At 40.7% G+C, this 60,948-nt stretch overlaps 1 protein-coding gene across 1 annotated transcript; it reads right to left on the bottom strand.

Annotated features, from left to right (window-relative positions):
• Positions 1 to 211: 211 nt before the first annotated feature.
• GPR149 (G protein-coupled receptor 149) lies at positions 212 to 55,481 on the bottom strand. The gene is made up of 4 exons (XM_079155969.1): positions 54,096 to 55,481; positions 53,030 to 53,222; positions 46,718 to 47,166; positions 212 to 1,127 (listed from the first exon to the last, which is right to left on the bottom strand). The coding sequence occupies exons 1-4, from the start codon at positions 55,074 to 55,076 to the stop codon at positions 555 to 557; spliced, it is 2,196 nt and encodes a 731-aa protein (XP_079012095.1). The 5' UTR covers positions 55,077 to 55,481; the 3' UTR covers positions 212 to 554.
• Between the last annotated feature and the right edge of the window lie 5,467 nt (positions 55,482 to 60,948).

Raw genomic sequence — 60,948 nt, 5'->3', positions numbered from 1 at the left:
AAACATCTAATATAGACTAGGGACATGCATATTTCCAAGATGAAAACTCGTTTGCTTTAACACAAGAATTTCCTAGACATAGATGTAAAGCTAATACAGTAATTGGAATAAGCTTGTTTTGCTAGCCACATTTAGGAAAGCCTCTTCAAATAGAACTTGAAGTTTTGCTACATTGCTTCCATCCCCAAAATGTCTCTTTTTCCACCTCGCAGTAAAGGCCAACGTTGGGTATAGAAACTTGATCATGGGATCAGCATAAGCATTTGACAAACACAGGCAAAAACATTAGTAAACTAGGCCAGGATTTGACTTAGAAAAGATTTTTTAGAAATCAGATAAGACAGGAAATCATTTAATTACCACAGTGTGTGATCTTTAGGTGGCACATAAAACGCACTTAGTGTATGCACTGCTTCCCGGTCCTCATACTGAGCACAGCTGACTAGTAGATCGGTAAAGCTCACACAGCCAGGAAATGGCAGGACCTCAGCCTGGGAGGTTCCGTGCGCAGGTGCAGGGGCAGTGCCTTCTCTGCCTGTTGGAGCAGCCCATCGTTAAGTCCCCTTGCCTTCCTCCTCCCTCTTCCTGTAAGCTTGATTTAACAGCTGGATTTCCTCCTGGTAGCCCTCCCTCTCCTGGTGCTGCCTCTTGCTGTTCTGTCTGTGCGCTTCCACGGTGTCTGGAATGGAGATGTTGATGTCACCGTCAGGATTACTGGTGGGTAAGAAAAGGGAGTAGGAGGCGGTTTCCCCAAGATCACACGAAACGAATCTGTTTTCCTTCCGTGAGTAGCGCAGCGACGGGGATCTGACTTGGGTGGAGGACTGGCTGATGTTGCTGATGATTGACACAGTATCCAGGGCCTCTTCATTGTCGCAAATTTCAAGAACCTCGAGGTGTATTTTCACACTGGTGTCCGCAAACGTGGCGGGAGACTCCTCTGAGTTTGGTTCGTGGCCAACGCTTTTAGATCGATAGACTTCTATTTTCTTAGAGGCCGGGGTTATTTTTTGCCCTTCTGCGCTTACCTCATATGTAGAAAGAGAAAGGGTTTTGCCCGTAGGTGCCTGGAGAGACACGGTCCCCTGGAAAGCACACAAAGGAATGGCCAGCCCACCACCAGCGCGCTGTGGACAGAAACAGCATGTTGTTATGGAAAACTGGTCTCTCAGCTTCGCACTCATATAAATCCATTTTATGCACGAGAATGGTAAAGTTTTTCTCTTTCAGATCCATTTCTCTAGAAACCATTTTAGATACAGGAATCCCAAGCCACCAAAGAACCAAGCTCTGTTTCTCCAAAGTCAAATGCAGCCTCTAAGAGAAGCCCAGTCAGGAACCTTTCTTTGAAGATAAGGAGTGTATTTCCACAGTTGAAGGCAAAATTTGTGTACTGATGGGAAGAATTTGGGCATAAGATTGAATGCATATTTACAATCTGGGGTTGCTTTATATTTTTGTTACATATTCATTTACATTTAAAAGTTTGCATAGGTTGAAAGAAATTCCAACTGCATTATCAGCCTGTACTCTTTTTCTCTGATTAGTATGCCTAAGAGAATGATAATTGTAAAATGGTAACTCGAATTGAGTACAAAGGATATTTCAACCGCTCCATTTGAGCATTTGTAAAAGGAACTAAATGTCATCAGAACTGTTCTTGCAGTGGCTTGCTTTCCAGAGAAACCGCAGTCACTTAAAGGAACCCAGCAATGGAGGACCCATCCACATTGCTGCAAAATCTTTCATCCAAGTTTCAATCTTTTATATTACACTTTGTATGTTATTTTTCAAATCATACTCACCACTGAGAAGTGCTTAAGAGTTGGAGAAAATAAAGTTGATTCTTGTAAAAGTCTGTGCTTCATGTTGCTGATTCATCCCTTCATGCTTTCAACTGACCCCTCTTTTTACTGCATGTTAGTCTCACAAGCATATGGTAATGTGCAAAATTCTTAGTGTAATGGTTCTCAAAACTGAGACCCTAGACCAGCATCATCACCATCACCTGATAACTCGTAAGAATGCAAGTCTTAAAGCCCAATGCTAGACCTGAATTAGACACTGTGAACAGAGTCGAGCAATCTGTGTGTTAATGAGCCCTTGGGTGATTCTGTTCTCTGGTAAAATTTGAGATACATTGCTCTAACTACAGAAATTCCATAGTTCAGGAAAAGAGGGGTGTGTCAGCCTAACAGACAATTTTATACATGTGCCTACTACTACAAAAGCCTGAATCTGCCTAAATGTGTCTGTCAATCAGTGGAATTGGCAGGTGGCTACTGGCATTTTACCTATTTAGGATAGCCAGCCTTTCCATTTTCCCTAGGATTGTTTTAGCATTGCAATTCCTGCATTTCCAGAAACCCCTCAGTCCCAGGGGTGGAGAGTGGGAGCCTGGTCACCTGTTTGCATGGACATTCTGTATTGAGACCCAAGAGTGACTAGAGGATGGGATGAGGTCCCCTGCTGGAGGGCAGCTGGGGTTCTCTTCTGCTCAGAGAAGTCTGTATGACAACGCACCACAAGCTTCCTGGGCTGCTTTTATACTCTGCTCCCCCCTCGAATTGAGGGACCATGAAGAGCACAGTCTGGTATGTGTATGAGATGTCTCCAGGTTTTCCCAGTTACTCCCTGCGAAGTCCGTGAGTTCTCTTTCCCATAAAGGGACCTGGGACCCTGACTTCAGGGCCTTTCACTCCAAGGGGCCAAAAACTTCAACATACTCCACATACTTCAGTTTGGTCTTCTGCCAAGGTTGAGAACTTCATCAGTTTCACCGTGTGCTGTTGGCTGAGGTTGGAAACAACACTGAGTTGCCCTGCTGAACCAGAGCAGTGTTCAGTGGCAGCTTTTGGCAAAGGGAAACTGTCCTCCATTTATTTTTTATTAATCTTTTCATTAAACATTTGCTAGTTATTATGTGCAAGAATCTTAGCATGCATTGGAAGTGCAGAGATACTCTCTCTTCATTTGAAGATCCCGCAGACAATTGAGCAAGTGAAGAAATAACATTTTTAGCTCTAGGTATAGTAACTAAGATAGGAACCAAGTTCTATGGGGTCCAAAGAGTGATTACCTCTGGTTGAGAGATTTCATGTAGGGATGGCACTTGAAATTGACCTTAAGAATCAAGAAAAGATTTGTAGTTTTAAAAGTCAGCCAGCCAGCCACCCAGCCAGCTAGCTAACCTGCCTGCCTGCCTACCTGCTTCCTTCCAGTACAAAATGTGGCAGGATATTGAGCCATTTTATCTTATTTACATACACGTTATACTTCTGGCTGATTATGAAGAAAAATTTACAGCATTGTGCTGTGGAGCTAGTTTACATCCATAATTTTAAATGACATGAATATCAATGTTACCATCCTTGGTATCCTACTTCACAGGCCTTGATTTCTGAGTGACATCTCAAAGTTAAAGGATCATCCTAAAAATGTCCCCAAATATTTTTGTTATCAAAGACAGAAACTTCTGTATTATTTTATAAATCAAACTTGACTGAAACATTACTCAATCAGAAAATCCAACTGTTACCTAATAACAAGACTTATAAATACAGCTTTCTTTATTCTGAGAGCTAGTAAATCTGGAAACTGAACTCCCTTACATCACACTTTGTCACAGAAAAAAAAAAAAAATCTACCTCAGTTCTTTAGAAATAATTTCTTAATTTTTTTTTCTTTTACATGACGTGGTACATTATATAAAAAAGTGCTAGGGACTATACTAGGTTAAGACAAAAGTCTTAACTGCAGAAACTGAGTCACTAGGCAGTCCTCAGTGGTACAGACAGGTCTATCTAGGGAGAACCTTCGTTTGACTGTCTACCAAGTAATCGTGTTCTTGTATGTACCAATTTGCACCACTGATGAGTCATTAATATAAGCAAATGAGCTGATGAATTTCTGTACATCTGATTTTTATACTTGCACGTAATATACACTGCAGTAACTCTTCCGAGATAACCTTACCTTCAAAGGAACAAACCAGCTTTACTAAGTTATCAAATGACAATTCATTAGAATTGCATAGTGCCAGAGTCTGGTTACATATAAAGCCTGATTTTTCTGAAATAGCACACAAAACCCTAAGTTATTAAAATCTTTTGAAACATCTCAGTCAATTGGCTGGTTTCCATTTAAAAGACATAGGGGCAAGAACACAGAGACAACAGAAAACAACCTAACGAGAAATGTGCAAAAAACTTTCATAGATACTTCTCTAAAGAAGATATACAAATGGCCAAGAAGCACATGAGAAAATGCTCAAGGTCACTTCCTTCTAGAAAATGCAAAGGAAGACTGCCATGTGATCCCACATTGCAACCCACTGGTATGACCACTGTTTAAAACACAACCACGAGGAGGATGTGTAGAAATCGAAACCCTTGTACACTGTTGCCAGGAATGTAAAATGGTGTGGCTGCTGGGGACACAGTGTGGAGCTCCTCAGAAAATTTTTAAAAAATAGAATTATCACATGAGCTGGCAATTCCACTTGTTGGCAATGTACTCAAAAGAATTTAAAATAGACTCTTAAAGGGATATATATGCACTGGTGTTCATGGCTGCATTATTTGCAATAGCTAACGTGGGAGCCATCTAAGTGTCCACTTGGGGATGGATGGTTAAGGAAAATGTGGTATCTGCATATAATGGAATATCATTCAGTCTCCAAAAGGAAATTCTGCCATACATTGCAACATGGATGAACCCCAAGGACATTACTGCTAGGGGAAATAAGCCTATCATGCAGGTGCGGTGGTGCATGCCTGTAATCCCAGCAGCTGGGAGGCTGAGGCAGAAGGATCTCGAGTTCAAAGCCAGCCTCAGCAACTCAGGGAGACCCTGTCTCTAAATATATACAAAAAAGGGCTGGGGATGTGACTCTGTGGTTAAGTGCCCCTGGGTTCCATCCCTGGTACCAAAAAATTTTTTTTTAAATAAAAAGAGAGAAAGAAGCCTATCAAGGAAAAATAAATACTTTATGATTCTAGTTCTATGAGGTAATTAGAATAGTGAAAATGGAAAGACAGGAAGTAGAATGATAGATTCCAGGGACTGGGGAAAAGGAGTAATGGTGTGTGGGGGGGTAATTGTTTAATGTATATAAAGTTTTAGTTTCACTAAACAAAAAGACTACTGGAGATAGGTGGTGGTGGTCATTGCATATTTATGTAAATATACTTAATACCATGGAACTACACATTTGAAATTGATTAAGATAGTAAATTTTATAGGTATTTTACCACAATTAAAAATTAGGGGAATGATCAGAGGCAATATATAGGAACAAATCGGAGCCTACATTTATACTATTAATCCAAAATTGGCACCTTAGTTTCAGCAAAACTGTATTACCTGTCACTTTAATTTATTAATTAAAATCATGCTGCAGTGTGAATATTTCATGTACAAATTTGCTTTGGTTATAGAGTCCATGAACTGTTGCTCCATGTGATTCATGCTGCAGTAGACCCCTGCTGTGCTATTATTAAATTATTGGAGGAAAAGTTCCTTAATGTAGATAAAGTAAGGGATAAGAAACTTCCTAGGTCATGGCTTGGTTTTTACAGATGAGTAGAAATACCTGACATCAATGCTACTATTTTTCTAGAGGTCCTAGCTGGGCAAAAATCAAGAAAAAGAAATAAGAAGCATAAATGTTGAGTAGAAAAAGACAAGAATATCATACAGATGAAATAACTGTAGATGAAAATATTGTAGAAAATTCCAGAGAAACAAATCTAAAACAGAACTCATTAGAGAGTTTAGTAAGGTGACTGAGTTATAGGTAAACATAGGTATTGCCAATAAAAAGCATATTTTAAGATGGCCCTATTCAGAAATAACAAAACTATAAAAAATGTAATAATGCAATAAGAAAAGAAATGAAGAAGAAACAAAAGAAATAATTATTTTCACCAGAAAACTATATTTAGATACAATGATTTTATTTATTGATTTAATACAATTTTAACTAAAATCCCAATGGAGTTTTATTTTGGAACTTAAAACTTTCCAAAATAATAGGAATATATATACTTACAAATAACCAAGAAAATTTAGAAGCAGACTAATGAGGTAGATTTCCAAATATAGAATGAATTTTAGTAAATAATAGAGGGTGTTAACGGCAAGATTTGATAAATGAGTGGAAAGGCTAGGCAGTCAAGAAGCTAGTTTAGTATATTATGAACAGGGCATTTCAACTTAAGTGGGGTAATTCCCCTTTAACAACAACAAACCCCCAAATCAAAATAAGGAGGGGAAAGATTCCAATGAACTATTTACATGTTATCGGCTGTTCATTACAAAATTAGATCCCTTTTTGTGTCATGTAAACAGTTTTTAAAATTGTTAATGAAGGAGATAGAAACTTACAATGTCTTGGGGAGAAAAGGAAACTAAGATTCTGATCTTTCGCAATGTCCCTTATCTGCCAAAGTTCCCCTGCCAGCCCAGAGTAAGCCCACCAAAAGTATCTGCCCAGCTCCTCCCAGGACCCGGCCCTGCTAAACCCTATAAAACCCAGACTGTTGCAGCCAGTCACCAGTTTCCTCCTGAAAAGGCGCCCCTCTGCTGCTTCATAAAGCATCGCTGATCCGTGGAGGTCCATCTTCGAGTCTTTTTCTGTTTGTGTTCTCTTTCATTTGCTTTCAATTAATTCTTTTAAAAGCCTCAGTTAATCAGAACTTTTCAGATCTGGACTGAAAACTGGAAGTCACAAAGAAAAAGACTGACAGATTTGATGCCAAACAAGAACAGAAATTGAATGTCCATGGAGAAATTTATACTACAAGCAAAGGCAAAGGGGTCACCTGGAAGATATCAGTGGCCTACTTAGTAAGACAACATTTACTAGTCAAAATACAGAGAATTCCTCTGAATCAATAAAAAATATCCTGACAACGCAGTCCACAGATTGGCAAATCATTCAAAAGTTCAAGAAAATTTTCAAAAAGAGACCAACAGTAAATGGCCATAAAACCTTATGAGAAAATGAACATTAAGTGCAAGACGTGGGAGATAATTCAAAAACCTACCAAAACTGGCTTACTTATCTTCATGTTGGTGCTCAGTTGAATAATGTCCCTCCAAAATGTATGTCTACCCAACCCTGTGATTGTGAACTTTTTCGAAAATAGGGTTTTTGCAGGTGCAATCAAATTGAGATAAAGTCACACTGGATTCAGATGGGCCCTAACCCAGCTATTGCTGTCCTTAGAAGAAGAGAAGAATTTGGACACAGACACACACACACACAGACGCTGGCAGTGTGAAAGTGGAGACAGTGATGGGATTTATGTCGTGTCACAAGCCAAAGAACACAAAGGATCATGGGAGACACAGAGAGGTATGAGAGGATCACCCCCAGGATCTCGGGGCCTCGGGACAGAGCACAGCCCTGCTGACACCTTGACACCAGATTTCTGCCTCAGAAACATAAGACCACAGATTTCTGTTATTTTAAGCAAACCAAGTTTGTGGCGATTTGTCCAGCAAAAATACAATAGGTCCAAAAAGTCACATGGAGAAGACAATGTTTTGCAAAGTCCTACGACTGCCCCTTTCTGTGGTTGTTTTTCTCAAATCCACAGAGAAGCAAATCTTAAGGGAAAGGAACATTTCTAGTTGATCTTTATTTTCTCTGACATTTATAAAACAGTGCCTAGCACATGGCAAACCCTCAAAAAATATTTGTTGAATGAATATAATCATGCGTGAATAAATGAATCTGTAACATTGACCTTACCTGATTTTTAGAGTCCATATTTTAACTTTCTAAAGTACACAAAATAGGACCATTTAAAAATTTTTGCTGTTTACAATTTTATTTTTGTATCTTGAAAGTCCAATGTAATAAGGGTTGATAGCCATAAGTACATCAGGTCATATTAGAATATATTCCTTTTAAAAATAAAATAGATGGGTCTTAATTCCATGTGAAAGTGTATTGCATGGTAAAGAAGGACAGATTCTGAGAACAGAAAATGATTTATTTCATAGTCTCTGTTTTCTTTCCATCTAAAAGTCAATGAATTAGCATATGCTGTCAGAAATAATGATGATCCATTATTGCTGTATTCTTGAGTGGGTGGCGGGGAGCTTTTTTATTTGGAAATGAAAAGCAGTGTCTCAACCTCACAAATACTTCAGGAGGGGGAAGCCTGCCACGTGAGCTCTTTAGCACAAATAATCTACTGTGATAATTAACTCAGAGTTACTGACCTTGGGTATATTGAATACTTTTTATTTCTTTGCTATAAGCCTCTAGGTGAATTCAGGGTGAAATTACAATATAAAAAGAGTTGCTCTTAGTTTCTCCTAACAAGGTACAGTATTCTGTGGATCTGAATCACTCAACCTCAGAAAGATACAACACAGCAGGTGGGGGTCATCATACCTCTTTCAAAGACAGGGAGCTGGTCATGGGTTTTCTGCCCCGAAAAGAAGAACTGTATCATTAACTCATGAATAATCCAAGTGATTGATAATGTAAATATAAATAAACTCATGTAGATGATCTGTAGGTGATTTAGGTGACTTTTAGTCTCTAAAAGTGTTCAAACTGAGGAATTTAAGTCAAGCAAGACCACCTTGACTTAAAATGGTTTGGGGTGAAAAGGGATCGAGACCCTAAAAGGAAAAAAAAAAATAGATCAAGAACCTGGTGAGGAAAGCAAAAGTCAATGTTTAATAGATTGCTCTTTGGAATTTTACTCAGTAAGTAAAACTATGTGGTTGCTAGTTTCATTTATTTGTGTATTCAACTCCCCAAACTGCCGGTAGTATCCTGTCATGTTCACTTAAGTATTTAATAAACCACAATAAGAGCACAGGGTTGCTGCTCAAGGCGGGAAAGAAGAGTTATTTTAAAGGGCTACCAGCCCGTGGGAAGGGCCAGGCATTTTACCACACTTCACAGGTGGTCCCCCAGGTCTCAGGCCCATAAATCAAGCCTTTTCTCTACAATGAGGCAAAGCCTAACCCTGACTTAAGACTGATATTCTCATGACAAGTACGCCTGGACCCGCCAAACGCAGCACGCGTGGGCTTCTGGCTGAGCACCCCTCTCTCGGAGCTAGTGTTGCCATTCGCCTCCAGAGAGACACTGATGGGCACTCTCACAAACACGGCTGGCACGCCCGGGGTGGGGTAGCACAACCGCTCCTCGGCCAGTCAGATCCGGATCCAGAGCCATTTGTCTGGGACCCTCTGCTGTCAGCCTTTATGCCACTGCAGGGTGCGCCTCACTCTCCCAGAAGCCTGGGATAAGACGGGGCGACATTCGGCTCTAAGTCAGCTAGGACCCTGCAATGTCCTGTGGACGAGAAAGAGAGAGAGAGAGAGAGAGAGAGAGAGAGAGAGAGAGAGAGAGAGAGGGAGGGAGAGCTCATTCACATTAGGAAGTGAGGGCACCTTCAGGGAAGAGCCATAAGAAACGGCTTTCAAAAGACAGTGTCAAGCCAGGCGTGGTGGCACACGCAGTGGCCGGGAGGCTGAGCCGGGAGGATGGTGAGTTCAAAGCCAGCTTCAGCAATGGCGAGGCGCTAAGCAACTCCGTGAGACCCTGTCTCTAAATAAAAAACAAAATAGGGCAGGGGAGGTGGCTCAGTGGTCAAGTGCCCCTAAGGTCAATCCCCGGTACCAAAAAAAAAAAAAAAAAAGATCGTGTCAAGAGGCAGAAGAGTGGGACCAGCAGGTTCCAGGCGACTGGAAGTGGGGAAATCACCTTGGAGGTGAAGAGGGGTGGGAGAGGTGAAACTCCAGGATGAGAGGCTGAACACAGACACAAATTTTGTTTGTAGCCCACAGTCAAGGAAGAACCTCTGCTCCTCATTTCTACCATTGTGGAGAGAAGGAAACGGAGGCAGAGGCACCACTGCCAGCGCTGCCTGGGCACCTGGCAGGCAGGTCCTGAGCTGGTGCAGGTGTGAGTGCGAGCAGTCAGTCGGTGTGAGCAGGGTTCCGTAGGAAAGGGAGCTTGGAATCTGCTCTCAGCCAGGCTCGGACTCCAGACCCTTTCTATGGCGCCTCTCGGGGTCCAAGGGCTCTAAGAAGACAACCCAGGAGCCCGTGGGGGTGGTTTGGAGGAAGGACAGTGGCTGGCCTCCTAGAGGTTTTTTTTAAAATCTCATGTGCCGAGAAAGAGGATCTGGACTTCGGACCTGGAAGTAGAAGAGGCAAATCTGAGGAAGACCAGAGAGGGACTGTGGCAGCAGGACTGCTGGGCCCGTGGAGTCCCATTCACTGGGCTTTGAATCCAGTGGCCACTATCTCTGTGATCCTCGGCTTCCCAAGCCTCAGCTGTCTCACAAATGTTAAACAGTGGACGCATGTGCAGCGACAGTGGGACACCTGGCTCGTAGCAGGCGCTCCCAAGATGTTAGCTGTTACTGGAAGGTGGAGAGAGGAAGCCAAGATGGCTTCCAGACTTCCTTCCCGGTGCTGGGGCCACCGGTCCAGCCGAGAGCCCTGGAAGAGGTAGATAGTCAGTGCCATTCCACGATGGTTCATCTCCCGACCAGCATGTTCCTTTTATTCTTATGGTCCAAACCAATCAAGTGAAAACCAGAGATTGGCAGAGTGGATTAAAATCGTGTCCAAACCATCTTGTGTTCACGAGGAGCTCACTTCGAAGGTAATAATGAGTTGGTGGAATATGGAAGGGCAGGAAAAGATATACCATGCAGAAATCAACCAAAGGAAGCAGGAGTGTCCATATTAATACTGGAAAAAAGAAACTTCAGTACAAAGAAAATCATCAGTGACTAGGAAGATTATTATGGAGTGGCCAAAGGATCAGTCCAGAAGACAGAGTGATCCTGGATGTACATACAGCAGACAGCAGGGCTGTAAAATGGTAGAACTGAAAGGAGAAAGAATCAAGCTTGCAGTGACAGAGACCTCAACACTCCCTGTGGACAGCTGACCGAACGTCTTGGACTACAGATTAACACCGTCAACCAGTGTGATCTGATCCGCATCTGTACAAAACTTTATAGAAAGAAAACTTAATTCACAGAAAATTCCATCTAACAATAGCCAAATACGCTGTGTTTTCAAGTACTCATGAAACATGTACTAAGATAGAACATGTCTAGGCCATAGAACACACCCAGAAAAATTTAAAAGAAATGACACTATACAGAGTATTGTTCTCTGGTCATGATGGAATCATGGTAGTAAAAAATAGCAGAAAGATAACAGGAAAATCTTCAGACTCTTAGAAACTAAACAGACCACTTGTTGTTGGGGGCTGTGCCATGTTGGCGGCGCCGGGATGGCACCTGATCACATCGGCAGCCAGAAGGTTAATTGACATAAGCACACTCAGGTGATTTTCTCATCCACGTTCACAATGTATGCACATGTGTTCTCGAGCACTAATTGCCTGCTCGGAGCGTCTGGCCTAATCTTTGCGTAAGAGGCGTGGCCCTGCTCTCCGCCTCCTGGAGGTGATATAAGCGTAGGCAGAGCGAAACAGACAGAGCAGCCATTACTAGAAAAGTAGTAGAAGAAGACACACAGCAACCATTAGAAGCAGCCAGAGGGAAAAACACGCTACAGCAGCCATTAGCAGAAGAAAAGCAGTAGCAGAAGAAAATCAGTAGCAGAAGACACGCGGCACGGCAGTAGCCAGAGAAGACACGCCACAGCAGCCATTAGCAAAAAAGCCAGAAGAAAGAACACAGCAGTGAGTAGGGGCAGCGGCGGAAGGCAGATCTCGAAACAGAGAACTGAGACGCATCACTAGGGCACCTTGGGTGGACGTACCCTTAGTTCACAGGATGCAGGACTTTAAGGCGTAGTAAGTTTCTCTCTTAAGCAAAGTCTCTCTCTCTGATAAGCAAAGTCTCTCTCTCCTCTCAAAGCAAGTAAACCTCATTTCCTCTATCCTCTATAAACAAACAAGCAAGAAGGCAGTGCACTAAAGAGAAAGATAGAAGTGCCTCAGTTTCCACTCCACCACCCATAAGACCCGTGCAAGTTGTTGCTGCAGGCGGTGACAAATATCCACGGATTTTGTACCGCAAAGAGCCAGCGACACTTGTAAATAACCATGACTCAAAGATAAAGTCATGAGGGAAATTAAAACATATACTGAGCTGAATTAAAATAAATATATCAAAATTTATGCTAACACAGTTCTGACAGGGAAATTTAAAGTGCTCAATTCACATATTAGGAAAGAGAAATGGTCTCAAGTCAGTAATCTAAGGTCTTACCTCAATACATTTTTTTAGAAAAAGAACAAAATAAACCAAGCAAATATCAAGGAGGAAATACAAAGATAAGGGAAGAAATCAATGAAACTGTAAACAGAAAAACAACTGGGAAAATCCATGAGAAAAAGGAGTTTTTTTTTTCCTAGCAGATCAATAAAATTGACAAACCTCTAGCAACATAGACCAAAAAAAGGGGGAAGACACAAATATTTCCAATATTAAGAATGAGACAGAAGTTATCAATGCAGACTCTGCAGATGTTGGAAAGATAATTAGGAAATATTATGAACAACTTTACACATTTAAATTTGACAAATTAGATGAAATGGACTGATTCCTTGAAAATCACAAAAACTACCACAACATACACACTATGGAATAGTCTGAATATCCCTATGCCTATTAAGACCATTGAAATCATTATTTAAAATGCAAAAAAAAAAAAAAAGAAGTGTATTCAGGTCCAAATAGTTTCATTAGAGAAGTCGATCAAACATTTAGGGAAGGACTAATATAAATTCTATAGTCTCTTGCAGAAAACAGAAAAGGAATACTTCTTCATCTCATATAAACCTACCTTTACCCAATACTGAAACTGTACAAAGACAATACAAAATAAATAAAACTACAGACTGATAGACTTAAGAACATAGATGCTAGCATCCTTAACAAGTATTAGCAAATGGAATTCAGCAATCTTTTAAAATAAGTATACACTATGACCACGTGGGAATTATTCAAAAATGCAGGGCGGGTTCAATATTCTTAAGTTGATTGACATGATTCACCGTATTAGTAGGCTAAATAAGAAAAATGACATGATCTTATCAATTGACTCAGAAAAGTATTTGTCAAGATCCAATATCCATTTCTGACAAAGACAAACTCAGGAAAGTGAGCATAGGAAAAACTTCCTCACTTTTCTAAGCAGCATTCATAAAACTCTACCGCTAACATTATATTTAATGGTCAAAGAATATTTTCTTCCCAAGACCAGTAGCAAGGTGAGGATGTTGGTGCTCACCGATTTTATTCGACACACTGCTGGAAGTTCTAGCCAGTGCAGAAATTTAAGGAAACGAGTAATACAGACCAGAAAGGAAGAAAGACAATTATCACTAAGTGCAGATGACATGATTAGTCTAGGTAGAAAATAACAAGGAATCTACAAAAAAAAAAAAAAAAAACCCTTACAACTAATGATTAGCTTAAGCAGGCTTGTAAGATACAAGATACACGTACAAAATCGCTGCTATTTGCACATACCAATAATGAACAAGTGAGCATAAACAGCTGAAAATGTGGCACATTGACTAAAAAAAAAAACATTGAATACTCAGATGTCGGTCTTAACAAAACAGGTGTCCTTACGTTTTGGAAACTATTTGACTTTCTTAAATCAATGGTAAAAATAAAGGAAGAAACCTCTGGTATTCATGGACTGGAAGACTCCACATAGTAAAGATGCCAATTCTCTCCAAATCAAAATATAAGTTTAATATAATTCCTATCAAAATCTCAGCAAGATATTTTTTGCAGATATAAACAAGAGTATTTTAAAATTTATATGGAAAGGCAAATTAGCTAGCTAAAATTACTCTGAAAAAAAGGAATATGGTGGGAGGAATTGACCTAATTCCAGTGAAGCTGCAGTAATCAGCACCGTTGTTGACGGAAGGATAAACACAGACCAGTGGGACAGAACAGAGACTACAAGTGTGGATTCATATGCGTACGCCCCCCTGATTTTCTACAAAGGTGCGGAAACAATTCAGCAGAGGAAAGACAGACTTTCTTACAGACAGTGCTGGAGTAACTGGACATCTGTAGGGCAAGAAAATTAACCTATAGCTATCTCATACTTTATTCAAAAATTAACTCAAAATTTACTGCAGAAGTCAATAAATTGTAAAATACACAACTCCTATTTTAAAATGTGGCAGAAAATCTTTGAGATCTAAGGCTAGGCAAAATGTTGTATTGGACTCAACACCAAAAGCATGATTCATAAAAGGAAACTCGATCAATTGGACTTCATCAAAATGAAAGACTTTGGTTTTGTGTTTTAGATTCGGATGCAGTAGTTCTGTGGTAGGACTTGGAATCCTGCACTTGCTAAACGTTCTCAGCTGATGCTTATGTTGCTGTTTCACAGACAAAACTTGAATATCAAGGGACATATAATGTTTGGCTCCTTACAGCTCTAAAATTACATGATTTCATGGATAAATTGATCTTGTAATGTTATAGTACAAGCAATGTACAAAGTGAAGGAGAGAATTTGATTTCAATGTAGGGAATAATAGAAATCCCCCAAATGCCTACCTTATAGCTAAATAGAATACAAAACAAAATCTTATCTTTTCAAATATCTTTAATATGGTCTAAAATTTTTTTCAAAATTACATTGCAAACAATGAACCACTGATGAAAAACAGTCAAGTTTAACCACAAGATCTCATTTTACATGATCTTACAGTCAAAATAAAAGCTTCTGAAATATGTCTCTTCATTGACTTCATATTTATGAAAGTTATATTCTCATATTTTCAATTCAAACTTTTTAACTTTATCTGAGTCTGTGAACACAGCCATCACAGGCTATAAGAAATTCTGTGAGAATTTTGAATTTGAGTATGTCATTACTCTTGGGATTATTGGATACTTTTTTCCATTCTCTGGTCTAATAGAAACTTTCTTGTCTTGCCTCTAAAAATGACATTTCAACTCAGTTGTGGTGTATATTTGAGCTCATTTCCATGTACTATCAGTTCTTTTCTGCTTTTCTGAAAAAATAATAGACTAGTTTGAAAGGAAGGGTATAATAATTATACTTAGAAAAATAAGATTGCATCAGAAATAAGTAAATTCTAAGAATTGGAATGATTTTCCTTCTTTTTTTTTTTTTTTTTAATTGAACCTAGGGGCACTTTACCACTGAGCCACATCCCCAGCCCTTTTTATTTTTAATTTTTTTTTTTTACATAGCAATTTTTATTTGTTCTTTTTAGTTATAAATAATAGTAGAATGTATTTTGGGCAGAAGGTACCAGGGATTGAACTGAGGGACACTTAACCACCAAGCCACATACCCAGCCCTATTTTGTATTTTATTTAGAGACAGGGTCTCACAGAGTTGTTCAGCACCTCACCATCACCGAGGCTTGTTTTGAACTCTCAATCCTCCTGTCTCAGCCTCCTGAGCCACTGGGATTATAGGTGTGTGCCACTGTGCCCGGCTATAGTAGAATGTATTTTGACATATCACATGTACAATTCTTGTGATTGACACGATGTGAAGTTACACTGGTTTTGTCTTCATATATGAACATAGGAAAGTTCTTTCTACTCTTTCTACTGTCTTTCTCACTCCCATTCCCCTGTCCAATCCAGTGAGCCTCTATTCCTCCCTTCCCTCTGCCTAGTGTGAGTCAGCATCTCCATATCAGAGAGCACATTCAGCCTTTGGTTTTTTGGGATTAGCTTATTTCACTTAGCACGATAGCCTCCAGTTCCATCCATTTACCAGTAAATGCCATAATTTCATTCTTCTTTATGGCTGAGTAATATTCCCTTGTGTTTTATTTTGAGACAGGTCTTACTAAGTTGTTTTGGGCCTTGCAAAATTGCTGAGGCTGGCCTTAAACTTGCGAACCTCTTGCTCCAGCCTCCTGAATCACTAGAATTAGGTGTGTGCCACTGTGCCCAGACAATTTTCTATATATTAATGATAAATACTCATTTAATGGGGGTGTTGTATCAGTTGGAAATATTCTACCAAAATGACTGCAAGAAAAAATGTTCTCACATCTTGTTGGCCAGAATTAGGTGAGGAATAAAGATACATTTTTATTTGTAAGACATTTTCAAAGGATAAATACATTGATTTGGATAAGCTTTCTATGCCAGAAAAGGTGGTGAAGTTCATCGATGGTGTTTGTGAAAGAAGATGAGAATGTGTGTGTGTTGGCATTTTGTAACAAAAAAGAGCATCAAAATAAAAAAAAAAACACAATTAGGAAGATGGTAGATTAGGGGTGTCCCCGGATAGGGGGGATGGTGACAGGGACTAAGAGTAAGTAGGCACACTAGATGTTATTGGGGTGATGAAAATGTCCTAAAACAGATCCTGGTGATGAATTCACAACTCGGTAACACCAGATAGAAGTCACTGAATTGTATGCTTGAAATGCGTAAATTACACAAGATGCAAAATATTCTTCGATAAAGTTTTTTAAAGAGAATCTCACTGTCACTCCGGAGACCCTGAAATCCAACACTACTCCACCACTAAATAGCTGCATGCCATAGACAAAAGTATTCTCACTAAAGGTTATCGATGGAGATGGGTTGCGCTAGGGGAATCCCAGAGTCTCTTTTATGTATTGTAGCCAATACAGCCTCAAAGAAAGCACTTTCTTGACAAATCTCTAAGGGATGCTCCTCCAAAAGAAACTGCAATCACAAAATTTCTATTAAAAACTTGCCAAGAGATATTATGGCTCGAAGACCTTTCAAAGGACCCTATATTAATCAATGGGGGCAACGTGGCTTATGGAATGTTGTTCTGCTTTCAAACCTTATGAAATCCAAGCCACTATGCACACCACAGTGAAAACGTCTGTGGCGAGAAAGCATAACAGGGAAGAAAGTGAAACTGATTGTAAACAATGTTTTTGTGTTACATAGACCTTTATAAATCTGGAAGGAAATCAATAAGCAGGGCTTAAAGATGCTTATGCTGTCTTAACTTAAACCCTGCACCAGTAGGATGCATCCGTTGAGCACTGGATACTGCTGAGAGACCTTGTGGGATTCTGCAAATATGGGTACAAATGGTGTGCATATGTGTGCGATATATATGTGTGTTTGTATGTGTGTGCATATAAAATAATTTTGGTTAACTTTTTTGATGGTAAAATAATATGTTAGTGATTAATTTTTGTAACTGATAGAGTATTTGAAGAGTATGAGTATGCACCAAGCATTCCTTAGATTATAGCAAATTAAGAATGACTTATGTGACTTTAATGTTAAAAAATCTTAATCCTTACGAAGAGAAGATTCTTCTTGTGTAGTTTCTATGGATCCTGTGTGTTAATCTGAATTAATGCAATTTTATTCTCATATTTTGCAAAATGGAGGAAAAGTCTCTAGAAAATTCTTTGATATTTCTTCTCTCGACAACCATTTGATGAATCTAATATGTATGCCACAACAGACAATACGTGGCACTGTCCTCTGGTGGTTCGTACCTGTCAGTGCAGCCAGCCTGGAAATCACCAGGATTCCCTTCCTTGTGTGCTTCAGGTTGGAGTCAGCCAAGAGAAGAATTGGGTGGAATTTGGAAGTGGAACAAAGGCAGTGACCATGGCCTTTGACGGTCTTCTCACAGGCAGGCAGAGACAGACAGACGGAGATGCCCAGAGGAGGTCGTTTGTCACCAAGCTTTCTGCTCTGCAGTTTTTCTTACTGAATGTGGCACTGTGACCAACAGTGGCCAGAGATCCACCCCCAGAAGCTTGGCTACGGAGCGACGCACAGTGGCAGTAACTTCTCATAGACGGCTCTGAGATCTTCTCCTGGTGCTCCCTGGGTGACTGGACGCACTGATCTTCTCGCACTGAACAGTCGTGGCTCCATCTCTGATCCTCCGACGTGTCTCCAAGACCTTCACATCCCCATACTACCCCCCGACTCTCAGATCAATCTCTTATCCTATAATGCTCAGTGCTTCTGTTCTGACTAACAGGAATTCTTATTCACAAGAAAAAAGAAATTTCAAGCACAAAAAAGTGATTTTTAACTAATTCAAAAATCCAAAACAGACTTATGGATAAAGGTGGAAGAACATGTTCCAAACCCAGGCCCTCCTTCATCCAGTAATAAGAGGAAGAATAAAAGAACAGGCATGGATTCACCTGCGGCAACAAAATAAGGCAGATTTGGGTCCCACGCATAAGCTTCTAGAAGTAGTGGCCACAAAAAGGCCAACCACACATCCACCTCCACAAGCAGCTGCACACAAAGACGATGACCTCAGGGAGTTCCGAGAACTCAGGCCACAGCCTCCATCTTGGCAAGGGGTGGCGTGAAGTGCCTGGTTGTGCCACGGACGGCTCTCCGCTCGGTTCAGAGATCCCTGCACTCAGAGCTACTTCCCTAATGCTGCCAGGGCTTCCTCTGCCATTTCCGTGTTGACATTTTCATTGATGTTGCAAAAGCAGTAATGGATAAAACTGATGGCGCTTGAACGTGAGGCAAGGCGCTGGTTCCACGTGCTACTAGTAATCATTGTAGGTTTCATAACTAAAACACAGAATAAAAAGTGAACCAAGGATTTCTCTGATGGAGGGGACTGTCATCATTCCCCTTTGCAAGCGAGGACACTGAGATACATTTTAAAACTCACACAGACGGTAAGCGGTAGAACCGGGGTACAATCTGGGCAGTGACTCCAGAAAAAATGCAGTACAATCTGATTCATCCACTCACTGTGTTTTTAACAGAGCACTCAATCCAAACCAGGCCCTGTTCCAGGCACTGGAGACAAAAAAATCATCATCCATCTATCCATCCCTGTTCCCTCCGTGCATGCAGAGGAACCTGTGTTTTCTGGTAGTATGATTTTAGTTCGGTTGCTTCCCTCCTCTGAGTACTTTTCTGTATTTCTTGAATTTTAAAAATAATGAGGATATGCTATTTTGTAGAAACAATGAAGGAATTATTCTTAAGACAAAATGGAATGCAACTCATTTTTCTTTTGAAGAAAATACAAAGTGAAATTTCAGGTCTTAAATTCAAAGAGTACAAAAAGACAGCTTTGTTCTTTCTTCTCACTCTTAAATTTTCTTTACTCCCACTACTTCCATAGCAATAGAACATGGTACATGGAAAAACTGTTTTTGAAAACTCATTTGGAAGACAAGGTCTCCAAAAGCTACCCATCCTACTGAGCAAATATTAAAGCAATTCTTTTTAAACACAGTATTGCAAAGATTCTTCAGAAAAAATTAACTTAAAAAATTAAAAAATCTTACTGACGTAATTGAATCTCAAAAATGGAGAACGCTAATGATAAAAGTCCATGATAGCACCTGCATGCACTCTCTTCAGAAAGTGGCATCCTCTGACAGGAAGCAGGTCATGGGGGTGGCATGTTGGACTGTAGCAGTCCCTCTATCTGCAGGGCACATGTTCCCAGACCCCCACTGGATGCCCGAGACCATGGATAGTACTGAACCCAAAACTTACACTATGACTTGTCCTAAATATGCACACAAATGTAATGCCTTTTCCATCTTAACTAAACTTATTAACTTAGTTAAGATGCGGGAGACAGTGATATTTACAGTTCAAGGTGTGAGCATAAATCTAGCATACATTTCTTTTTCTCTTCTTCACAATTTCTCAGATAGAAAATCCATTCTTACCACAGATCCTAGTAACTTCAGCATGTGGTTTATTTATTTATTAAATGCGGAACTTTAGTCTTTTCACTTATGACTTCTCTTTGCCACATTGGAATTGCCAGCCTCACTACTCTTGTGCATTGAACCATTGTTAAGTGAAATAAGGACTGCTTGAACAGAAGCATTGTGATACCAAGACAGTAGGTCTGTAACTAAGAGAACTCCCAGAGACTAATGAGCATGGATATGCAGGAAGGGATGACTTATGTCCCAGGAGCAACAGGGCGGGATTGCACAAGATTCCATTTCTCCACAAAATGACACACCATCTAAAATCCATAATTTTTTTTATTGTTTGAATTTTCTGCTTACTATTTTTGGACTGTGGTTTGCTACAGGTAACTAAAACCATGAAAAGCAAATTTTCAGATGAGGGGGGATTGCTGGATTCCTCTTATTCCTCGGGAGAGAATAGCATACACATCAGGAACAGATACAAGTCTTTGCCCTAAAACAATCTGTATTACTTCCTTGGAACACGCTTGCTGATTTTATTTTCTAATTGATGAACTTACCAAGCTATTTGTGTCAATACTTTCTGTTGGATTTGTTTTAATTCACAGTAGTTATTTGCATAGTAGACAACTATGTGCACAAACGCATGTTTTAATTTCATGAGATAAATACTGTTGCTGCTCTAAAATCTGTTTTGAAAAAAGTCTGAGAAGTCCATAGTACCTTTTTCTCTGTCAAAAATTGTTAGGGTTTCTGCACAAATGGAATATGCTAATGAGATAGTTCTATGAATCTAATGTAGGGCATCTAAGTTCTTAAGACCAACGATCTCTATATGATAAAAGTGTTTGAAGAAAATTAAATGAACTGATTGAAACCATTTGTTCTTCAGGGATCTAAGTTTACATCTGGTCTCCGATTCTTTATTCTGGTACTTTACAAATTTGAGTCTTGGCCTGGGGATATAGCTCAGTTGGTAGAGTGCCTGCCTTGCATGCACAAGGCCCTGGGTTCAATTTCCAGAACAAGAACTATGAGGGAAAAAAAAATTGAGTCTTAATTTGGTGGTAAACAGACAAAATAAGGATCACCAGAATTGCCACATAAAAACACAGGTTTTCATACCTAATTTTGTATTTGCAATTTGTATGCTTTTTTTTCTCCTGAAAAGTATAATATTTCTCTTATTCCTTTATAATGAATCAATATAAAGAACTAAGAGCAGGCACATCAGGCCTATTTAGAGACACCGCATCGGAGAAGCCTTATACAGGGCTCAATGATGATGCACATTTTCAGATAATCCGTGGAGAGTCCCCTAAGGAAGCTGTGGATGGAGGAGGCAAAGGTCTTGTGAAGCAGAAGAGCACGGCACGTTCAAGGAGCCCAGGTGAACAGAGCAGGGAGCTCGAGAAGCTGTCGAGGGGAGGTGGAGCTACGGGACCAACCTCTTATGCCTCGTGAAGGAGTTTTGAGCCCTGTCAGGGGCTGACACAATGAAAAGCACATTTTTTTTCTGGCTGTGATGTGCAGCATAGATCGCAGGAATTCAAATACAGAGACAGTAGGAGACACAGAGAAAGGAGGTCACTGAGAAAGGATGGTGATTAGAAAAGCCACCAACAGTGGAAAGACACGGCATGTCAAGATGTATTTAAGGTACAGACTTTGGTGTGAGTTGTGACAGAGAAAAGTAAAGAATGTTGACTAAATACTGGCTTGGGAAAACTGGATCAAGGGTGGTTTTAGTTCTAGATAGAAGGGACACAGGTGAGAGAACACAGGTGAGGTAGTGCGATCAGGGGAGCTCAGGAGTTCAGCACTGCAGAGCTGAAATTGAAATGCCTGCGGATGTCCAGGTGGATACATTTAGCAGGAGGTTGGATATTGGAGCCTGAGGCTCAGGAGAAAATATGAATTCGAGATGAAATTGCGTCAGAGGAATGTATGAAATGAGAACCAGGTCCTACAGAATATGGCATTGAAAGAACGGGCAAGAGATAGCAGGGACCACAGGAAGCCTGGGAAGGAGCCGGCCAAGCAGGAAGGAGAAACGTCAGGGGTGCAATGTCGCAGAAGCCACTGAAGGGCACAGGAGGCGAGGCAGAGAAGCTCACTGGTTCCTGGGTGTGCAGGCACGTAGATGAAAATCCGGCCACCGCCACGGGACAAATGCCAAGGTGCTTCTCCTCTCAAGGGTGGCTGACAAATCCAACTCTGAAAAGCCCTTGGGTGATTTCAGAAGAAACCCCCAGCCTTCATCCGTGATTACCGAGTCCTTTGATTAAGTAGCCTGAGTTGGAGCTCTAGGCCCCAGTTTTGTCAGGCGCCCTCCGATGACACGTGTTGGAACTGGTCGTTCCACCTCCCGCAGCTCAGGAAACACAGTTGTGATAGAGCTCTGCTCACCCTGCTTCTGCCCTCTTCTCACTGAAGACCTGGACAAGAGCGAAAGTGGATTGGATCCAGGATCCTTTGTCCTTTTCTACTTCCCTCGGAAATCCTTCATCCAGGCCCCTCATCTCCACCCCTGTCCATGAGTCTGACGTGTGGGATTTGGGGTAAAGGGAGAAGACCAGGATGAGGGAAGATGATTATTCATTCTGTATTCCCAGTGTCTGGAACGCAGCTGGGCCTTAACAAAGAGTTATCCAGTTGACAGACGAAAGGAAGGGGAAAGAGCTCTCTTACTCCTTACGCTTGATAAAAAGGGTGGGGAAGAAAAACGGAAAAAATAACTACAAAGACTACCTTGAGGGTGCTCAGAGTTGTTTGACCAATTTAGAAGAAGAAAAAAAAACAAAACAGCTCTGTGAGACAGCGATCATATACTTAAGGTGGCACACACAAGTCTTAACACCCGAGTCCCCGAAGGGCAGATGGCGGAGTGAGGGCTCTAGTCCCTCACGCTGCCTGATTCTCAAACTGGGATTGGTCAAAATGCATGAAAATGAATACCCCAGTGTTTCACTAGCAAGACAGAAACATTGCCATCTCAAATTTATCTGAATTAGCATGTGCAGGCCCTCTGGGCATATCCAAAGAGGAGAGATCATTCTTGGCACACCTGGAGGAAGCAAGGGAAGGTTGGAAAGCAGCTGATGGATAATGTCATCAGAGAGGCAGACTCTGGTCCTCGGAGGAGCACAGGAACAGGCTTTGCAAACCCTCCTCTGTTCTAGCCCTCCCCCAACTTTCTAAAGCCTGCTACATGGTGGCTTTGTAGCCTGTTTTTCTGGCCAGCCCTCCAGGCTATAAGACTTGGTACGGTTGGAACAGAAATAAATATTAGAAGCTAGCTGTGTAGCAGCTTTTGATAGAGGTTTGTTCCTTGAAATTTAAATACCATATGCTCCCTAGGAAATACTTAATATAAAATTTCAATTTCAGCATTCACCCAAGAGCTAGTTTTTCATATTGCTTGTTTTTTTCTTCTACTAAGGTACTCTCTCTTTTAAAACGCAACTTTGAGTTAAGTAGGAAATGTACCCTCAAAGCATTTAACAAATGATTTGAGAATATTTCATCCTCAATAATTCCATGACAAAACATTACAGTCTGTAAATATTGTGTTTTCTCAAATGATGTTCTTCTTTATACAAGAGTTTTTTCCTCCCCATTGAACTTTGTTCAATAGCATTATCATCACTTGCTGCAGGGTATTTTGTCAGTAGTAACTCTGTATAAATTCTGGCCCAAAGTACCTTTAGGCCATTTTGTTTACTTCACTCGGGAACACTATTTTCACCCGAGGACACATGTACTAGAATATTAGCTTCTAACATGCTGAATGTATCCTAATGCTGAAAGTTATTATGCATTAAATTACAGTCCTCAATGGCAGTCAGGCTTAATGAAAATCACAATAGATGAATTATGCAGAAAATGGATGTATGTTCTTGTCCCTGATTGCAAAAAGTGTACAGTTAATGACGTGTCAACCTGCGTGGTAGTATCTCCCTGAAATCCTGGGAACTCGAGAGATTGACACAGGAGGATTAAGAAGTTCAAGGCCAGCTTGGGCAACTTAGGAAAGGCTGTCTCAAAATAAATCAGAACCCAGTATTGGGGAAAAAAAACCCACCCCACAAAACCACCACCACCAACAACAAAAGAGGTGACTGGATTAATGGATGCCCAGATAGCTGATACAACATTATTTATGGGTGGAAAATTAAGTACAAATAACTCAAAAGGTAGCTCCTAATGGTGGTACTAGAACGGTTGCTTTGTCTAGATGGCTGTCTTCGTGGTTCATTCTTGCCCAATCTTCCCGAAGGGCTTTGTGATTCTCGTCTTCCCTCATGTAACTACAACGTGGAGAGAGCTGCTTGTGAAAGAGAAAACTGAAATAAACCTTTGTGCTGAGGAGAATCAGTGGACCCTAATCTGGCATAGGAAAATATCCCTTCCTAATGTGTTTCTGCAAACAGCCTCTGTTACGCTGTAAGAAGTCCTTCAAAACTTCCCTGAATCGATTGCTCCCCCTACTTTTAGAAATGAGTAAGTTTCAAATTTAATATTTGGAACTAATATTTAACACAAATTCATTATTTTAAGGTCAAAATTGTTGTGTCTAGACAAATTAAATTCAAATTGCCAAGATCTGATCCTATAAAAGCATTTATGGGTTTGATTGTTCATATAGAGAGTTTTGCTATATGAGTTTTTTTTTTTTTTTTTTTTTTAAGAAAGTCCACTAACTTAACCACTTGCTATTAGGCCAGCATCCAAATAAATCTCAAGCAAACCCAAGCCCAGCATCTTCTGAGCTCAGGCAGGCAGTGTTAGTTACAGGATTTAGAAATAGGGAACCTCAAAACCGATGACCAGGCTCTAGGGACAGAGCGCTGAAGGAAGACCCCCACCGCTATTCATTCTGTTCTTAAATATCACGGATATTATGCTCCAAACCAGGGTTTTCTAAATCTGGGTACACATAAGGATCTCTTGGGGAATAATTTAAAAATGCAAAACACTCAGAGCTTTTGAGTCATTGCACATAGACGTCGTTAGGTGATACTAATGTGCAGTTGGAACCACAAGCAGTTTTAAGAATCACTATTGTACACACAGCCTGGAAAAGGCTGTTCAGTGTGATGTCACGACTGACACAAGTGAAGCTTTCTCCAGTTAAAATAGCCAAACCACGTGGCTTCCTGGAAAAGCCACTATGAGCGCCAGGGCCAGCTACTGGACACCAGCACCTGCAGTCATTCACACGAGCTCATGGACTCCCTCCACTCTGTCACAACCTGACAGAACAGAACCCAGAGAGCAAACGTGCCCTGGATGCTCACTGCACAGTGATTTTTTAGGTAACGAAGCTCGCTAAATGCTGCCCGTCCACAGTTGCTGGATCCCTTTGAGCTCAGACACTGAGCTTTTTCACTTACTGTTTTCCTTGAATGTCAACAAATAAAGTTTTACTATTTGGTGTGCTATCTTTAGAAATTAATTCAGCTCTGCTCTTCAAATAGTTTGGGGTTAGTTTTTCTTATAACTAACCCTTATTTTGAAATATTCCATAGCATAACAGAAATGTCTGATTTCTTTAAGTTACTGAAAGTTCTTGTATTTGGCCGTGGTAGAGGGTGAGGATCTGTCACATAAAACAGACTTTAAGATGCACGGCAGAACTCACTTAACAATTTATCCCCATCTGGTTGAAGAAATAAAGGTTATGATTTGAAGCCCACTGAAGAAAGCGTAGAGAAGTCCTCTTGAATATATTCAGTGAGTATATTTTACTTTAGGTATATTATAAATAACCTTCAATTCATTAAATGATGAGACTCATAAGGATCATTTAGTTTTCTTAGATGTTTTTAAGAAAAAGGTTCATAGGAATATTTGTATTAATTAAATATACCCAGGAAGAATATATTCTTGATTATGTTTAAGCAAAAGGAATACTTGCATATATTTTCCAAAAGAAATATATTCAAATTCATTTAGTATATCTAAAGCAATTTATTAATAAAAAAGTTATGGAAAATCAAGGTATATGTATTTTGTGTGTGTATAAATTATATATGTTATGCCTATTAAGAACTATGATCATATTGTATGCTACTGCAAAGAATATTTAGTAAATCGGATCTTTCAGTGGAAACAATTGGAGTTCACGATAATTAAAAACTGAAAAAATGAAATATTGGTGCAAAACTTAAGTTCTAGGGGCTTAAGCAAAACTTTTTAACTAATTAATTGATAAACTGCAGTCAAAAAATACTTATAAAATAAAAATAAAATTAGCATAATGTTCCTTTAAAAATTGCAATATATTGGTAAATGCATTAAGTTCAGGGAATTAGTCACTAAATAATCGCTCCTCCAGGGAACTGACTTTAGAGGAATTGTTCTGTGTTCTACCAGGGCTGGAAATGGGGGGCAGGCTTAGGTCTGGGTAGGCTCTGAAAAGAGGAAGAACTGCTCTGGTTGGGATGGTAGTTAGGGTGAGGCAGGACATGGTGCCTGCCCCGGGTCCAGCCTACAGGAAAGGGGACGCTGTAAGAAGCCGGGACAAGTGGAGGCACTGTGCCTAAGGCCACGACTTACATCCTGCTGAACCCCAGATTGCTCCAAAAACAGTGAGGCTGGACCCGCAGAAGGGTAAATGAGTGGACCCAGCCTGCCTGGAAGGACTGGGGTGGCAGAGACTGAAACGAGGCGGGCCGAGGAGGCCACATCAGACCTGAGACCACAGCCTGGCCTCTGCGTCCCCGAAGCCTGGAGGCCCTGAACGGGAGGCGAGCACGCAGTGCTGGAACGCAGCTTTCTTTCCTACGCAGGGCGCAGCGCTTCTCCACCTGACGTGGCCCGAGCCACTCACAGGGAGTACCGAGCTCAGTGCGGGAGCTGGAGCTGCGCAGGAAGCGCTCACGGCGTGGGCCGGCTACGTGTGGACCCTCAAGATCTCGTCAAGGCGCTCACAGCCTTTCCCGTGACCAGGTTCTGAGCGATGCTGTATGTGGATTCGTCCCCTAGTCCGCAGGCACAGGCTGGGCACACAGAAGAACCATGACATCCCTTGATCTCTGAAGAGATGCTGTATTCTAAACGTTTCTTCCCACCCAACTCGAGTGTTGACATCCTAACCCCCTGGGTAGCCGTGTTAAGAGGTGCAGCCTTTTGGGGGCACTTCTGCCCCCATGGATGGGAGTAGTATCCTTATAAAGTAGGCCCAAAGGATCTGGTTTGCCTCTTGCTCTGTAAGTGGGCAAGAAGAAGTGGGTGTCTGTGGACCCGGGGGCAGGCCCTGGCCAGGGGCCGTATCTGAGGTCACCGTGATCTTAGGCAGCACAGACTCCAAAACTGTGAGAGAAAGGTTGTTATTCAAGGTATTTTGTTACAGCAGCCCAAGCAGGCTGAGAGAGGAAGAAAGAAAGAAAGTCTCGTACAAGAGAGTAGATGGAAGCAGGGGCCTTTCCACTCGGAGTGCTGAAGTTCAGAGGGTCAGAAAACGCTGACAATTGAAAACCTGCAGACATTTTCCTAAAGCCTTCGGTGAGATTTTATTTCCAGTAAACTAAATTTGAAAAGCAAATCTGTAAATAGCTGTAACTAGTAAAGCAGACCATTTTCTTATTGTTTCTATATTTTCAGACTCTTAATTATACAAAGCAGAAATGCCTTAAACGTAAAAAGAATTATTCAGAACTAGAGTCTATTTGATTCATCGATAACCACAAGTAGATAGCTCTGTAGCAGATATAAACAATCTCAACAAGAAATACCAACTGAAGCGATCACATAGCTGTCATGGAGCACAAAACTGGGTTTATTTAACTGGGAAGGGGGAGCCCTAATACTCTGGAGAGAGGAGATCCTTGAAGTGGAATCTGGGGCAGTACAGAGTATGAAAGAGCCACAGACCAGAGCATTTTAGGGTGGAAAGGACCTGGGGTCATCTAGTTCCAGTCTTTCTCTTTTTCTCAAATGCCTCATTTTTCAAGAGAGAAAATTGAGACAGAAAACCTGCCTCATGTCCCAGAGCCAGAGCCAGAGTTCAAATTCTGCCCAGCAACAGGAAAGCCATCCATGATTCTGGGCTTATGTGCCTTAAGCTATAATGGCTCTGTGCCAAAGCAGGGCTAATTCAGTGTCTTTAATTGGAATTCCACTCATTTTGGCTATAGAAAAAATATAGGACAGTTATCTGTGCTTCTTCTAAGCAGAAGGTAATGATGAGCCATTCAAGTTAATATGGTCTTAATGCATGTTGCTTATCCTGTGAGTGTGTTTGAGTGAATGCTTGTGCTTGGGAAATACATATCGTGAAGTTATGAATTTTTTTTTTTTTGAGATGGGGTTCTCACTATGTTGCCCACGCTGGCTCCAACTGGGCATCCTCCACCCTCCACCACCCAAGGAGCTGGGATCATAGGTGTGCACCACTGTGCCCAGCTGGGTGTGTTTCTTAAAGGCTTCAAGTATGTCATGTACATTTGAGTTTCTGAGTTGAATCTGGGCCAGTTTATGTCTGGAGACTTGATTCTTATGTGTTGTTAGCTAGAGACATAATTTGCTGAAAGGAAACTCATGGACCAATGGTAATGGATTTGGAGGTTTCCCTTCCTGTTTACCATCTCTAATCCCTGGAGACCCTGGAGATGTGAAGTCCAGAGTGGGCTCCACTACTTTTTTGTACTGTCTGTGAGCACTTAGAAACTTAAAACTCAAAAGAAGCACCAGAGCTACAGTCCCCTTAGAGCAAACTATATGACTTCCCAGACCCAACCCCTTTCCTGTCTGTGAATTACTGCCTACTCTTTCCACAACTTCCTGGGGAGAGTAAATAAGGTAAAAACAGTTAAGAGTGACTCCTGGAGCTTGATGCTCTGGGTAGAATCTTGACCCCACTGTTCACTAGTTGTCTGGTTTTAGTTGGCTTTTTGTTTCCTTATTGTCAAGTCTGAACTTGGACTCTACCCTTAGGAACTGGTTATGGACCCAGAATAAATCCAAAGAGCTTTGACACATGTCCAATGCAATAACTTTAACAAATTTCTGTAATCATCTGATTCTTCAGGTGCAGATAAGGGAATGATTAGTGACTCATAGCAAGTATTAGTTGAACATGAATAAATACATATTCGATGAATGACAAACTCCAAACATTTGAAAGCTACTTCACATCAAGCTTGTTTCACATCAATTCTTATTCTTCTTTTCAGTTGATGGGTTGTGGACCAAAAAGGAGATTCATGTAGCTGTGACTCAGAAGTAGGAAGTGCCAGCTTTGAGGCACCTGGGTTTAACTCTAAAGACCCACAATCACAACTTGCACAGCAGCAAAGAGCTCGATGTCATTTCTGAGGATCCAAGAATACCTGCCCACCTTTGTTTACAACAGGGTAAGTGTTGCACCAGATGAGGGACAGACCTGACCTCAAGGGTATACCCTGCTTAGGGGTGGGTAGTGCTGGTTCATAGCATGATTCTGTGATCATAAAAAACAGCCATATACAGATGTTTTAAAAGGAGATGAGTTCCAAAACTGAGCCTGTGTCCTTCTTCCTATTGCACAGGAAGCTCTTAATAATTTAACTCAATTCCCTAAAGCAATGTGCATCTTCCCTTCAGGAAGGGACCACCTCCCACTTTTTGATTCCACCAGGACCTGCCTTAGAGAGACTGTGTGTTCTGGGAACAAGTTATTCTTGTGAAAGATGCTGCTGAAAAAACATGAAGCTAGGAAGCTGGTAGAGTCCAAATCATTTCCCTAGTTCAATCATCTACTATCTCTCGGTGTATCATTAAAATTCAAAAAGTTGTGACTTTTCCTTCCTCATGGGAATGGTGGAAAACAATTGAACCACATCTAAAGAACTAGAATTTCTTACAGTACAATATTATCATTATATCAAGGCAGTTCTAGGCACTTTGCGGAGTGCTAAAGCATCTATCCTGGAAAGAAAAACAAAACAAAATTGGAAATGGTTTTACTCAGCCTGTGTTTTAGGCCTATGCTCTATGATTACATTTGATAAAGCTTGAGAGCAGATTCTCTCTGAATTTAGTTAAATTCAGTGGTTTAGGGATACATAGAAAAATGGTAAAAGCATAAAGAAGAGGTGGGAGGTGACTGTCCCAGGAGTTTGAGCACTGTTTGCCTTTAGAACAAGGGTTAGGGGCATGGGGGTCAACCCACCAGGATGATATAACAATTATAAACATACATGCACCACACATCATAGCACCTAAACACATAAAGCAAACTTTAGCAGAACTCAAGACAGGAATGCACAGCAAACAAAAGTAGCAGGGGACCTCAATATCTTATTTCCAACAATGTGTAGACTATTCGAACAAATAACATCAGTAAGAAAACAGAAGACCCAAAATGAATCAAGTGGAGCTATACAGAACATTTCATGGAGCACTCACACGGAATAAATTCTTTTCAAGTTCCCATGAGACATTCTTCAGGAAAAATAGTATTTTAGGCCACAAGACAAGTTTTAACAAATTTAAGAAAAAGATCAAAATCATACCAGGTATCCTTTTCAATCATAATGGAATAAAACTAGAAATCAATAGCAGAAGAAAGATCAGAAAATTCACAAAATATTCAAATTAAACACCACCTTCTTGTGGCAGTAACAGAAGAGAAAATAGAACTAGATTTCAGCTCCTTAAATAAGAGTTAAGAAAGACACTATCAAGCAGCTCTATTCAGAGCTTTTTGCAATGATGGAAACATTCTATGTCCTAATTGTCTAGTGAAGCAGCCACCAGGCATGTGTAGCTACTGAGTACCTGGAATGTGGCTAGTAATACTGCAAAACACATTTCAAAATCTTATTTAATCTTATTAAATTTAAAAAGCCCCATGTGGCCAGTGGCTATGTTATTAGGCAGGTATATCTTTAGGCTGGATCACAGAAAACTGAGAAGAAATGGCCAATTTAGGTTCACAACCCCGAGTTATGCCAGAACACAATTGGGAACAGTTTTAGGTGCCATAAGACTTAAACTGAAACCTCAGTGCCTTTGATGCCTCATGAGATAGGCAGGCATTGAAGAGTGGCCCACGGCCTGATGGGAACTGTCTGCTCAGTGGGATTCCAGCTCTTTCGTAGCTTCTGTCTACTGTCTATTATGCAAGGCGACTCCTCCCTTCTTGTTTTGTAAAAAGAATATTCTTTTTTTCTCACAGATTGAAAGGCTGGCACACATTGTGTCAGATGAGAAAGTCCGTGATTCATGGAGATGAAAACCTCTAGTGAGGAAGAGTTTTTTAAGCTGGAATGTTTTGGACGGGGAATGGAGTCCTGGGATGCTAACCCTCTGGGAAGCCACAACAGGCTCGAGGATGCGTACACCAACCTAGAAGGTGCAATTAGTAAGACTCCCAAGAACAGCTGCATTCTACCATGTGAGCAGAAAGCGGAGGAGCTAGATTCGGGGAAATATCTTTAAAATCAGGTTTTGTAAGACTTTCTAGAGAAGGACTACTCCAAGGATGACCCAAAAGAAGTGCCCACACTCTGATAAATAAAGGCAGTGTTCTCCAAACTTTGAGGTACATAGCCAAAACAAACAAACAAACAAATCGTGGGAATTCAGGAAATCATTTAAAAGTGATTTCTTGATAGGAAAACACACAAAATAATCAAATATTAGATATCTAAAATATCTAATATTTGAAAGGTGTATGCTTATCAACTAATGCTTTTCCAGATCCCTAAGCTCAGATAGGGATAGCAGCTAGCAAGAATTATAAATATGCTAGTGATTCTAATTTTCAATCTAAGGTACTGAGGTCATTTAAATTCTGAAAGATGTCTCACTGGAACATTTTGTTCCAAGTCAAACTTTTTATGTTGCCCTGATGAGCTTTAATTTATTCAGACCAAGTTTTTTATTTATTAGGGAATATTTGTAGAGTGGGGGATGAATATAACTATTCTCATTTAACAAGACAGGTAACAGACACTAAGCAAGAAAGGGAAGGGGCTAAGAAATTGTTGAACAAGACTCATACTCTTAAGAAGAGGCAAGGTCAGAAAAGTTCACACTAAGAGAAGGCAGGCAGGGGAGGGGTCCAGGTCCACTGACTTGGAGGAGGGTGGCTCGTGGTCAGACACTGGATGCTACTGTGTGTACTTTATGCTGGATCTCAGAGACTGTGCTACACCAGCAGTGGGCTGCAGTTAGCTTGTACTGGCTCATGAAATATTCAGAAATCTTGTGAGCCTGTTGTTAAAAATTAAATTATATAAATCTATGATAAGCTATAACATGTGATACACATTACATTATGAATTAAAAAGTTATATTGAAAACAAAGGCAATAGATATAAAAACTCACCACTCCCAGTTGATTCCACTTTGCTGTTATCTGTGCTCTTGAGATTACATGCTCTTTTGTATCTTGGAAACACTGTAATGTGCTACTGCTCTCTCTTTCCAACTCTGATTCAGCGATGTCCCATTGGTAATGTGAAACCAAACACAGTGAGAGCATTTATTCCTAGATGCTCAGCAAGTGCTATAAATCAGAGCCTGCCTTATGGTTTTATTGATTGTCTAGACTTAAGAAAGTAATGAAAAAAGTTAATAATACATATTAAAATTAATAGCATGTCCTGCTTATAGTCACTGCATTGTGAACAGCACAGAAAATTAAGTATGTGGACACTATTATTTGACTCAATAAGAGGGTCACTTATATGATTGAAAAATGAGTTTAACACATATTTTTGTTATCTCACTTTCCTCTTACTCATTGTTGTGTGGAAATGTTAACCAGCCTCATGTCATCAGTTGCAACTATAGATTGACTACAGATATAAAATTTTGCTAAAAATCAACCAAAGTATTCTGTGAGTATGAAGTGGTTATATGGAAGAATAAAGTTGTTACATGGAATTTATGATAAAGGGTAACCCATATTTTATTATTTTTTGTAAATGGTGTGCTATGCATCCTTTATATCAATCCTTTATATGCATCCTTTATATCAAATTTGTGGTAAGTGTATAATTTGCACATGCATGCATAAATAAATATGTGTGTAGACACATGTGCGCACACACACACACACAGACACACACACTTTGCCTACTGAGCCAGTTAAATAATTGCTAGCACACCACTGAAATATTAATCTTAGTTCAATTTACTTATCTATTAAAGCAAAAATAACATCTTCTGTGACTATGAAGAGAAAGGATAAGATCAGGCAATGAATGTTTAAAATTTCTTTCTACACTCTTAAGTAGTACATAAATAAAAATTAAGACAATGCTGAGGTCAAATAAAAGCACCTATTGTAGTTCTGACTTTCTTCAAGACTTAGAAAGGAAAGAATGTTGACTCTAACGTGAAAAACTTGCTGGGGAAGAAACTTCCTTTATAGAGTCAATAAAATTGTGTGGGTTTTATCTATCTCTATTTTTCTTGCTTTTATCAATGATCTTTTTCCTTAAGCTACAAAATAGATCATTCAGAACGATGATTTCTATCTGTGTCTGAACTGAAAACAATATGATCTCCCAGAATACACAGCCGAGAGCAGGAAGCTGTGAGTGCAATTTATAAAGAAAGAAAGAGCAAAAACCCGTAGCCACCATGAGACCAGGCAAGCAGAATAATCACCAGAGTGGGAATCTGGCTGAAGCGCACGTCAAACGCCCAGCCTTCTCCCTATGTCCTCCTGGATCTGAAGTGATTGACAATGGCCATGACTCATCAGTCCGTGTGGGACTGACTCAGGGGCAGCAGTGTCCCTTGTCCAGGGATGCTTCTTCCATCCTTACCACTGACGTCTTGGCAGGCTGGAGAAAGGCTGGGTGAAGGTGACCCTGCTCCGTTTTCACCATCTGCTCAAGCATGGAATGGAGCCTCCTCCCGTTCACAGAGTTAAATGTGACTCCAATAAAAATAAGAGGAGGAGGAATGGATCCAGGCACAAGTGGGGCACATTTTCTCATTACTTGGTAATTTGGGTTTATAAAGTATGTACAAGTGGTGTTCAAGCCGGGTTGCTCATTGGGACCACTGGTTTAAAAATCATCCAGTGCCAGAGGCAACCTGCTGAGATGCTCATTTGGTCGGTCTGAAGTGGGGCCTGGGTATTGGTATCTTTTTAAAAGTACCTTGTGTGATTTTAATGTCCAGTTGGGGATGTGAACTGCTGCCAGGATGCAGGATGTTTTCATTTAGTAGGAACTCTCCAGAGCTCAGGCTCATGAAAGACAAGTCAGAGCTGGTATCTGCCATGTGACTTAAAGATTCAGGCTACATGGTTTTCTTACCATCTTTGTAAAACAAGACAAAACAAAGCTAATTCTCATGTAAAAGTTCAGTTTATATAATATTAAAAAGTCAATAAATTCTATGAAACTGATATTTCATAGATAAGGACAGCCAGGTATTACCTCTTTTCCCACAAATATTTAAAAATCTTCACTAATCACTTGTTACAATGAATTTTACCACCTTCATCTTTAGAGTAGGTTTGGAATTCTCCTTTCTAATCTCTGTAGCCTTTCTTGGAGCTAAAGTTCTCATGGGCGTAAGTGTCTACATTGAAATCAGAATTCCCCAAGAGTGTTTCCCGAGCTGTTGGCAGTTTCCTCTGCCCCAGAGATTGATGATGCAGTTGCTCAGCTAAGGCTGGTAGAAATGTGTAAAGGAATGGCCTGAGGTGCTATTGTGACACTATTATTAGGAAGTCCCTGATCCAGTGTCTGACACCCTGAGTTTTCTTTACGAAGAGCATAAAAAATAAAAAAATTAAAAAAAAAAAAACCCTCTGTTAGTAAAACCTAAGTACCTCCACACTCCAGCTTGAACTGCACAGTTGCTTTCACTGACAGGCATTAATTTATTCAAGAGCATGTTATGGATTCCACACTGCATGCATACGCACATACCTAAGGGCTTCCCTTCCTGATTCTTCTATTATTATTGTCACATATATGTGTCAATGGTTGTGCTGGAAATTACTCATACGGCAATACTGAATCTTCATAGCAGTCCTGTGAGTTACTAAGTGCCAGAGGGTTCTACTCCTTGCCTTGGATGTGATTCACAAGGGTTGTGCCAAAGTACAACCTGGGCGAGGCTCTGGTGTCCTGCTCAGTGTAGTTCACTGCTTCTCAAAGCCACTTCAGCAAGCATGTCCTCCAGTGGAAACCAGTGAGCCTTCTGTGCAAACTGAAACAGGATTCTTTTTATTTTTCTAATTCAATCATTCCCTCATATAGTCATCTCTTGTTTTCTGTAGTGGATTGGTTCCAGGACCCAACAAACCGATTGGTAAGTTTGGTAACTGGTAAGTTCAGCTCATTGGTAATTGGTTTCTGCAGGAATTAGTTCCAGGACGTTCATTCTTATGTAAAAGTTGAATTGAAGTAATATTAAAAAGCAAATAAAATCTAGGCAATTAATATTCTTCAGATAAGAATAGCTGGATACAACCTCTTTTTCCCCATGAAGATTGAAAAATTCATCAGCATCGCTGGGTAAGTCCTCTAGGAATTCCACAGCAGGATGGCCATTCCGATTACTTCTTCCACTTGCAAGTCTGTGGCCCTTCCTGATGGTACTGCATTCTGTTCTGGTGAATTCCATGATGTGATTTCTAGTGGGTCCTGCCTCAACTTTACTACGATAAATTAGAAATTGCCAAATCACCTTCCTACGGCCACAGAATTGAGCTCTGTACAGTTGATAGGAGCTTTCTCGGTAACCTGGTAACATCTGAGGCCAATTTAAAGCAACTCAGTAGGTTTGGGGAAACTACCAGGGATGTCCATCTGTCCACGTCCTTCCTTTGTTACCACATTAAAGAGATAAAGGAATTACACAGAGGAAAGAGGCTTCTTTGCATGGGTCCAAGAGACAGAGCAGGGCACAGTGAGAGGGTAAGGCAGCAGATGCTCACTAGGAGCATCTCGACGTGCTTTCCTGGTTTACGTTTAACTTCTTTAAATCATGCAATGAACACACACCCAACAGAGCACTAAGCATACACACACAGTGTAAGAGAATACAGTCCCTGCCCAGGTGAGCAGCAGAGCCCTGTCGGCACCTCAGGGCCCCGGTGTGCCTCTCACACACACCTGCGCTCCTGTGACGGGCAGCCCCAGCTCTCCTTGCTTGGATCACTTCTGCAGGTATCCCCAAACTATTGAATGTGCTGTGTCTGCTTCCAGGCTTTGGTAACTATACCCAAGTTTCTGTGATTTTTATTTATTTGTGTTACTGAAGTTCATTTACATTTTGTGTAGATGTAATTTGTTAAGTTTCATTGCTTTTTAGTCAGGAGTAGAACTAGGTTTTAAGGGACCTGAAGTCTACATGACTCGTATTCTTTAAGGAAAAAAAAAAATAGGAAGATCTCTTTTGTTGCTAATTTTATAGATGCATCTGCTCTGGAGAGCACATTCGAGGCCCCGCCCCGCCTAGGAGGAGTGCAGGCCAGCACAGGCCACTGGCTTCGGCCTTACTGGCTTCATGGAAACGCTCTCTGCACCTTCCCGCTACCAAAATATCCAACAGCTTATCCGCTCTCATGGCTGTTTCTAAACATTTTGACCATTTAAAACAGAGCTACCAGAAATGTAAACATGCTGCATGTAGCACTGGCCAAGAGAACCGTGAAGCTGGGAGTACTCGGTTGCTCAACCCAGGAGCCGCCAGCCACCTGTGGGTTGAGGGCTTTGGAGCTGTGGCAAGTGCAACTGAGTCCAACGTGGCTATTTAACTTTTTAAGGGGTTTCAATCAGCTTAGATTTAAACTGATCAGCGGCTGCCATACTGGACAATGCAGCTCTGGGGGGTGTAACTGCAAGGGCATTGCTGAAGCACGAGACACGCATGTATTCAACTCCTGAGACCCTGCCGATCTGTTTGCCAATGTGATTTTAAGAATTTATCACAATAGTTTATGAGTTCCTATTTTCCCTCATTCTCATCCACTCTTGAAATTGTCAGACTTGAATTTCAGCTCCTTCTGTGGGTGTGCAGTGGGCTCTCATTGCCATCTCAATTAAGATTTCCTGATCGTTAACGATGCGGGTTACTTCTACACGTTTGTGACTATTTGGATTTTCTCTTACATGAAGTATCTGTTTACATCTTTTGTTCATATTCTAGTGGTTTGTCGGCTGCTTTCTTACTGATTTATTGGTGTTCTTCATAAATCACATATAGATACGAGTCCTTTGTTGATCATACATTTGGCAAATGTCCACATCCAGGGACTTGTTAACACTACTCACACCCGGATCGCACCGGAGCAATCGCATAGGATTCCTGTGAATGGGATCATGGCATTTTTAAAGGTACCGCAGGTGATATCCATCTGCCCCTGAGAGGGGAGCAGACCTGAACGCAGGGTGAGCGAGACGCGGTGCGTGGTGGGGTGCGGCTTCTCTGTGGCGAGATGGCCTGCTGTGCTCCCGGGCTCTGGGGACTCCAGGCTGCGCCCCCTGTGCCCCCGCGTGTCCATCTGTAAGGCTGGGAATAGCTCACACGCGAGTCGGCACGGGTCCTTCGGTGGAGCACAGCCAGCGCTCAGCGGGTCCCACGTCATCCTCCTGCTGTCACTGTCATCGTCGTCACAGTCACCCTCACTGTCACCTCGTCACCGCTGTGTCACCGCTCTCTCACTGTCAGCATCATGTCATCTCATCACCAACCACCACCATCACCACCATCATCATCACCACCACCATCATCATCACCACTATCACCACCATCATCATCACCACCATCACCATCACCACCATCATCATCATCATCATCATCATCATCACCACCACCATCATCACCACCATCACCATCACCATCATCATCACCACCATCATCATCACCACCATCATCATCACCACCACCATCATCACCACCACCATCATCACCACCATCACCACCATCATCACCACCACCATCACCATCACCACCACCATCATCACCACCACCATCATCACCACCATCACCACCACCATCATCATCATCACCATCATCATCATCACCACCACCATCATCACCACCATCACCATCACCATCATCATCACCACCATCATCATCACCACCACCATCATCACCACCACCATCATCACCACCATCACCACCATCATCACCACCACCATCACCATCACCACCACCATCATCACCACCACCATCATCACCACCATCACCACCACCATCATCATCATCACCATCATCATCATCATCATCACCATCATCATCATCATCACCATCATCATCATCATCACCATCATCATCACCACCATCATCATCACCACCACCATCATCACCACCACCATCATCACCACCATCACCACCACCATCATCATCATCATCATCATCACCACCATCACCATCATCACCACCACCACCATCATCACCACCATCATCATCACCATCACCACCATCATCATCATCATCACCATCATCATCATCATCATCACCATCATCATCATCATCACCATCATCATCATCATCACCATCATCATCACCACCACCATCACCATCACCATCATCACCACCACCATCACCATCACCACCACCATCATCACCACCACCATCATCATCACCACCATCATCATCATTGTCACCGTCACTGTCTTCTCCTCATTCTTAGATCACTGTTGTCACTGTCATCATAGCATCATTTCATCAACCACCGCCATTGTGCCATCAGTCATCATCATCATCATCATCATCCTCATCAAATCACATCATCATCATCACCATCACCATCATCATCACCATCACCATCATCATCATCATCATCACCCCAAGTTCAAATCAGCTGCCCCACAAAACGGTGGCGGCCAGCAGCTTCCCTGATGGGAAAACCCAGAAGCCTTCCTTCCAAGGTGAGGAGCACGGTCAGCACGGAGGCTGACTGCTCTACTGCTCACTGTCCTTCCAGAAGCGTCAGCCAATACAATCAGACGAAAACACTGAACAGGTATCAGAACTGATAAAAGGATGAGATAATGCTATACTTAGAAACCCTGGAGAGTGGGAAAACTAACTTAAACATGAACGATTCTGTTGCAGATATAAAATTAAGTCAGAGCAGGTACAGTGGCCCATGCCTGCAATCTCAGTGACATGGGAGGCTGAGGCAGGAGGATCAAAAGTTTGAGGCCAGCCAGGGCAACAGTGAGACCCTGTCTTAAGAATACAAATAAAAAGGTCTGGGTCTATATCTCAGTGTAGAGAGCCCTGGGTTCAATCCCCAATACCACCAAAAAATATTTAGGAAAAAGTAAAATTAACTGGTAGTAATCGGCACCCTTACTAGACATACACACTAACCAGCATGGGACATGGAGGTAGAGAAAACACAACAGAAACAAAGGAGATCGGGTGCTTAGGGATAAGCCTAACAAAATTATGTAAAATCCATAGGAAGCAAACCGAAACATGCTTCAGGAGAAAGACACAGAGTAGAGTAAAACAAAGACAGACCCTGGCTCTGGGAGAGGACAGCATGAAGCGAACCACATCCGTTCTCGCTGGGCTAATTTACACGTTTCACACAGTCCTAATGAAGCCTTCCAGTGAGTGAGACACGCTGGAATTCGATCTGATGTGAAAAACAAATATGCAGAAAAGGACTGAAAAAGAAAATCCCCAGGGCGATCAGCATGTCCAGCCATAAAACTCACAGCACCCGCCTCTGGCTAAAACCGCGGGACACAGTAACTACAGATGAACACAGTGGACCAGAGCAGAAAGGCCAGAAACAGACCCAGGCAAATATGTATACGATGAGACCTCAGCTCACTATGGGTGACAACTGACTTCTAAATAATGACGCTTTTCTAATAAATGATAAACCACCATTGGAAAAAGAGAAAATTATGTCCATATCTTACACCAAGTACAAAAGCAAACTCCAAATGCAAAATCCAAATGCAAAAAAGTTAAAACTACACAAACACCAGAAGAAAACATGGTATATTCCCCTTTAAGCTGGCTTTCTTTTCTTCTTTCCACACTTTTTTATGGGTACATTGTGATCATACATGATGATGGGGTTTGTTGCTGCGTAGCCGTACGTACACACACTGTAACAGTGAAACCGGGTCAATAGTAATTCCCAACGCCTCCCCTTCCTGCCCTTCCTCCCACTGCCGCTCCCCTTCCTCTACTGATCTCCCTTTGATTTTTCTTGAGGTTCCCCATCCCCTGCTTCCTTTTCCTTTTCCCTCTCTAGCTTCCACGTAGAAGAGAAAACATATGACCCTTTACCTTCTGAGTTTGGCTTATTTTCCTTAACACAATGGTCTCTCTTGCAGGTCCATTTTCCTGCAAATGACATAAGTTCCTTCTTCTTTATGGCTGAATAAAACTCCATTGTGTATACATACCACATTTTCTTTATCCATTCATCCATTGACAGACACCTAGGCTGCTAGTTCCACAGTTTGGCTATTGTGAATTGTGCTGCTGTAAACATGGGTATACAGGAATCACCATAGTATGATGACTTTAATTCTCTAGAGTAAATACTGAGGAGTGGGATAAAGAATGATGAGGAAGGTCTCTGTGAACCGGTGTGGAGTGATTTCTTGGGTATATTGTTAAGTGGAAAAAGCAAACTGCAAAAACATGTCTGTGTGTAAGAAAGATACACGTGTATCTGTAAAGGGAACAGAAAATGTTATTCAAAATGAAGGGAAAGGAGAAGAAAGCAACTGACCCAAATGACTTTGGAAGATTATGTTTTGACTATAAGCTACAAACTAAAAAGAAGTGTATGCAACTATAATACTCGACTTAATATTTCCCCAGGGGTGTGGGTCAGCTATTCTAGAACTACTTTTTGTGTTTACCAGAATTATGCAGATAAGTAAAAGTTTTCTAACCATCAGAAAATGACATCACGAATAAGAACAGGGCAGTATTGAGATGAACCCAGCACTGGGTCATACAGGCTCTGGAAGCAAGAAACTTCAGCGACAGTGAGTATAGCTGCAATTCAGATCCTGGTTTCTCAGTATAATCTCCCCCATAAGAGACTAAAACTCCCGGGAAAAGTGGTTAATTTCAGGACTGGGTCAAAGAAAATACAAGATGTGGCTTATCTTATCTGCCAGCAAGTAAAGAAATGGTAAAAAGATGATAATGACTTGCTGAAGGGCATCAGAAACCATCTCGAAAGAGCTCCTTGTGGCTAGATGTAGGAAAGTGGAGCAACAAAGCAATAGTCATAGCACCACTTACATCTTATAGATGAGAACACATGCCCACAGTCCACACTGACATAAATAAGTAAGTGAAGGAGAAAAAGATAGCTTTCCCTTACCGTAGAATTCCAATAAACAGCACAGAAGGAATGACAGAAATAGGAAATTACCCTCACATAATTGTTGCAGGCAAGATTCATCAATGAATGGGCAAAGATTAGTGGACAAGAGTATGATAAGAAACAATATTTATACCATTTCAAAATATTTCTCCACAAGATATCTATAAATTGCAAAGGAAAAAAAAAACCTTAACATGGAAGAATCCGGCAGACTCCACCTTTATACAGTGATACAAGCTTTTGTGATCATTGTGAGACATACCAGCAACATGTCCATCTTGATAGGACTCACCAGTTAAGGCTCACATACTCCCGTGGTGTTCGTGTCCACAATGTATAAGCTCAATTTGATCAATAGAAAACAAACGACGATTGCAAATTGGTGAATGATCCCCAAAGTGACAAAACTGGTCAGAAGACCTCCCAAGCATCAAAGCCATGCATGACGAGACCAGCTGGGGAGGTCTCACAGGCTGGAGGGGACCAAGGAGTCATAAGGACAAATGGGATATGCGGTCAGGGATTAGATCCTGACCAGAAAGAGACAACAGCAGGACAATGGGCAAAACTGAAATAAGGCCTATAGCTAATTTCCTGATAATTGCATTATTATTTTGTAACAAATTAACAATTAACTAACAATTAGTGGAAGCTAGATGAGGAATATGTTAGAACTTTCTGTATTATTTTTGCAACTATTTTGGTAAGTCTAAAATTAATTCATGGTAAAAGTATTTAAAAATATAGTGAGATCCCAGTCACTTGAGATCAAATAGGAGGTAGTCAATCAATAGAAGGTTGTAGAAGAGATTCAAGCCATAGCCCAGTGGTTTCCACACATAGCCTTTAAGATCTCCTTAAGCCATGAGATTTCTTTAAGAACATTAACAGAATTCTTAGCTCACAAGGTGAAATAGAGGGTTCTATATGAGCTTTGATCCAGTGCTAATCCCCTTGCCTTGTAGCAAGTGATGCACAATCTGAGGATCACAACATGCATTATGAATTACCCAAAATAGTTCAGAATGAAATTCTCTTTGTTTCAATTTGCAAGACCATACTTGAGAACAAATTTACATTTACTGATGAGTGTTCAGTCTTATACCAGATAATGACACAAAGGAGTTCAACAATTTAAATGGGGTGAAAATTAAACTACCCAGTGGAGAAAAGCAGATTCCAAAATAGTATTTGCAATATGATCCCATTTTTGTCAAAATTAAAATACATGCATAGGAAACAGCCTCCTGTTTTATAGGACAAAATATAAATAGTGGTTAAGTCTGTGCAGTTGGAAGACAGTGATTTTTCTTTGCTTATTAGTGATTTCTAAAATTGTCCCAATAACTATATGTTTTTTATAATGAAAATAATACAAATTATAAATTTTTTGAAAGAAAGCAATGTGACAATTTTTCACTTCTCTGAACAGTGAGTAATAAACTAAGTACTTCAGATGAGCAGAGGTAGCTAAAAATAACACATCTACATTCCAGATAGTCACTTGTGTTAGGGTGACTTGGTAGAAACCACAAAGAGGAGGTGATAAGTGGATTTTTCTAACTGTGGCCATTTCAGTTGAATAATGTCAATAATCACCCAGAGACAGGTTCAAGCACTAGTATTATTAATGTAATAATGTCACAGGAAACACTAACATCCTGTGCCTGATTCATTTTATTAGTGGTTTACTTTTAAAAATGAAAAGAAAAGATATACTTTGTTAAGGGGGAGGAAAAAGTTGGGAAATTATTTCTTTTGGTCTTATTTTATTGATGGGCATATATTAAATGGAAAGAACTGGCATCCATTCCCCAGGGTTCAGAATACAATGCAGTTCTGCTCAAATTTTCCTTTGGGTCTGAACCAGCTTGGGAACTTCGATTGCATTGGTCTGGGATGCAACCACAACTTTGCACAGGAATCATGTGGAAGTTTTCTAACACTCCAGAATCTTGGGCCCAATCTCATATCTGCTTGATCATACTCTGCACTTTTGGTAAGATCTCCATTTGGCCTGCATGCTCATTAAAATTTGAGAGGCCCTGGTCTAAAGGGCCCAGACAGTCTACCTGCCTTTTGGTCTCTCTAGTTTCCAATGAAAATTACTTCACGAAATAATAGTACTTTTAAAAAAAGATCACAGAACCTGAAGCTGGTACTAAACTCTATTAGCGAATGACAAAGCTAAATTTTGACTTGCAAAAGTGTTTTTAGACAGTTAAAACAGTTCCCCTACAATAAAAATAAAATTTTCCTTGATTTTCAGGTGGCTTTAAAATTTGTTTTTATTGGCTTTAGTTGTCCCTCAGGCTTGGTGGCTGTGTGGTGAATTCAAAGGCCATCCTTACTCGCACATCATGTTTTGCTTGAGGACTGCTTCAGGATCTGCTTTTTAACTTTCCTGCTGGTCTTTCACTTCCTGGATGCTCTATGGAAGGATTACGAGTGGTTTTAAGTGGCATAAGTATGAATATCTTTGCTTTAGATTTTCGGGCCTTGAACTCGCTAGGCAAGTGCTCTACCTCTGAGCCACACCCACGCCCCACACTAAAACTTTCTAACAGAAGGGGACATCCTGACTCTTCCTCCTGAACACGTTAATGGTAAGCCACTTCCAATTCTACCCACGAGAGGGCCAAAAAGAAGCCACCGTGTGCCAGGTTCAATATTGAATCTCAGGGTCACAAACACCCTCACCTCAAGTTTTACAGGATCACATTTCAGTCCACTGAGTCCATTATACTATTGTCCTTTCCACACATTAACCTTGACCTGCTATTCTCACTCCTACTAAGAATTCCAACAAGACATACTGAGAATTCACTTGCAAACATAGAGGCTAACATAAAGGTCAAGCAAGTATATTGAAAAATAAGTAGAGCTCATGAAATACCTTTAAAACCAAATCGGCAGTTTTTGAGATCCTAACAAGAAACACACATTATTCATTATAGTAACATTAAACAAGCTGATAAATTGAGCCTCAATACAACTATAGAAAATCAATAGGTAAGGTTTTCAGGGAGTAACTGCAGTGCCTGCTAAAGCTTAATCTCTTACTGTATAAACTACATAAACTACTTAATGTTATTTTCAAAGCAAAGAAGTCACTTGGAAGAAAAGGCTAAAAATGAAAATGCTGAGTCACCATGTACTCTCATCTTAAATCTGCTGCTCAAGGATAGGTAAGAATTTTTATTTATTTATTTTTTTGGTCTTAGGAACAGTTCTCATAAGTTTTTCAGTCTTAAATGTATTTTAAATTAAAAAAATATTTATTTTGAAAATGTTTGGTAAAAATTTATAAAAATGTTTAACATTTTATAATTTTATTTAATGCTAACCTTAAAGGCTATTTCAATAAGGAAAAGTCATACCTTAGCCTACAGTTTAAGGATTTCTTACTACTGTTGTAAAATCTATGGTAATATTCCGTTTACCTTCACGAGGTCTTCTACAGAGTTTTTCTTTCTTGGATATTGCATTATTGACTTTACCACTGGTCATTTTTACCCCATAACAACCATTTTTGATAAATTTCCTGCTTATTACAGATGCTAAAATATTAATATTTAGTAAACAAATCTTTGCAATTGTAAGATTACCTGGACTGAGCAAAGTTTTCTATTTTCTGCACATTATTTTATATTTAGATTTAAAGAAGATTTGGGGCAAGTTGTACTTCATTGTTCTCATATGACAATATACTTACATGTCAACAGGATTTGATTCTTTCACATTTTTTTAGGTATAGTTAATTGTTTATAATTCCAAACTATAAATGAGATTTTTAAAATTTTTTAAAAATTTATTTATTTTTATTCATTGTACACAAGTGGGATACAACTGGTTGTATACAAAGTAGAGTTGCACCATTTGTGTAATCATACATGTACACAGGGTAATGATGTTTGTCTTATTCTGTTATTTTTCCTTTCCCCCACTCATAAATCAGATTTTTAAATTTAAAATTTTTAAATGTGTTGTGATCCTTGAGATGATAATACCCAGTTTTTAAATTTGTTTGTTTATTCTGGTATTGGGGATTGAATCCAGGAGCACTCTACCACTGAGTTACATCCCTAACTCTTTTTATTTTGTGGGACAGGGCCTCGCTCAATTGCTGAGACTGGCCTCAAATCTGAGTCACCAGGATCGCAGGTGTGTGTCAGCATGCCTGTCTAAATCCTGATGTTCTGACAAAATATAAATGGAGTCATTTAAAGTAATGTTGAGTGGAAAAAAAAAAAAGTCCCAGAAAACTGTATACAGTATACTAACATCTTGATCTGGCTACAACTTCGAAAATCTAAACAATATATTGTGCTAGAAGTACAAACATCTGTGATAAAATAAGAAGAAAAATAAAAGCATGAGCAAGATCCATGGTTGCTGTAGCCCCTGGGGGTTCTGCATGAGAACGGTGTATGGGAACAGCTCACATGGTAGCTGCAAGCGATTGAGACACACACACACACACACAAACACACACACACACACACGTACACACTTCATCATGATTATCACTTAATTTTTAAGTGCAAGAAAACCAGGAGATTTAGATTCTTCAGGAACAAATTTATGATGAGAGTGTAGGAATCCTCTCTGAGTTGAGGAACTGTATGGAGCACTATATTCTTTGACTTCCACTTTCCAAAGTGTATTTCCATTTATGGCAAATATTTACTGATATTTTTTCCAAGATTCTTACTGGCTAACCAGTGTGCATGAGCATCTTCTCTAACAACGTGTTTTGTACAGTTTGTTTTACTATTCTACTTACTTCTTAAATAGTAATATCAGAATGGTAACAGTTCTGCTTACTCCGTGGGAGAAAAGGAAATCTTAGATTATCCTGCTCCTATTCATAGTTGATGAGATGTGGCTACAGTTTTGATCAATAGACATGTTGCTCCTAGCAGAATTCTTTCTGGAATTGTGTTTTTGATTATGAAGACTCAGTGCAAGTAGACTCAGGTTTCTATTAACTCCTATAGAAAAACAAAACCAAAAACCTCCTTCATCCTAGTAAATTAATAGTGTGGAAAGCAAAGGCCACTGTAATTATCAGGTGAGAGTCTGGAGGAAAGAACAATCTCATATCAATATCATACTTTAATTTGAATAAAATAAGACCCCTATCTTTCTCAGGATGCTGGAATCTAGGAGAGACTGAGATAAGACTGAAGTACAAATATTTCAGTTTTATAAAAATCATTAAACCATATTTCTGTATTGAGGGAGCTAGGTACTTGATAGGGCTTACAACGACTCAGGAGAATGTTCAGGAATAAATCTTTTTTTCTGTGCTGGTTCCTGGAGGGACTAGTTTTTGCAAGACATATAGGCAAGCTATCTTATTACTTATACCAATAAAGACCAGCCTCCTAATTACTAGTTGCATAAATATTTTCCTTTAGAGAAAAAAGAAAACCTCCCCTGGGGACTTGTGAGGAATCTTTGGGATGGAGAACGGAAAAATAAAACCTACAGTTAACTAATTGAACTAATTAGCTCAGAAGCGTGAGTTCTGGGAGTCTAGTCTGAACTTAACTGGATCACTTGGGGCTAAGGTAAAATGCTTTTTACCCTTCTCAAAGCACCTTGAACTCCACTTATTCCAAAAGGTATAGATTTTGAATGAAAATGTAAAACTAACTCAAAAGATTAAAGACTGATGGAATGAAAGCAGCTCTAACGATTTCCTCACACCTCTCATTTGATCTCTCCTCCAACATCTCAGGAAAACAGGCTTTACCTACCTGGCGAGGAGTCCTCTCTGACTTGCTTCTGCACCACTCCCAGTCGGAGAGGTCTGGCTTCTGATTCTCTTCATGAGAGAGTCTTCTTTCCGGGCCTTCGGAGAAGGTGGTTTCTTCGTCCTCAGCACCGCCTCCCGATTTCTCAGAAAATGCCCTCTTTCCTTGGTCAGAACCTCCCTTGTCCCCACCAAGGTTGCCACTCCTGCCTTTCTCCAGACCGCTGACTGAGGCGCTGTCCAGAGAGGGCGTGGTGCTGATCTCCACTCTGATGGTATTGAAGATCTTCGGGTTGTCTCTCTCAGAGTCTAGCACAGTGCCGCACTCAGGGTTCATCAGGTGGTGACAGGACACGGAGTTTTCATCGTCGTCATAGTAATCTCCACGTGCTAGCTTATAGATCCCATAGCTTTGTTGGAAGGACAGATTGAATTCAAAGCCTCTCCTCTTGGCTAAGTGAAAATGATAACAAAATTCCAGAGTTAGGTAGATATAAACAACCCTTGGATATACACGGTAACAAAAGGAAGTGTGTTCAGCCCAATCACTATCTAACTATCTTCAGTTACTTCTGGTCTTTAAGCTTACAAAATGAACGCTCTGTGGTCTAATGTTCCTCGATTGCACAAGGAGTGACTTGAATTATATGACCTGAAGAACCCTTTCCATCTTTAAGGCAATTTGCAAAGCAAAAATTTAAGTATACATTAGGAACCTCTCAAAAATATTCAGTTTTAGCTTTTCCGGTACATCGATTTTGAAATTTATTTTGGAATAAAATATATTGTTTATAAATTCTACTTTGCTAAGTATTAATTATTAAGTAACATTAGGATTATGTTTTCAGTTAAGAATACCACAAACAGATGTAACAGCTTTAAAATTTTTGATGTATACCACTTCTGACATTTGTGTGGTTGTAAGAGCATACACAAAAAATTATACCATGCTGCCATGCAGCTTTTAGACTTTTAAAAATAGCGAGTACACGTCTTATACAAATTAGTTTGAAATAAGTTGGCTAAAAAAGTGAATGGATGTATATCTCTGTGACCCGAAGCATATAACAGTATATACAAAGCTGATTAATTACAATTAATTAGCAGGAATGTAGAAAACTTATTATGATTTAAATAAGGTGAAATATGCTAGAATTCTAGACATGATACTGTTAGCAGATATGATGCAAAGTCTTAGTAGAATAACAAGAATGTGGCAGAAAGTGATGAAATGTTTGCATGTGAAGTCCATTCACTATTAGATAATTCATATTAAGAATGGAGTTATATCTGAGTGGTAGATAAAATACAATTTAATACTTCAGTTGTCATCCTTTAAAACATGGCTTGTTTCAACGAAATTTTCTGCTTTGATAGTTCTGTGTTTTATAGCCAGACATTTTGTTATCTTTGGTGGCAAAAGTTATGAAAAGCTATAAAGTTTCTGTGGGAGTCATATGAAAAATTTGATTCTCTTTGTAATACACTCCAGTGTCATTCACATGCTGATTCTATTACTGAAATGTTCCCAGAACCAGAGATTTACAGACCAATTTTGCTGACTGAAAAATAGAATTTATCAGTATAATTCATTGTTGTTTGAGCCAGAACACAAACAAATAAAAAATTCTATTCAAAGAAAATGGAAAAACAGAGATGATTATATTTCATACACTGCCTCATTTATGTTTCTTCTTAGTGTTCCTATTAATCTAGTCCAGTAAAATTAAATTAGAATTTTAGACCTACTTTAAGAATATCAAAGATGAGGGAACTGAATGGATGATTTGATTATTGATGGTCTTCCTTTTCTCCAAAAAAGATATGAAGTGACAAATTGGTAATTCAGGAACATTAAGAAAACAAAAATGTGATAAAATGCCAACTTTATGATTAATACTTAATAAAACTGATATTTGACTATATAGTTTATTAGCTGTCCATCATAACTTTGAAATGTGTAAAAATTAGCAATAGTTTTGAAGACATTATGGAATGTGTTAATGGAGACTCTGCCTTGAGCCAGGACATGCATGAGACAGTCCCAGGCAGGTTCTCAGGAGAAGCAGGGTTGACAGAGAGACTACAGTGTGGCAGAATCTTCCAGGGACAAGCTGTTTGCATAGACCATGTCATTTAACACAACAGAAGTCCTGCACAACGAAAGGTTTTAGTGGTCCTGCTTTACAGTTGAGAAAACTGAGGCTGCTAGAGGAAACCTAAGATGATTTATCTGGCAAAAAGATTTGACTTTGATGCTGATTCTAGAATTGGAGTAATTATCCTACAAAAGAAATTACTCTACTGCCAATCAGACCCATGAGAGAAATATGTTAGCATAAGCAGAATGACCTGGACGTGCTATTTTTAGGTCAGAGGAAGGACTTTATTTATAAGTAACCCAGGAAAACTTTTCTTTTTGTTTTTGTTACTGACTCTCCTTAACACTAAAGGTAAAATCTGACTGAGACCACCAATGGAGATAACAGGTTATAACAACATCATAGAGTTGACAATGTTTGCCTATGGCTTGATTGCAAGGGCGGGGGGAAGCCTAGAAAAATATGTTAAAAACCAGTTAATAATCAAAACAATATTGAAGGAGATGTTAGTGTTAGAGTCAAACCTGATCGTCCCTAAGTTCCTTAAGGACAAAGACTATGTCTCTTTAATATTATTACATTATTTTTAACAAATAGGAAGCAAGGCAGAAAGCTCCCTTGTCTAAGAGGCCAGTCAGGTAACTGTGATATCTGACAGAGGCCTGTGCATTCAGCAAGTGGGAGAGTGCCCCTCCAGGTCAGTCCCTTCCAGTGAAGCCATTCCTGGCCTCAGCCCACTGGGATGGGGTGGCGGGGGACTGTGTTCTCAGCAGTCTTTTAAAAGATGAACCTGATGCATAGATTTTGATGTGAAATATACTGATCTTAAATTTTTGGCCTATAATTAAAATTGGTTAAAAATAAGTATAAAGATCCAGGTGTGGCGGCACATGCCTGTAATTCCAGTAGCTCAGGAAGCTGAGGCAGGAGGATCCCAACTTCAACACCAGCCTCAGCAACTTAGTAAGGCCCTTAGCGACTCTGTCTCAAAATACATAAATAAATAAATAATAATTATTATTGTTATTAATAAAGGGCTGGAAATGTGGTTCAGTGGTTAAGTGCCCCTAAATTCAATCCCTGGCACCCCCCCACCACCACCACCAAAACAAGTATTAAAACGTTTTTGAGCCAAATCCAGCTTGGGCCAGGAATGACCTATCTGCTCCTTGCTGAACAGGCAGCATGGTGCTAGACACAAGATAAACTTCCCTGTTGGACATTTGTAAGGGAGTAGCTGAGAGAGTGAATGAATGAATGACCCATGGAAATCACCTGCTATGTGACAGGGTATTTGTCAGGATGACCTGACTCAGTGAGGTCAGCTGCATTGCATATATACTAATAGAAGTGATATCTTTTTAAAACTGATATATTTAAAAATTACATCTTTTAAAATGGATTTATTTGTAGGAGGGAGGACTTGAGGATATTGGCGCTTCTGACTTCTACACTTATGCCTCTTAAAAATTTTTGAGTTGTTTTTAAAACTTTTTGTGTAGTTATAGGTCTTTTATTGATTAATAACTTTCAAGAAATTTGAAGACCAATATAGCCCAGTATCTTCTGAAACCTATACCATGTTTTAAAAAATAAATAAAATAATTATGATGTATTTGTTCTGCAAAGCAAGAGCTTCTAGGATTCATCTCTAACCTTGGCTAAAACATGAAGTAGTTCTAGTCTTCTGTTTTTAATCAAATTTTAAAATAAGTGTATCAACTTATAAAATGAATAATTTTTGAGACTAATACGTCACTTAACACATACTCTGATTTTGTGAAAGAATAAAGGCCAACTATCTGCTCTTTACATAAAAATTTGAGTTTTAGCTGTTTAAATAAAAGAAGAAAATATGTCAGGCAAACAAAAGGAGTCTCAAGGTCATATCCATCTCTTATGTCAGTCATCTGAGACCACTGTGTTAAAATCACTTTAAAAACACTTATGCTTGGAGATACCAGTAATTCAGATTATTGTCAGAAACCAAAGTTAATTCTTATTTCTGCAAATTATTTTCCAATACTGACAACCACTTTTCTGGTTGCGTGTCTCTCAGTTACCATTCCATGAAGCTGAAATGTCAAATTGTATGTGTTACATCTAAAAGATGAACCTATAGTCTACATGAGTTAGAAAAATTATTTTCCCTTCTTTGCTTCTGTGTGGTTCACTGAAAAAGAATGTAAAGAAAGGGGATCTTGGTTTGTTAAGGAGAAAAATTAAACATAAAACTCTAAAGAACTGCTGATAAAGCACCTGCCCTACCTGGGGATGACCCACCTTTGGGTGCTCAGAATGTCACTGTGTCACTGTAGCCATAGGAAAATGTATGCTGGCTCCTCATACAGAAAAATGTATGCTGACGCATACTAGCTCTCAGATTTCCCTATGGCATAACCTAAGAGGGAATAGATTCTTTGATCTATAAAGATCCTAAACTAACATTTCCCACAATGTTTTATATTTGAAAACAAACCTTTTCTTTAAAAAAAATAAGCTTTCATATGTCAAGTCCTCCTTTGGAATTTTAAGATAAATACAAATAAAATCGTGGCAATTTTAGAGGAAAATATTAAACTGAAAGGCACATTTTAAATTTCAGCTGTGATAATAACGTGATCATTGACTGCACTGGCCAGACTGTGGGCTTCTCTATCTTGTGCATACGAGGATGGAACACTTCTGAGGCGATTTCAGTGACCAGTCTGTTGTCCTGCTTTCCACTTTGATTGGAGGGGCTCCCCACTTTTAAGAATGCCTGGATTGGAACATTTCACCACGTCTTCACATTTTCACTGGCATTGGACCCTAGTCTCCATCACAATATTAAATGTTGTGAGACAGGGTTGGCTCGCTGTTAGAGCAGGTTTGTAAATGATTTTCTATTTTATGTTTTTATAAGTGGGGCATAAAAATTCATTTTAATTTTCTCTGTGGTTATTCGGCACATGAATCTCCAGAAGAACATCATTATTATAAGTTCTATGGTCATTTTACAGACAAAATGAAGTTGGCATCTATTAACAATAAAACTTTATGATATTCTTAACAACAAAAAGTCTTTTTTGTCAGTTGAAAAATATCTAGATATGCTAAAGTTGAAACGTTATCAATACATGAAAAATGGCCGGCTCATGACTAATATTTTATAAAGTAACTCTGTTGTAGAATTGATTGCAGAATATACTTTGATATTCCCCAATCTTTACAATCCCAAAATAGTGGGAGAGAAACTGTTTTTATTTAACCTAATTTTCTGTCAAGGAATAACATGCTTGCCTATTCTGAGAAAGAATAATTAATGGGACCATTAATTCAGTGTATACTAATGCATTTGGAGATTTATTAAGTGGTAGAACATCATATCTTTTGTCTGAAATGACAAAATAATGTCATTTTTCTTCCTGGCAGATCAAAATGTGCACTCATTCTTCAGCTCTTCCTGTTTTAGGATACGGAGCAACCGCACTGGAGGGAGATTTGCCGTTAGCTCTGCTGTTAGCATGCCAGCTGTACTCTTCAGGACGTAATTTTTTTTAAAAAACAGTCAATGCATGGATAGATTCATGTATGCATACACAATGACAAAGTCTGCCACCTCCCTCCCTTCTTGAAACTGAGGGGTTCTGCTAGCTGGTTGGGATCTAGCAGTTTGTGTTGCTAACAGCAGAATCATTTTGGGGACTCTTTCAGGCACTCTGATGACTTATGCTGAAAACTTTCCAAAACTCTGAAAGAAAACAAGGAGCAAAATAGTAAAAATGTGTTTCTTATTGTTCCAATGACTAGTGTAGGCTACAGTATACTCAGTGTTTGCTTCTTTCCAGTGTTAATACTCTTCCCAGATGCAAGATTCTCAGCAATGTCACCTCTGACACATCCTCTAGGCAGGGGATTTGTTTTCCACTGAGAACTGTCGTGGATAAACATCTAAGAGCCTTTGCTGACATCACCTGAGCCCAACAAATTGATCTCTTCCTTTTTCACCCTAAACAATCACCAATGCACAAGCACTTCCGCGGTTGCTTAAAACCTGCCTGGTTGAAAAACTACTCCAACACTAAGCTGAGAACTGTTTTGCATAATTATTTTTCTATTTGCCATTTACATTTGTCCTCTTCGTCCTCTGATGAGCAACTTTCTCAAGGGCCACTTTTCTGCATTGGAGGGAACACATATTGCTCACAACAGCCACACTGCAGGGGACTTACTTTTTTTGCCATCAGATGCCACTGAGTAAGCGCTCTGCCTGCAGTTGATGATGCAGCCACAAGGCAAGTGGGTCCAGCGTTTGGACAAGACAAACACGGGGGTTACCGTGGTGGCCAACAGGGTTAGTAGAAAGCCAAGGGTCTCCAAGGGAAGGCTCTGGAGCCCCACCGCGTGCTTGACCACCATGTGGATCTGCAAAGGCGAGAGAACTTCAGACCTAACCCCAACCCCATTTCCACTTCCCAAAGCCTTCCCCGCAAGCCCGCGACCCCAGCATGAGCATGCTTCCCTGGTTGAGGAAGTTCTCCTTCTGGGCTGCCCTACTGGACTTTGGTGGTGGGATCTTGGGAAGCACCCTACTGTGCCAGATTCCAGGGTTTGGTGGATTCTGCTCTTGAATGCTGGGTCTGAGCCCGCTGCCAGTTGAAATCTCCACCAGGGAGCCACAATCTACAAGTGCGTTACCCAGGCCAACAGCAGCATCCGTGGGACCTGTACCTGGCACTCCACATGGTCTTTGTCACCTCCCAGGTCCTCATCCCCACTTGCTGTTCTTGAAACAGCAAGGCGCCACTGATACCTCTCAACCGGGCTCACCCAGGAGGCCAGAACAAAAGCCTGGTTTGGCTCCTCTCTCTTGCTCCACAGCACATGGGCCCTGGGCGGGGTCCTCACCCGGCAGGAGTGGAGCACAAGGAAGGGGCGACAGAAGGCTGAAAGGAGAAACCCTCTTTAGAGTCCCTCTCCTTTTCTGAATATTCCAGGTTTTGCTGGGATTTTGATCCCAACAGAGCTAGAAAAACTAAGTCGCCCGCCACCCAAAGTGCTCCTCACGCCCCTCACTATTGACACGCGAAAGCGCTTAGCGGCAAGGGCTGGGTGGCGGGTCACTCCCCACAGGGAGCTGCCTTCCTTCCAGCGGGTGTCTGAACCCCAGCGAGGAACACCTGGAAGCGGACTTAACTGCGCATCTTCGGGTGACTCCCCACACCAGCGACGCTGGTCCCAACACGCACTCACACAGCCCGGTACACACGCGCGCATTAGGAGCAACTGCGCTTTTACCATCATGGGCAGCCAAAGAATGACTTTGGTCAGCGCTAGGATCAGAGCGAAGCGCTTCTGCGCCACGCTCCGGGTGAAGCTCCGGGCGCCGTGGAAAGTCCCCCGGTTCTCACTCCTGCAGGCTCCTGCCCCAGCGGCCGCCGGCGGACCCGGTGCAAAGGCAGTGTCGGGGCTCGGGGAACGACCCCCAGCGCCGCGCGGAGCGGTGCCCGGAGCATCCTCCGGGGACAGGGAGAGCTCTCTCCCCCCGGTAGAAGGGGTCCCAGGAGTGGAAGCGCCGCGGGAAATCTCCTGGTAGTTGGCATGGAGTCTCGGCGGCTCTTCCGAGCACAGCAACTGGTGAGTGAGCGGGACCGAGAGGCCCGCCAGGAGCCCGAAGGCCGAGGCGTACACGCAGAAGAGCAGCAGCACGTAGGAGCTGGAGCAGTCCGCCAGGCAGCCCCAGGGCGTGCGCACGAAGGCGCCCCAGCCGCACAGCGGGAGCGCGGAGAGCAGCAGGCTGGCTGCCCACACCGTGAGCGCCACGCCGAGCACCTGGCCGGACCTGCCGGAGGCCGCCCGACTCCCCTCAGTCCTGTGCATGGTGTAAAAGTTGTAGGAGACGAGGAGAGTGGCCTTCAAGTTGCTGGAGAGGCCCTGGCATAAATACAGCAAGGCGGACGTGGTGCACAGAGACTGGAAGTAGCCAGGGAGCTCTTTGGGCCACTGCAAAAACATGAAGATGGTCACTGACAGGACACTCAGGAGATCATCCACAGACCAGGAAGCCACCAGCATGGACACGACCGTTCTGTTCCGCATTCCCAGCAGGGAAACTAGGGAGAAAACGCTGCCCGCCAGGGCTGCAAGAGCCATCAAACATGTCAGGCAAAAAAGATAGATATTCAGAGTTCCTGTTGAATTTAAAAGGTCCGTAGAATTATGATTTTCTTTCCACAGGCTAGAGTCATTTGCTAACAAGTTACTGAGAAAGAAAGACATTGTCCTTGATCAATATTTAATTTCCCTTCTCAATGAGTCTGATGATTTTCTCAAAATAAAGCATGGCTGTTGCAAATCAGATGTCATTTCTCCTACCAAGTTTCCCTCTAGATGTCCCTCAGTCCCGCAGGCAATGGTCAGGCATGGCTCCTTTAGATCTGACTCAACCCATATTTAAAAACTGAGTTCCATTTCAGGCATCAATAAGAAACTTTTCGACATTCCAGTTAAAAACACACAAGCCAAACTCCTTTCCACCACCAGATTTCAGGCAAGAAAGCAAAACTTCCTCAGGTAGATGACAAGCATGATGTCTAGGTCCTTTTGGGGTCCTTCTTACGGAGCAAAGCAGCCCGGAGCTTCATGGAATCAACTATTCACTTTTAACAGAAAGAGAAGATTGCATTTGGTTCCAGAGCTGGATTCAAAGGCAGAGAGACTGTCAGGTAGGTTTCAGCTCTTATGAGAGAGAGAGAGAGGGAGAGAGAGAGAGAGAGAGAGAGAGAGAGAGAGAGAGAGAGAGAGAGAGAGAGAGAGAGAGAATGAGAATGAATCTGAGCAAGCAGAAGCAGAGCCGGTCTGTACTGAGGCTCCCATCAGAACCTTTGTGTTCTTTTTCCATCAGCCTGTGATCCTCTGAGCTGCAGGGAGGAGGAGTCAGCTCCAAGCAGGAAAGAAACAGGGAAAAAGGGAGGGGAGTAGGAACAAAACGATGTGTATCTCCTCAGCCTGCCTCACTGAAGCAAAGCCAATGCTTTTGCCAAGCCTTCCCCTTCGGTTTTGACACATAAAACTGGTCCAGATACTTGATCGGGCTTGACGTGCACTACAGATATGGCCTCTGAGAGGCTGCACTACTCCAGACGGCCCAAGGCTCCTTTTATTTCCATCCCCACTGCCCTGCTTCATGATCCACGGGAGGAAGAACACCAGCAATGCCACTTATGAAAGTAGGATGTAGCGGATTTCTCTTTATAAACATGTTTTACAGAAAGACAGATGCCTCACGGTTTGCTTTGTGGAAGCCGAAAGAGTTGCTCTAAGGAGTAGAATATGGTTACTAGAGACTAGGAAGGGTGGGAGGAGGGAGTGTAGAGACGGATGAGACAGAGGTACCAAGTGCAGTTAGGTAGGAGTCATTCTGTTCTGCAGCATAGTAGGGTAAGTATGGGTTTTAACAGTTAATTGTATATTTCAAAATAAGAGTCCAAAAGTTCCCAACACAAACAAATGACGTTTGAGGAGATAAAAATGCTGATCATTATACATTGTATGCATAAATTATCATACTGTACACCATAAATATGCATGGATATTTTGTGTCAACTATATTTGAAATTGTATCTAAAGATGTCTCATGGCCCTCATTACAGCGAGCAAGATTAGGTTTCATTTTCTGTCAATGTCATTAAGTAAGCAAGCTGTCATTTGAATAAATGCTATTTCTAGATGTTCACAAGGTCAGATGACATTACAAAGGGTCTGAAGGAAGGTCACCCCACAAAAACACATTTTAAGTAGATATGTGGGGCTCTGTGTTCAGCGGTGGCCCTTCTGAGTTGGTGGTTTTACAAGATGAGAGGCGTGGCCAAGAAGTGACTGGCAGCTGTAGTTCTGGCTATGTGTGGATTTCCCAGGATGCTTGACAGTGACATGCCTCCTGGGCTCAGTCTGTGACCTGACGGCTGCATTTCCGGGCTCAGTGCTGGGGGTCCCCAAAAGTTGGTATGATCTAAAAGAATGGAAGTGGTGATAGGGCTGCAATCATTCCTTCCATTTTAGAAATAACCAGAGTTTCATTTGCACCTGAAGCTGTTGGAGTGGAAAGTGAAGGTGTGAGTCACTGCCGGCCACGCCCTTCCGTTGACACCATGAGCAGTTCACTGACCTTGGATGGCTTGCTTTCCCTTGTGCTCAGCAAATGGAAGCAAAACCCATGAGTGATATCTAGCTCAGCATCCTAGCTCTCCTGCTGCTAGGAACATACATACCTTGCTGAGCTGCATGAGTAAGAGGGGGCCGGGATTATCATTTTAAAATGATTCAGAAAGAGCAATGATCAACAAACCTTATTTTCTCATGCTTCCAGAGTGCTCAGGCAAGCCACGTCGTTTCTTCTTGCAGATCTTATTCCTCCTGTCATAGCAAAACTATTATTCTTCAGTATGGCAGTTAGTCTTGAATCTTCAGTTGGGTTGCATAGGTACCACACTGTTAAGATACAATGAACAGAAATTACTCATAGTGGCTGCAGTATAATTTCAGATCTGGGAAGATTCCCGACCCCCCATTACTACCATCTCTCTAGATTTTCTCTTAAATGTAAATTTGGAGGCGACCCCTAACCACCATGTTGCTCTGGTCTCCACAGTAGTCCAGAAGAGTCAAGAATGCTTAACACATCTACAAAGGTTGGCCAAGGAACTGCAGCCAGGAAGGAGTTGGAAGATACCAGAGTTTGACTTCAGACTCTGCCATTGCTGGGTGGGCAACTCAAGAAAAAATTCTCATATTTTCTCTGTTTCTGCATTACAATGGGTTTGACTGGTTTATTTTTAGAGAGCATTCTAGTTCTCAATTGGATGATGATTTTTTTTTAAGTTCAGGTTAATGTTATCTTAATTTTCTTTCTGCCTGCTTCTCAGTAATCAAAACTGTCATCCTAATAAGAGGCGGAAGCTGGAGGAGCCAATACTTGGCTTCTGCCTGTGTCTCTTTCTCCTTCCCTGCTCACAGCCTGTGGGGCTGTCTGTGTGAGGACGGCAGGAGTCCAGCAGCCTGCTGTGCTGGCTGTCCCAAGAATCCATGTGGACTGGGGAAGACTCTCAAGGGGAGAGAAGTCATGTGCTGTGTTAGCCACTGAGTTTGGGGGTGTTAATTACTGGATGGCACCCTAACTCATCCCAGTATAATTAGGTGTACTCCTGCCCCATTTCACAGGTGAGGAGACAGAGGTAAGAAGAGGTTAATTAATTTGCCCCAGTCACACAGTTAGTTAAGTGGTGTAGCCAGATTTTAAAACTGTGGTTGGGATCTACATTCTTAATTACAATAGACGCATTTCCTCATAATTCCTTCTTAGCACTGCGTCCTTAGAGACACTTCCAATGGATGCTGACTATCATCTGCTTTGTTGAAAAGCATGTTTGCAACGTTTCATATTCTGAAATTTTAATTCTTAATGATTTACCAACCTTTATCATTTATAATGCATTATATTTATATAATGTGTAACTATATATGTTTCATAATGTATTATATATATATTATAACAATTTACATGCATTAGAAAAATGATGCATTATGGTTTACATAATTTTACATAATTATGAATTATATATTATAAAACAAATGTTTAAAATTAATCATGAAAGTATAACACTTCTCTATTTCTAGAAATATAGCACTATCCAGTCAAAGCATTTTATAATGCTGGTCCAATTTAAAACTCATACTAACTTATCTTCAAAGTTCAAGTGAAAGATTTCATAAATTACCATCTACATGTGTACATATATATATACACAGATAACATAGAAATACAAGTATATAATAAACATAATGTATAATTATATATGCAATGATATATAACATACTGTGTAATCAATTGTGCTTATCGCGTTGTATATAAAGAAGATAAAACTGTGTACCTATCTGAATCATAAAACATGCATGCTTACTCTGCTTCCAAAGAAGTGACTAGCAATTTACATCATAAGAGAGCCCAAATGTTGTCATTTATTTTCTTCTGTTTCAATATCTCATTAGAAACCTACAATTTCTTAATACTGTGTAATTACCACAAGGACATGATTTAACTTCCTCTGAGTCAGAGAGACTAACTTGTGAATACAATCTGTAGCAACATGATACATTCATTGTCAACCCAAAAGTAGCCCTTGACATTTATGGGAATTGTTTCAAAGGTCTCTCATTGGGAAATTCCATATTTTAAACTATTTCATGGAAAAGGCACCAAAAACGTTAGAGGCACTGTATGCATGTATGTAAATGTGGAACAGCTAGAGAGACAAAGGACTGTGGTTGATGGTCACTGCCTGTTCAGTGTCACCTACTTGAGACCTACACCTGGACCTCGGCTATAGTGAAGCAGTTTATACCTAGTCGTATACTAAAGACAATTATCCACAGGAGAATACTTTTTTAGAAAGTTGTATGAAGCCATTGGATGAATTAAGAGTGGCAGAGCCCATCCCATAGAATAAAAATATGAATAATATACATTTATCCTACACATAATTACATACCAGGAACATTCATTCAATATCCATTTTGTATCTAAATTTCAGAAATGTGCATTAGTAGCAAACAGAACACTACAGTTCCTGCCCTTGTGAACCTTACAGTCAGCATTTTGTAAGCTATCTTCTTCCTTCAGTTCCTGTCTTTGAAAATTACCTTTCCTCCCAAGGGATTCAATACAATAAATGTTTAATGCTCGGGGTGAGAATATTCTGGGGATAAAAAATGACCAAACTTTAAATTAGTAATGAGGCAATGCAGGGGAGATCCCTGCACCTGCCTTTGACAAGGTGCGTTTGAGCCACAAAATTTCAAAGAGAGGATTATTTCGTCTCAGTATCTTAAAGATAGAATAGTATTGTGAACCAGTTACTAGCACTGTAAATGATGTGCAAGGGATGTCTAATAATATATTTTTAATTTTTCAATTTTTTTGCATTTCTTTTTTTTGTATTTCTACTTACTTTTTTATTAGAACATTATAAGTATACATAATATTTGGGTTCATTTTGACAAAATTATACATACAAGGAATTCGATTTAAATCCCCATTCTCCCCCCATGTTTTCTTCCTCCCTCCCTTCCTCTTTTTATTTATTTTTTGATTCATTGGACACAAATGGGGTACAACTTTTGTTTCTCCTGTTGTACACAAAGTAGAGTCACACCATTTGCATAATTATCCACGTACATAGGATAATGATGTTTGTCTCATTCTATTATTTTTCCTTCCCCCATCCCCTCCCCACCTGTTATTTGCCTCTATACTATCCATTCTTCCTCCATTCTTGCCTCCCCACCCCCCACCCATTATGTATCATCAACCACTTATCAGAGAAATCATTCAGCCTTTGATTTTTTCAGATTGACTTATTTCACTTAGCATGATATTCTCCAACTCCATCCATTTACCTGCAAATGCCATAATTGTATTCTTTTTTATGGTTGAATAATATTCCATTGTGTCTATATACCACAGTTTCTTTATCCATTCATCTGTTGAAGGGCATGTAGGTTGGTTCCACAATCTAGTTATTGTGAATTGAGCTGCTATAAACATGGATGTAACTGCGTCACTGTAGTATGCTGATTTTAAGTCCTTTGGGTATAGGCCAAGGAATGGAATAGCTGGGTCATATAGTGGTTCCATTCCAAGTTTTCTAAGGAATGTCCATATATTTTTAATTTCTTCTTCTTAGGGAGCTGGTGAAAACTTTTACAGCTGGGAGAACAGTTCTTGGCTCTGATCTTATCAGCTTTCTCTTTGCCTTGCATACTCCACGTTACCCTGCTTCTTGGTTATTACGCGAAATTCCCACTCATTGTTCCTGTCCCATGTCAGGGTATGTGGGTATCACTCCCTTTAAAATGAAGTCATTTTTAGCATTTTCAGAAATATCTCAGTTGCTAATCTATAATTGCTCAAGGTTAGCTCCAAGTAGCAAACCTTCGACAGCCCTGTCCTCAGAGATGGTTGTTGCTCTGATCCTTTGCCCTGGATGCGGCTCTCTGTGTTCAGCGCTATAGCTTTGTTTTCTGTGCCCTCTCGGATATTGTCTTCTTGACCTGGGGCCACAGTAACTGGAAACACATTTTATCTGCTGTCTTT

This window comes from Sciurus vulgaris (assembly GCF_902686455.1).
Source record: "Sciurus vulgaris genome assembly, chromosome: 10".
Lineage (NCBI taxonomy): Eukaryota > Metazoa > Chordata > Mammalia > Rodentia > Sciuridae > Sciurus > Sciurus vulgaris.
This window is presented reverse-complemented; position numbering and strand designations above follow the sequence as displayed.

Excerpts from the sequence above, each read along its gene's own strand:
- GPR149 (XM_079155969.1), bottom strand. The coding sequence starts at position 55,076 with ATGTCTTTCTTTCTCAGTAACTTGTTAGCAAATGACTCTAGCCTGTGG. Across the intron at positions 53,223-54,095 it reads TTCTTTGGCTGCCCATGATG|ATCCACATGGTGGTCAAGCA; the intron begins GTAAAAGCGCAG and ends TCGCCTTTGCAG. Across the intron at positions 47,167-53,029 it reads GGCATCTGATGGCAAAAAAA|CCAAGAGGAGAGGCTTTGAA; the intron begins GTAAGTCCCCTG and ends ATTTTCACTTAG.